This window comes from Corvus kubaryi, unplaced genomic scaffold (assembly GCF_017639235.1).
Source record: "Corvus kubaryi isolate FWS band 111438036 unplaced genomic scaffold, C.kubaryi_AGA036_p1.0 135, whole genome shotgun sequence".
Classification (NCBI taxonomy): domain Eukaryota; kingdom Metazoa; phylum Chordata; class Aves; order Passeriformes; family Corvidae; genus Corvus; species Corvus kubaryi.
The window spans coordinates 1,714,115-1,782,092 of NW_024580669.1; the positions used below are offsets into that span (position 1 = coordinate 1,714,115).

General features: G+C 47.1%; 1 long non-coding RNA gene across 1 annotated transcript; it reads left to right on the forward strand.

Annotated features, from left to right (window-relative positions):
- The first annotated feature begins 33,489 nt into the window (after window positions 1–33,489).
- LOC121676184 lies at window positions 33,490–53,194 on the forward strand. The gene is made up of 2 exons (XR_006020385.1): window positions 33,490–33,806; window positions 49,054–53,194. It is a non-coding gene; the product is annotated as an uncharacterized LOC121676184 (long non-coding RNA).
- Window positions 53,195–67,978: the final 14,784 nt, after the last annotated feature.

The window sequence follows — 67,978 nt, forward strand, 5'->3', positions numbered from 1 at the left end:
CTACTCTGTTTGTACATGTATGTGGGTGTGTGTAAACATCTATATATGGAATATGATTCAATTTTGAGTTGTGGAGAAAGCTTCAGAGGGAGACTGAGACAGAAGGAATTGCCTGTTCAGGAAGGGGTAGAACTTATTTCTTTGCAGCTACAAGGACACCCAAGGAGCAAGGAGAAGGCGTTTCAGACATCCTGTTGCCAGTGCCTGCCAGACTTTGGCTCCCTGGAGCGACGAGGCAGAGCATCTCAAATATCAAGTGTCTGGATGTGTCCCTCTGTCACTACCAAATCCTGCCTGTCCCAGCTGGCACAGGGGAGTAGTTCTTCCCTGACTCAACCAGCCACGCATTTCCCACTCCCTCTCTGCTGAAAATCAAACAATCCATTAGGGCTTTGCTGAGTGGATCTGACATTTCCCAGGTGCAGATTAACACCCCCTCAGGGCCTCGGCACTGTGGAAATCAGCTCGTCCTTTGCGCCTCGCTGCCCATCGCTGCTCCCAGTGAGGAGCAGCCCCAGCACCTGCCAGCCTGGGCCTTCCAGAGTGGTTTTCCAAGGTGTTTGACATGTCCTGGAAGGGATGAAGGGGAAATGATTGTATGTCATTAGGTGTTCAGGGATAAGAGTAATGTCACCAAAACTGCAGGAAAAACAAAATCTCTCCAACAACATTTTTAGCGTTAGAGAATTAAGGTATTACTTTATTCTGGCCAGGAAGTGTAACAGAACTCATTTCATCCACACGCTGCCTGGGTTGTGCAGAGAAAATCATTCCATCGCACTTGTTGATAGTGCTTTCTCTGTTCTGGTAAATCTCAGCGAAGGAGTGTTTAGTTTGGTTGGCTTTCACCTTCTTCCAGTCATTACTCCAGTGTGATCATCCCACTCAGGGGATGTCTCTAAATCTAGAGTGTCTGAGTGTCTGTGAGGGGTTAAATGAGCCACACAACCCTACACAGGCGGAGGCTGCTGGTGTCATAGACGTGATGACTTTCGTAGGGAGGTTGTGCAGTTAACAATGCTGCAATGTTAACGAGTAGTTTGGTTATGTTGGGAGCTGAGCTTGTTGTAAATTAGATTTAATGCAGTTATAGCATGCAATGTACGGGTGAAACGTTCTTACAGGGGCTGTTATACGAGGACTAATGAAGGAATCTTCTAGAAGCTTGCAGCAGGTGTGATGATATCATTCTGAGCCTGGATTGGTGGACAAACGCACCAATGAGGTGGACTTTTGAGGAAATGATTGGACAGGAATGCTCTGCTAAAATGAGCCAATCAAAAGGTCCCTGAACGAGCCAATCGCAGCGAGAATCAGGAAATGGACCAATCCTGTCCAAGGACAGCTTATAAGAACTCTCCTGGCGCTCTGCACCGCATTCTGCTGCGGTAGCTGGCTGACCAAAGGAGCAGCCAGTGTTGCACGCTGATCCTTTAGTCTGCTGTGCTGTTGGGAGTTTGGGCTTATCCTGGATTCCTGTTTCCAGTTGTTGTTTTTGTAAATAAACAACCTGAGGAAGGTGATTAGGCCGTTTGCTACACAGGGAGCCTTTTTTGCAGTTAGGAAAGCAAGGGGCAGATTTCTCTTTTTTTTTTTTAATCATTGTTGTGGTTTACGATGTAAGTTGTAACCAAAAAAATATGTGTTTTATCAACTTTTGTTAAACCAGGTGGGGTAATGTTCTTTATCTCTTCAATAACACATCCCTGGTAACACTCTCCGGGCAATATTTTCTGTTAATGGACTATCAAGCCTCGCTGTGTAACTCATAAAACTACAGCTCAGGGGGAGGAGCCAAGCATTCCAACCCGGATATAATCTGAGGGTTGGAACACCACACTCAGCCCTACCTGCTGGATTCCCAGAGGACAAGAGTTACCACTGGACCTTCAGGTGAAGACCAGAGCGTTGTACAGGATCACTGCTTCAACAGAACCATTTCATGTGGGCTGCTACCACTACCCTGACCGACAGGGTGTCAGGTTGTATCTTGACTCTGCCAGTGTTCTTGTACTATTGCATTTAATTTAATTTTCCTATTAAATTATAATTCTGACTCGCGATCTCCCACTGGTTTGTTTCCAAACTAGTACAATCATTAAGGTTGGAAAAGATCTCTAAAATCATCAAGTCCAACCATTAACCCAGTAGTGCCAAACCCACCACTAAAGCATTTCTCCAAGCACCAAAGCTACACTCATTCAGTGATACAGGTCAGTGACAGAGCCAGGAATTCAAACCAAGCTTGACCCTAACACTCTGTGCTAATAATTCAAGGTGCTTCAATTGTCCTGTATCCAGAGATAAAAGGATGTGGAAAGCCCTGGATCTTGCTCTCTCCTCTCCACGTGAAAACCAACAGTTGTGCCTTCTTATTGCACCTTTGAAGGGACAAATGTTTCCCTTCCTGCATGCCAGGCAGCAGCAGGGGTGAGAGCAAAGGCTCTGAAAGAGGATCCAGAGTGGGATGCACATGAGTGTTCAGCCAGAAATACAAGGAGATTGAAATGGAGTGGGCAAAACTGGATTCATTAGCTGGCAATTAGCTCTAAATTAACGATGATATGGTACAGTTGAACTTGGAAGAGAGAGGTGGATTTGTCAGCTGGAGAGAACAAAATCTTTGGAGACTGAGCCCTGCTGGGTAGGGCAGGATGTATGGGGCAGATCAGTCCAGCTTTGTGTGTTCTGGACACCTGAGAAAAATGTTGGCTCCAGGATTGGTAAGGGGGGATGGCTTTGGACAGGAGGAGGGAGAATAGTGGTCTCCTTTTTGTCTTGAATCCATCGAGAATTGCAAGACCAAGCTGGACTACCCAATTGCAATCCCCAGCATTTTAGTAATTCTGGTCACTTAATAACCCGGTTGATTTCCTGATCCCAGTTCTCCCAGAGGCCATTCCAACCAATCTGCTGCCTCATCCCGGCAGCTCTCCAAATCCAGGTGCCTCCCAGCTGTGGTGGCACTGCCATCTGTGGTGCTGGCCAATGCAGCCTGGGCATCAGGAGTGGTTTCCTTCCCTACCACACCTTCCTCCTCTCCAAGTCTCCTCATCCTGGTTTTTCCTGACCCCCCCGCAGCCCAGAGCAGGTCCAAGTGTTTGGCTGAGCCTGGAACATGCTGGAGCACCCCAAGTGCAGCTTTCTGCAGAGGGAGAGGCAGCATCTTGTTGCCAGGTGCTGCATCTCCCCCCTGCCTCTCTTCCCCATCTTTAAAGGTCCAGAGAAGGGCTTTTATTCAGAGCCAGCTCCCGATGTGAGTAGCTCAGAGCAATTTATGTACCCTCAAAAGCCATTGCCAAGCAACCTCATGCTTGAGGCCTCTTTCCCAGCCTTGGAGAGGAGGAATCTCTCCCTTCCTCCTGCTGCCAGACCTTCCCCTCTCAACCCACTACCCCTCCCTCCTCCTCCTCCAGCTGAAGAGAAGCACCCAAAAGTCTCCTGCTCTGTGCCAAAGTCCTGGACTCCCTCCCACCCAAAGCATCTGCTGCTCCAGACCCAGGTCCTGCTTGTTTTCGTGCTGGGGACAAACACACCTCAGTTCCAGCTCCAAACAAATCTCTGGCCAGCCAGGACATCTCTGGTGGCTGCCACAAGCCACCAGCCCAAGCAGTTTTGCAGCAGTTCATGGAGCTGGAGGCTTCCTTCATTCTCACAGCCCTGCTCAGAGAGGGTCTTCACCCACAGGGTGGGAAAGCAAGGCTGGAGAGAGGAGTCCTGGTCCCTCAACAGAGGTGTCCCCAGCATCCTGAGGAGCTAAAGAGGCACAGAGCCTGGTGACATGTGGGGCTGGGATGAACAGAGGGTGTAAAAGAAAGGGTGAACAGGAGAGCAGATGCTGAGGGAAGAAGAAAGGGAGAAGTTGAGGATGAATGTTTCCCTTGCAGGTTTTTCCTTGCACTTGGACTCCCCTGGGCTGAAAACCTGTTAAACATAAACTTGAGGAGACCATGAGTAGGTGTTGTAGTCATTAATTTGTGGTTCAATCTAGAGCCAGCCATCAATTAAACCTCAGCCACTGCAGGCTGAGCACCAGCCAGGTCCTGTTTCCTTGGGCAAAGAGCAGAGAAAATAGGTGGTCTGGAAACACCTACATGCCAGGGGCTACAGTGGCTCTGCCCAGCCCTGAGGGCAAAGCTCTGCTTGGCTCCCATGGCGCAGCTGTCCTTGGACACCCCTGTCTCTGCTGGGGCAAAATGGGCCATGGATGTGGGGTTCTGTGCGAGCCCCTTAGAAACCCCATCCATAAATGTCAGTCCTGCAAGCCGGGCTCGCTGACTCCTGCACACAGCTGAGATGAATGCTCCTGGTGGTCCATCCATCCCAACGTGCCTTTCCCATTGTTCCCATCCCTCCAGGCCCCTGGTGACAGACTCTTGCCATTAGATATGATGGAGAGGGCTGTTGCTCCTACATAGGCACACTCCCGTGCTAGGGACGTTCTGGGAATAATGGGAGCAATGAAATAAATGAAATAAATCACCCAAAGAGCAAGTGGCTGTGATGAATTAGGAGGTGTTAAATGCACAGGGCAGACAGGGTGCTGCCAGCCCTTTTCCCCAGCAAAGCCACAAAGACAACGGGCACTGGGGCCTGCAGTGCCTGTAGTTCCCCTTTCATATTTTGCCAGGAGTGCTTTCAGAGCCACTTTGTTGATTGAATTTGTCAGGCACCATTCTGGAGATCGCAAAGCTGCTTTCGCCGCCTTCATTGTGGCGCTTGCACGAGACAATTCCGAAGCATCTGTATTCATTCCAGGCAGCATTAGGTAGCTGATGATTCAGCCAGCTGCCAGCAGATAGCTGCTCTCTCCTTGAGATGACTGAGTAATACAGGAATAACCTGGGGATTTTGCTCCCCTTTGCTGTGCCTCAGGGTTTATTTATTTATTTCTGGTGGATCCCATTTATCCCCGGCGCGCAGGAGCCGAGTTCCGAGCGCTGGCATCCCCTTGGGTGTGGAGAGCAGGGCAAAGCTGCTTCTCATTTCCTTTGGACAGCTTTGTCTTGCCTGTTGAAGATGAAACCTCGCTGTAGCTGAGGAGCAGGGCTGGGGGATTGGAAGTTGTGTGTGGGGGAAGTAAAACAGGGTTTTCTGGCTGTGGATATGAGTGGATGTGTGAGAAGGGAAGAGACTGGAGAAGTCAGGTGGAAGGAGGAAAGAGGGGAGCTCTGTACCTCCACAGGGGAACTGGAAGTTGTGTGTGGGGAAAGAAAAATAGGAGTTTCTGGCTGTGGATACGAGTGGCTGTGTGAGAAGGGAAGAGGCTGGAAAAGTCAGGTGGAAAGAAGGAAGAAGGAGCTCTGTACTTCCACAGCAGGCTGGTGTGGTGGATGCTGAGGGTCCCTGGGTGCATGGAGTTTTCTGGAAGCAGGCCGAGTCTAAGAGTGGCAGCAAAGTGGGGATTGTCCCTGCTCTGGAAGGGCTGGGCTTGCCCCTGTGTATCTGCTGGGAGATCAGTGGGTCACAAAGCTCCTGAGCCTGCTCTGGAGCCTGCAGAGTCTGGAGCAGAGCTCCCGGCCTTGGATGCATTCCTGGTAACTCCTCCTGCCTGCAAGTTCAGCTTCTTTCCTAAGCCCTTGGCCTCGGCCCCATCTCCACACTGTGCAAGGAGATAGGGAAATTTCAGGCCTCCTGAGAGAGGTGTCTGAGATAAGTGGACTTAAATCACCCTAAAGCAGCTCTGATTTCTCTCTGCTGATTACAGAGGGAATTTGATGACAGCCTTAGACCAGACAAGAGCCACAGAGCAGTCCTGAATCCAGGCTGCAGTCACAGCTCCTCTGCCCCTGCTCCGAGCACTCAGGATTTTTCCTGCCTTTTCTTTGGGAGCCATAAACCAATTTCTGAAAGTCTGATTTCCAGTTCCCTGTGCTCCCCCAGTGACCCCAGGCACAAGACAAACCTGCCCTGAACTTGGGACATTTTTCCATGGGAGGACACTCAGTTTTTCTTTATTTCTCTCACTCCCTGAGTAGGATACTGGGATCTTTCCAAACACCACGAGGGTGCAGGAGGGAAAAACACCTTTCTGTTGGATCCACAGCAAGGCCAACCTAGCACTGACAATTTCCAGGAGTTAATCAACTTGCCAAGACTTGGACAGGGGCACAGAGCACCAGGAAAAGGAGCATCCTGTCATCATGGCCAGTGGATGTGGCCAGAGAAGGTGCAGATCCCACATGCCAGGGGCTGTTGAGAGGCTTGTTATTCCCATGCCTGTGCTAGAGGTGAAGTCTGTTTCTGCATCTCCACGTGGTCAGTGCTCATGGCTCTGAGAAACACAGGACAGAAAGGAAACCTCTGAGAGAGCAGGTCCTTATCTCCATCTCCACTTCAAGACAGAAAAACTTGATCCCGTCCCCTAAACCACCTTTTTCCCCGAGATACTCCTGCATGGAAGCCTGGGGACATTGCTACAGCTCTCAGGGGCAGAGAAAAAGGGGTTTGGAAACTTCCTCCTGAGTCAACCTGCAGGCTGAAGGATCTCCTCCCACATCCATGTCCTTGTGCTGACTCTTCTCCTGTCCTGTCTCATCCACACATGTTGAATTTCCTTTCCAGAGCGGAGAAGTGGAGCTGTCCCTCGGGGTCAGGCAGTGGTGCTGAGCTATCCTTGGGGATGGGTCACAGCCCAGCTCTTCTGTCCATCCCTGGATGCACTGGAAGGAAAACTCCTTCTCCCCGCGAGGCAGGAACAGAAGGGAGAAGATGAAAGGGGGAGAGGGAGGGAGCATTTCAGGCTTGTAATTCAGTTACAGCACGGAGAATCAATTCGCTGCAGCTCAGGGGCCTGTTTGTTTTTGCAGGAACAGAGGAATGAGTCCAACGGGGGTGGTGTGACAAGCCTGCTGCCCGATCCCAAAGGCAGGGGAGGCTGCCAGGCCGGCACTTCCCCAAGTGTTGCCCAAATCCAGCCTGTTGTGTCCTGCACACAGGTGAGGTGGGGTTAAGGAGGGGGAAGCACGGCAGCTGGTCTATATCAGACACAGTGGGAAAAAAATCTGATTTTGTCAAGGTTTCCTCTGGCTGAAAAGGGAGCAACAACCTCTTGGGGATCTTGGGACACTTGAAACAGCCTTTTTGATGGTCTGGATGAGGGAGAAACTGAATGGGATTGCTGGTGGCTGAGCTGAAGGGACGTGGCACCCTGTTTGTGTCAGGCACCTGAGAAAAATAAGTGAATCCAGGCTCAAAGTTTATCCAGAAATGTACAACAAGAGCAGAGGGAGAGAATAATGGTGGGAAAATGTGGGGCAGAGGGTGGGTTGCATCCCCCAGCAGTCCCTGTTCTTCCAAGAGTTTAAGTGGGGACTTGCCACCTCTCTCATATGTGACCAGAACTGGCCACCAACCTCCATCAGAGCAAATGCAGTGGTCAGGATTGAGGACCCAGAATTCCACCCAAATTCCATTAGCTCTCAAAATATGCCCAAAACATTCCCAAGGAATCTCCATGTGGAACTGGTGACATGCCTGGCTTTGGGAGACAACCGTAGGTCTGTCTGGGCTGGGCTGGCTCAGCTCTGTGCTGTGCCCACTGCTCTTGACAGTGACCTCAGGAGACATAGATCCTGAACAGGATGGACAAGGAGCAAAAGTAAAACCAACCTTGAGGCTCAAAGGACCAAAAAATGTCCCAGGTGGTTGGACCTGGCTGAGAATCCTAGAAAAGTGCTAGAAAAGAAGTGGATTGAACTTCCTTTGACCACGTACCCTTTTGTTTCCTTTCAGAGCCTTCATTATTCAAACATTGCAGCTAAGAATGGAAACTGCAGCTTTGCAGGGGCAGGTGGTTGACCATCCTATCCTGCTGTTGTCAGTTTAATCTTGCCTTGTGTTTGACATGGCCCTGAGGGTGCTGGAGTGACTCGCTGACACAGAGGGGGTTCAGGATGGAAAAACCCAGAGATGCCCACTGGAGTTCATAAACCCAAGGATCCAAGAGAGTGAGCTGTTGGCTGCTCCTCAGATTCAGTCTGTAGCTTGATGCCACCCAGTCCCAGGCCCAAAAAAAAAAAAGTTGTCTCCCAAAATACATTACAAACATTCTCTCTGGTGCAGGGTCCGTGGGTATAAAGCAGGCTGTCCCTTTTTGTCACAGAGAGCAGATCCTCTGAGAATTTAGGTGGAGACTGTGGGGAAAATTTCCTAGAATGGGGCACTTTGGAAAGCTGAAGGTGAAAAACAAAGCTCTACCAAGCTCTTTCAGAGCTGAGGGCACCTGGTGGCCTTTGCCAAGGGGACAGCCTCGATGAGAAACTTCTGAGACCTTTTTGTAGTGACCTGGTTGGCCACACTCTGTCCTGTGCCTCAGACTGAGGACGTGGGGCTGGGGAAACACAGAAGGAAGGAGGAAAAGGGGATGCCCACACCAGCGTCCTGGAAACTCTCTGCCGTGGTCGTGCTGGGTGTCACCTGTGTCACACTCCTGTCCCACTCCAGGGAGAATCCTTGCACCAAACCCCCTCAGCCGGAGGCTCACGGCTGAGGAAGGGGATTTGGCCGCCTGGTTTCTGCTGCTGATGGTTTTTAGGGAAGGTCCCTGTCCCTCTGTGTCCCACAGCTGGGCAGGAGGCTGGCAGTCGTCCTGCGGATGAGGCACAGGTTAAGCCCTGCCGATGTCCACAAAGGATTTTAAGGGATCTGTGGAGTTGCTGCCGTTTAAAAAGTGGAATTCCTTCCATCTGGCGCTTTCATCCTGGAGAGAGAGAGGATCACTCCCCTTTTCTGCGCCGTCCCGCAGCCAGGGAGCTGCAAACCCCCAGTGCCGCCAGCCCCGCTGCTCCCCATTCCCTGCAGCTGCGGGATTTGGGATAACTGCGGTGGAGGGTTCCCTCTACTGGCCTGCAAACCCCGCGGCTGCGAGCCCACGGAGGATTTCAGCGCAGGGAAATGTCTGTTGAGGAGAATCAAAGGGGAGCGCTGGCTCCAGAGGGTCCCTGACCTTCCCCCGGTGTCAGGACCCGACTCCTGCCCAAGGCAGCTGCCATCCCCCAGCACTGAAGCTCCTGACCCTTTTCCCGTGGCTCTCCAGAGCCGCCCATTCCAAATTATTCCTGCCCATTTCTCTCTGATTTAGCAATGCCACTCTCCTCCTCATGCAGCACAAATCCCACACATGCAAGGAGGACACAGGTGACCAAAACCATAACACTCTGTGTGTGTGTGGCCAAAATTCAGGTCTGGACATCCCTGGAAGCAGTTGGGGATAGCCAGGAGGGCCACAGGCAGTGGATATCCAGGACCGTCGATGAGGGACATTTCCCTGTTGTTGTTCATGCCACAATCCCTCTGGGGGTATTTTAGGAAAGGAAAAGGTGATGCAAAGGGAACCGATCTCCATCTCCAGGAAATGCTAGTAAAGAAAAGAAGGATTGAAAGGGAGATAAAAGTGAGTGGTTTGACTTCGCTGGAAGGTATTTACCCAGCCCAAGAGGAAGCACCCGGTCTTAGAGGTCAGTACATGGAACAACCAACACAAATAAAGGGGAAACTCCGCCCCTTGTGGTTCCTCCCCACTGTCTCTGCTCCATCCTTTGTCCCCCACATGAGCACCTACCTCTCTCCTCCCCTCTTCCAACCTCTGTCTTTATTATTATCAAAGTGAAGTTTATTAAGAGCTCGAGGCATTGGTGATTTCCTGGATTTCAGTATAACTCCTTGCAATCTTAAATGAACAGCTTGGTTGCTTCTGCCTGTCAGGGAATTTAAATTGCAAATTGAATAGTGAAATGCAGCAGCCAAGGGTCTGTGTCAGTGACTTTGGAGAGCAGAGATATCGCTTAGCAACTGGAGGCAGAGAGGCATGGAGGCCGCAGTAAACACGGCAGTGAAGGATCTGGATTTTGGGATACTCCTTGCCCCTGGGATGCCAGAGGAAATAACCCATTAGTGAGCTGGGGGTGTGACTTGTGAAGGAAACACCAGGGTCCTGGGTGTGCTCAGCCTGGGGAAGGCTGGCAGCTTGCAAGGGGAACTATTTTCTTTGTAAGCACCACCTCCAGCAGGTGACAGAAAAGGCAGGGCTGGACTGTCCCCAGAGGAGCAGTGAAATAACCAGAGCTGGCAGCCACAGGTTGAAATTTCCAGTTTCAGCTGGAAATAAGGACAAAATCTTCACAGTTTGGCCAAGCACCAGCACTGCAGCCCACACCGGTGATGAAAGTCCACATGAGAAATCTTCTGCCACTCATGTGGGCGAGGTGTGGCCCAGCTTTGAAGGTGGCCCTGCTTTGAGCTGGAGGTTGAACCAGACACCTCTAGAGGTCCCTTTCAACCTGTGCTATTCTACAATGCCATCCAATGTCTCCTTTTTTAAATTAAAGATGGTAAAAAGTGACTTCCATACTGCCACAAATTAGAACAGAGAAGAGTCCTGAGGAATCACTTCAGCCTCCCCCTGCTCCTGGCAGGTTGAGGGACATCCAAAGCTGTGCTGTCACCTCTTTACTGGGACTTCTCTTGTAGGGAGAGAGACTCCACATCCCCCATGGACATTCTGTTCCTATCTGTGCTGTTATAAAATGTTTTCCAAAGTTAATCTTGTCTAAATGAGCTTCAGCAAACTTTAAACCCACTGGCTTGAACTTTTACTGCTTAAAAACACAAACCTTCAATGCAGCCACCATTTAAAGGCAGTGGATTCCACCTGCCTGTTGTGCTCTGACTTAAAATTAATAATGGCTCTCAATGGAGAATCCAACAGCCCAAGAGGGAGGGAAGGGGTTCTCCTTGTCGGTTCTTCCTGATCACAGCTCCTGAAACTTAGATGGAGAAATCATCCTTCAAGTCCACCTCATCCTAAATACCTCTAATAAGCAGAAACAGGGCTCTGTGGCTCAGTGAACCTTGTCCAACACCCCGTGATCATGGACATATTTCCTGAATAAATTCCACGGCTGAGATTTGCCAGAGCTATTTCCCTGTGGGACCTGTCGAAGGAGAGAAATAGATGTCCAGGAGCTGTTCATCTCATCCTTTCCATGGATCTATTCCCAGGTGGGATGGATTGCTCCATGATAGTGTTTTTTCCTCCCTACAAAGGGATGAAGAAGGAGGAAGGTGCCTGCAGTGTTAATTTCCAAAAAAGCTTTGGGGAAATGAGCCCCAGCCCTTACATCCCACACAGGGAAGTGACCACAGCACTGTGGGTCTGGAAGCTGCAGGAACTCACAAGAAAAGGCCTGATAAAGTAGCTGGAGCCGGTGGAAAATGCTGTGTTTTGAGAAATACTACAATCAACAGGGAGGATTTGTTTCCACTGGGGCTGTGCTGAAGCAATTCCTTGGTGTGTTCTCTTCAGTGTAATTCTCTTCAGTGTAGTTCTCTTCACTCGTAGTGCCAGAACAATGTGTTCCTGAGGAGAACAGCTCAAGGAAACCTTTGTAAGGAAATTTTGTGTGGGGGTCTAAGGCCAGCAGCCACAAAATCACAGAATTATAGAATGGCTTGGGTCAGAAAGGACCTTACAGATCACCCAGCTCCACAGTGGGCAAGGGTGCCACCCACTAGGTGAACATCCGAGGCTCTTCAGGGAGTCTGTGAGTATTTCCTGTATTTCTCCAGTGTTCCAGAATAGTGCTCTAACCCCAAATTATTTTCCCCATCATTAAAAACCCCCACAGGCTGTGACTTAGAAGGAGCAGGGGTGTTTCTCTGTCCATCCCTCATCCCCATGGGCACAGCAGTGTTTGGTGCCTGGCCTCAAATGCCAGCATGGGTTCAGCTGTAGGAACCAGAAAGTCTCACCCCAGAACCGACTGCAATTTCCCAGTCAGCGCTAAATTCCCTTAAATCCCACACTTCCTCTGGAAAGGTGTTGACATTTACTCAGCTGCTTGTCAAATGTCTGGAGATGTGAACATCTCAAACAAGAGCTGTTGTCGTGAAAGGAACACAAAGACAGGTAGTTAGCGTGGTTTGGGGAGAGGTGTGTGGTGAGAAGGTGTTTTGTGTGTGCTTGCCTTTCCCTCCAGCTCCCGATGAAACAGGTGGTGCCAGGGTAGCACATCAGATGGCAGAGAAGCTTTGTAGGATAAGCAGAGAACATTCAGATGTGGAAGACTGGCAGGGACATGGAAAATTCCCTGTCTCTGTCATTCATTTTCTTTTATGAAAAAAGAACTTGACAGGAGGTTGTAGACAGGATCGGTCTCTGCTCCCAGGTTACGTGCAATAGGATGAGAGGAAACGGCTTCAAGTTGCACCAGTGAGGCTGAGATTGGATATTAGGGAAAATTTCTTCACTGAAAGGGTGGTCAGGCTTTGGGTATTAGGGAAAATTTCTTCACTGAAAGGGTGGTCAGGCATTAGAACAGGCTGCCCAGGGAACTGGTGAAACCACCAGCCCTGGAAGTGTTCAAAAAGACACATGGATGTGGCCCTTGGGGACATGGTTTAGTGGTGGCCTTGGCAGTGCTGGTTAATGGTTGGACTCAGTGATCTTAGAGGGCTTTTTCAACTTTAATCACTCTGTGATCCTGCAAAGCAGCAGTGACGCTCACATTTGGCTCACATGGTGTTCAGGTGCCAATCCCAGCTCCTGAAGTGGAGGAGAAACAGAAGTTTCCAGGAACCAGCATCTTTGCTATTTCAGGATGAGCTGAGTTCTTTCCTCGTGGTGTAACCCTTAGGAGCTCATTAGTCCTTGTGCCCTTCAGTTCCCATGGTGAGAACACCCTTCCTGTGATTTCTTTATTGAGCCTGCGCCTCGGGCTGTTTTTTATCCTCCATGAACATCTCCAGGTGAAAGAGCTCTTGACACCATCCTTCACAAACCACCTCGATGTGAATTATATCCCTGTCCCCAGGAATTCCAGTCCTTAACCCTGACCCTTCAAGCCCCACAGCAGCCTGAGGGAAGTGGAGCAACATCCTGGGGAGCTTCAGAGACCCTGGCATGGACACCACCGTGTCCACAGAGAGTGCAGAGCCCCATGTCCACGTGTGTGGCATCACTGGGGAGGTTTGTGGAGGCGTGGGGAGTGCTCTGTGCTCGGGCTGGAGTTTCAGAGCCTTGTGATTTTAAATCCCCTGCGTCTTATTTTCCAAGACCCAGCCTCTAACAGGGGGGCTCTTTCCCTGCAGGCTGAGGTTAATTGGCTTGTGCTTTTAAAAGGATAAATCTGTGGAGACTCGGAGTCAGGGCTGTTCTCCAGATTTCCATTATAATCTACACTGCAGGAAAATAGCTTTCCTGATCAAATCATCTGTCCTCTCGGAGCAGAGGATAAAGAGCTGGTGATGTGGGAAATCTGCAGCGGGGGAAATCTGCAGTGTCTCTGCATGACCTTGCTGGACAGAGGAGAAAGAAGAGGCAGAGACTTTTCTCCATGAGGAAATGTGAGGGAGGCTCACAGCAGCAGTGAGCAGAATTAGGGCCATTCCTGAGCTCGGTGGAACGCACCTCTTGAAAAAACAAATAGGAAAACAAGATGGTGCATGAGACTGGGAATTCTCTGGGAAATGTTGTGAGTCCTGGGTCCGAGCCCAAAGAATGGGTAAAACTTGTGTCACTCGTGGCCCTTGAAAACTGTCTGAACCTTGTCCCGGTGAAAGACAGGTCTCAAACACCTTGTGGGAGGGAGGGAGGAAGCCAGAGGTGGCGGTGGGGCCTCCCCAGAGCCAGAACTGCTGTCTCAAGCTTGCAGCTCATTCTCCAGAAAGCCTGGAATATCACCTTTCCTTTCAGGACTGGTGGATATTTCACAAAAGCAGCAGCAACCTGAAGGAACACAAACCAAGAGCAAGGACGAGGACTGGGAAGAAGCACAAATTTTTTCACCTCTTCATTCACCACCTGTGAAAAGGGAACAGCAAGATTCCTTTCCCAGATTTGTCTACTTCAAACTCTCAATTTTGATGTTTTTCTTAGATTTTTCATACTCTTGACTCTGGTCAGCACCCTGTTCTCCAGGCAGCCTTCATCCCAGCAGAAGCTGCAAGGAAAGCTTTTTTCCCAACCACACACAACCCTCCTGGTCCTTTCAGCTCCCATCTCTAGGAATTCTCCCCAATGCACTTGGCCTTGCACACTTGGCACCTGAACATCCCTGTGGGTTGCCATCCCACACCCAGCTCTCACAAGCACACAGCACCTTCTATACAGCATCTTTAATGGCACACAGGAAGAAAGTTCACTCAAAGGAGTTCACCTCATCATTTTAAGCTCTCCTAAAAATTCGTTTTTCTAAAGTTCTAAGAGTCATACAAAGAAAATTTCTTTAGAAACAGATGGGACCAAAACACCCGAAAACTCAAAACCTGTGGTGACATTGCTCAGCTGGTTGGGGTTTTCCAGGTCCAGTTGTGATGGCTGCAACACATTTTCCACAGAAAAATAGGAGTCTCCAAATCTCTGGGAAGAAAACTGCATGACTGCAACCCCTGTGTGGAGACGGCCTCAGAAAAGAGGATTCCTTGCATTCCCTGTGCTGAGGGCAGGAGCAGGGAGGAGCTGCAAAGCTCAGGGTCAAGTTTGCCTGGAGCACTTCCCCTTGAAGTTTCTTTTCTGAGGCCACCAGTTCAGACTCACTGGAAAAGTGAATTAAATATTAAGTGTTCAAGGCTGGGCTGGATGGGGGCTCTGAGCAGCTTGGTCGAGTGTCTCTGCCCATGGCATAGGGCTTGGAATGAGCTGATCTTTAAGACCCTTTCCACCCCAGAACATTCCACCATTCTATTCCATGGAAGGGGACTCAGTTTTCCTTGGAATGAGCTGATCTTTAAGATCCTTTCCACCCCAGAACATTCCACGATTCTATTCCATGGAAGGGGACTCAGTTTTCCTTTCTCCTCCAGCCCTTAACCTGGCACACTTCAAACAGCTACATAAATCAGCACCAAAACTGACAGAAGTTGTGCCAGGTACTACAAGTGGACAGAAAATCCTCTCCTCCTGAGCATCCCACTCACCTACTGACACCCAGAAGCATTAATTACCTCTGCTCTGCTGCTCAGCACTCGGGGAACTGCAATCCAAAGGCCAGCTCCACCCCGTCCTCCCCATCCATCCTATAAACCATGCTTAGGATTGGGAGGAAAAACAAATGTTGAGATTCCTCTTTCTCCCACAGCCATACATTCTCACTGCTGAGCTTCTACCCATAAAGTTTACAAGATGTTTGTCTCAGGGGTGATTTGTATCAGAGAGGATGTTTACCTATGGTAAATCACAGCCTGCTTCTTTGTGTTCTCCTGAAATTTCAATTACTGAAGCTATTCTTTTATTCCTCACTTTCCTGTATGTTTTTCTCATTTAGACAATGAGCAGCACCGTTCAAATTTGTTCCCGTGTGTCTTAAGGTTTTATATGACCCTCATTTTGCCTCGATGCTTTATGCTCTGCCTGTGTGTATTTCTCTCTCTGTATTCCCATTTTCTGCCTTGAGCTATTTTATAGCATCTTGCTCTTGATGAAGTTGCTGCTGCAGCTCCAGGTCGGGTTTTTTGGGTTCTCCTCCATGATGCATCACTTTCTGACCTGAACTGCCACGTTCCATCCCTGCTGGAAAAGGTGGTCTGGGCTAAAAAAAAGAATGTCGAGAGACAACACTGGCAGGGAAGTTTAGGGCTGGTGTGCATTGCACACCTGGAGGAATGGCTTGGTTACACTGTGGGGTCTTGGCTGCAGAGACTGACAGAGCAAAGGACCAAACCCCAGCAGGGAAAGCTGTGCCTGTTCACTAGGACTGATGCAGAATCCATGGCAAACAGAGTAACCCTTTTATCAGTTTCCTAACTATGTCCCTCTCCTGGCTGAGGAAGCTTAATAACCATCTCTGGGCCCTAAATCAGCTGTAGAATCGAGTCTAACCTGCCTGACATGGACCCTGAGATCAGCTCAGCTGCTTGGAGCATGGTGCTGATATGCCAGGATTGGGGTTTAGATCCCTGTGTGGACCTTTCACTCTAGAGCTGGACCTGATGATCCTTGTGGGTCCCTTCCAACTCAGAATATTCTGTAATTCCATGTCCAAGCCCAGCCTGATTGGTACTTCAGTGCTGTTTTCTCTTCCTTAGTCCTTTTAGCATTTTACAGGGTCTCTGCCATCAGGGCTCTCCCCTCTCACACCCATTTCTCGTGGTTTCCATGCAGATTTTGAAAATTAAAACCAAAACCAAACCACCATTATTTTGGCCAAGAAATCAATTAGTTCTAATTATTGTGGTGCTTAACAATCTCTGCTCTGTTTTGGAGTATAACTCTGACCATAGCACATCTTGGCCCCTTGCCTACAGTTATTGTTGTTTGAGATAATGTTTATGATTGAGTTCAGCGCGTTGTGCATTTCCTTATCTTTCCACATGTCTATGAGTGCCAGTATTTGGAGCCAATCCAGCAGAATCCCAGGATGATTTGTCAGAGACAAGCCAACAAGAGAATATGAAAAGGGAAAATGTGATGGCAATGGCAAAAATATGAAATTTCTTCTACAGGTGCACCGTGTTTGATAAATCCCAGGCTTTGCAAGCTCTGAATTGTGGGGTCCAGAAAGAACCTAAATGGGGCACAAAAATGTCCTGTGTGCACTGGGACATAATGGGAAATCTCTTTGTCCTGCTGCGTCCTCTCCATAAACAGAGAAGAGTAGAAATAAGCTCTGTAAAAGAAACTTAATATTAATGAAGGAAATTATTCCAACACAATTGGATTTCTCATCAATTATAGAAGACTGAAGTCATTTTGGAGGCAAGGACACCAGTGATTGTTGTGCAAACTTCAGGATATCCTTAAATGGTGTTCCCTACTCCATCAGCAAAGTGGGAATGTCAGTAGAGACTGAGCAGAAATATTTGCTGTCACCACGTGCAAAGTGCTTTGAGATCTGGTGTGAAACAAATGGAAGATGAGCAAAGCATCGCCCTCACTAAACTCCTTAGCCATGGTAATTCTACACGGTCATCATTCACAGGAAGAATGTTTTATTTGGGAAGGAATAATCACATCTTGCTGCCAAAACAAGAAATCCAATTATGCTGTGAACTAAAGGCTGTTTTAAAGGGTTTATAATTTCTCAGCTTTATCCTCATCAGGATAGAAAGTGGGTTTTCTTCCCTTCTTTCCTTCACTTTTAAAAGGCCTTAGTCCCTTCTTTTCCCATTTCCATCTTCCCTGAGTGCCAAATTTCCCTTCTCTATGGCAGAGTTAACAGTTGGAATTTGCTTGGGGTTCTGCCTCACACCTTCAGTGTTTCCCCCCAAAAATCAAGGCAGACCTATGAGCCCTGCTCTGGTTTTATTGTTTCCCACTGAATATGAAATGCAAAACCATGGGAGTGTTGAAGCTGGGGGTTTCTGCCAGTTTCATCCTCTTGAATAGACTTTGTGGCTAAACTTTGGATCCAGTCCCTGTAAAATATCCATCCATGGGGAAATACTTCCTTAAAGCAGTCATTTAAAGATGTGGTGCTTCCTTTCCTTTCCCTTACTTCCTTTTTCCTTCCCCCTTTCTATTTCCTTCTGTCTTGAACAATAAGTGATGTAGCTCCCTAAGAATGGAAGTTTTGTGTTTATGGTGTGTCAAACTCCTCTCTATCCACACCTTTAAAACAGAAGGATAAAAGGCTCATCAGGACTAAGAATTTAAAGGCAGGAGAATGGGGTTTCTTCCTGTTGCTGCTACAGATTTTTAGTAAAAACACAAGTATGGGAAACATACGGAGGAAAGGTGCTCCTTGAGGTGAGACAAGAAGGGAGGGGTGAGGGTGGGATTTGGTAAAATTCTGCTGCTCTAGGGAAGGATATCTCATCCTTGAAGTGAAAGAATCTCATCAGTGGATAAAGCAAGAAACTTGTTTTAAAGAATGGTTTGGGATAAGAAACTGTGTTGGTGGCATTGGTGTGTTCAGAGAGGCTGGCGAGGAGGTGATGGCAGTGGCAGGGCTGCCATCCTTGAAAGGCTGAAGAAATGCATTTGTCAGGAACTAATTAGGTGGAAATGACCCTGCTTTGCTGTCTTTCCACCTCTTTACAGCCTTAATTTCCAGTGACTGAGGAAGTCCCTTGCTGGGTTAAGTCTCCCTCTATTAAACCTTCTCTGTGCAGATTGTAAATCCTCTCAACCAGGCTGAGCCCCAGCTCAGGACTGCAGTGGAGAGTCACAGGAGCACCCAGACCTAGTTCCAGTTCCAGGCAGCTGCAGGAGACCCCGAGAAACAGCAGGGACAGATGTGCACTGGGCTGGACATTGGACAGCTGTGCCTTGTGGAGTCCACCTGCCTTTTCCCTTCGAGTGAAATGGAGAGCTCCTGACCCCCGAACTGGACTCAGAATCCAGTGTTCAAAGATCCCAGGACTGTTGAAGACTGTCCTCTGCCTTCAGCTGTAGAAACCTCTGGCTTCTCGTGCTCCTGCAGTTGCAGTAGCCCAGTCTGAATCCCATGACAGCTGGAAAGCTCAAGATGGATGAGTTACTTGCCTTTCCTCCCTGATTCCTTGATTCATTAGTTAATGTCTGAAAAGCACTTTGGAGCTCAAGAGTGTTAAGTGCTATTATTACTAGAGACCTTTCATATGAATGTTGATTGAAAAAGATAATTGTTACCTTTCTACCTTTCACTCCTTTTCTTAATTTTATTTTTTTAATATTTTTATTAAAGAGAACAGTAGCTGGCTTCCCCGAGAAGTAGAAAGGAAGAGCTGGATGTGCTACTGACACAGGAGATGCTGTGTGGTCCTGATGGAGAACACTAAGAATGGAAAAAAATGGAAAAACAGGATGGGGGCTTCCATCTGCCAGTGTCCCGAGGATGAATAAAATTTATGGAACAGGGCTTCTACTGTTTGCACATTCCAGGCCGTTTCAGTTCCTCTTCTATGAAAGAGAAGGAATGATTTGGTCATATTTTGGCAATTGGTTCAGCTGCCCTCTCACAGGCATTTTGTCACTGGGGTGTCCTGCCTGACACTTGGCAGGGAATGGATGTGTTGGATGTCTTGTTCCCTGCCAGCCAGCCCTGCACAGATGTCTCCAAACCCCAGCTCCACAGAACAAGATATCTCTATCAAACCAAGTCAAAAACGGCTGATGTTGCACCTACTTTAAAGACAAAGTCAGCATTAAAGTGTTTGTTCCTTTGGTCCTCAGGCCAGCAGATAAAAACCAGGGCAGGTGCCCAAAGACTCTGCAGGCTCCAAATACATGAATATTTCTGAGCTTGGCTGGGTGAGACCTTTAAGGAACCAAATCTATCTGGCACTGCATTTTGAGGGGTGAACAGTGGTGGACTACAGACCTCTTAAGGTCTTTTGCATCCTTAATTATTCTGGGATTCTTAGCTTGGGAAGACAAACTGGACCTCTGGGTATCCCGCTGACTGTACAGGGAGACAAGTGAGGGGCTAATTTAGACAGGGGGATCTGCATCAGAGATGTGTGAAGTGGGTTCATTATCATGCAAACAAATTTAAATGTCCTTGCTACCAGTGGTGGTTGAATCACCTTCAGGAGGTCTTTCTCCATCAAGAGTAGGTAGAGTTTGGATAGATAGAATAAAGTCCTGTTTAAAAGAAAAGGAAAGAAAATAATCCATCCACCATCTTCTGTCTCTAGGAAGTTCTGTCATGATGAGTTTGAAGGATTTGAAGGATCTAAGTTGAAGCTTTAGGCAGAAGATCCTGAGTTTGCTTGAGTAGTGTCTGCCCAGTGCTTCCCTGACCTTCCTGGATGCACAAATGGCTTGTTCTGACCCACCTGAACTCACGGAAAGGTGAACTCAGCCATGGAAGATAAGGAGAAACCCCCTGGAGATCTGCAGCTGGAAATCCCCAGCCCACAGAAGGAAAGATGAAAGTTCCTCCAGGGCACCACCCAGTTCCAGTTCAGCACACTGGGGAACAAGCCCAACTGCTCAGGTTCAGTTGCATCCATGTCTTGTCTGACTCCATGTCATGGTCTTCTTCATCTCATGAGAAGAAGCAGAAGAAAGTGACCCAAACAGGGGCTGTGATGCTCTTTGCACTGATTCTCATTCCATGGGGACCAAGACTCTGAACAATCCAGTCTCCTGAGAGGGGCAGGAAGCTTGTTCTGGGACCATGGGAACAGCCAGGCCCCACCTGGCTCTAGGACAGGCTGGACCAACCACAGGCACAGTGCAAAACTGATGTTTAAACAGAGACAAACAGCAGGGCTCTTCCCATGGAGCCCTATAATCACTTTTACCCTGGATCCCCCACAGCAGCATCGTTCTCCCTGTTTCCAGCTTCATTTCCTCTCTGATGGCTCCACCAGGTTGGAACTCATCTTTCAGTCTTCCACATGGAAGCAAGAAACAAAATAAAAAACCTGTTTTATTTCCCATTGATCATGCCTGCCCAGATCCTTTCACTTTGGGTTAATGAGACCCAAAGATGCTCGTTTTGCACAGACGTGGAGTAAAATCATTTACACAGACCAAAGATACTGCTCTCACAAAATAAATTTGTCAAACTGCTATTGCCCTATCTTCCCATTTTTATCGAGCTGGGGTTGCATTAACATTAATGAGATGTTAAAGGAGAAGGGAAAAATAAAAAAGGAAGAAAGAAAAAAATGTCTTCCCGAGCAAATAATAACTACTCAGTCATAATTCAGAGGAAAATTATGGCTCTGTTACATGTTTGAAACTTTCCACTGTATTTCACTCCTGGTTTTGCTAAATTATGTGCAAATGATGGAAGTCCATACATACACATGAATGTGCTTTGCAAAGTTGAAATGTTTTCTTTGCCTGGAAATTATTTCCTCTTCCAGCGACTCTGTATCATGGTTCTTTCTCCTCTTCTCTTTCTGTCTGTGCAGTGCAGCTGAGGGGAAATTCCTCTTCTTTCCAAGTTCCAGCCTTGTTTAACTGGGACAAAGAACTCATTTCATGACTCAGTGGAAGGGACGTCAACAAAGATTCCTGGACTACAGAAGAATAATCCCGAAAATCCAGGTCTCATGGCACTGTGATTTTTGTCGAGATTGGAAAATGGCAACACCACTCAGTTGAACTCTATCAATTTTTCTTCTCTGCATCATGGGGTTGTCATTCTGGCCTAGAAAAGCTTTGGTTTATTTTCAGTCTATATGGCTATTTTCCTGTTGTCCTCCAGGTTCTCAGTCACCTGCAAAATACACAGTGAAGCAGCAAAAACTACAGGTGTAAAGATAAAACTGTAAGTTGTTTTGGACTTTCTCGATACAGAATCTTAGGGGGAGTTATTCTGGTGTTACAGATGGGCTCACCTTGTGCACAGCACGCCGGGGACCTGACAAAGTGTTCTGAGAGTGGGCAGCCAAAGGCGATTCCCACCTTTCCTGCTTCAGAAAAACTGACTGGCAGCACCTGATGGGAAGGAGAACTGCTGAGACAGACACCTCAGTGATGTGCCTGTGCTTGTTTCTGGAAAAACATGAGTCTCTGTCGGGCTGCTCAAAAACACACGGCGTTTTGTAGAGAGAAAATAAAAGAGTCCAAGCTGGGATTTCCCCTTCTCCCAGGAAAAGCAAAGCAAAACAAAACCCAACCCAGAAAACCTCATGGCAAATTCTTTCTCAGGGAAATCAGTTTGCTTTATTCTCTTGGGACAAGGAAGCGTTTCCCTCAACACAACATCTCCCTTTTCATGTGGCTTGTTGTCTTTGGTTACCTCTTCCTGCCATGGTTTCCATGTGGTTTTTGGAGGCCAGGGAATGTGGAAATACCTCAGGAACACACATCCTTTGCTGACAGCGAGACAGAGCAGTCCCATAGCAGAGATGTGCCCTGTTTACCCCCAGGAGCTGAAGAAACACTTCCAGCCCATACAACCCACGGCTCACCAGGAGACAGATACGCAGCTTTGTTTGGGAAAATCACACAGTGATCACATCCCACAGTAATAATTCCCCTATTTAGTCTTCTGCAAGCTACAGAACTCATCTCTAAATGTGAATAACTGCTAACTCGGGGTGCTACATGGAGCACACGATGCTCTGGACCTGTTTGAAACCCCATTTAAGGCCTGAGAAAGCAATCTTGGTTTCCTTGTGAAAGTTGAACTTTAGCCCATGATGCCTTCCTGGACTTTGGCCACAGATTTGTCCTGGACTGAGCCTCAGGACTCCTCAGAAAGTCTGGAATTTGCTCCCATTGCTGCTGCAAATGAAGCTGATTGAAAACATGATCCTGTTCTACCTCATTTTATACCAACTATCTTTTCTTTCCAATTTATCTAAAGCCTCCATTTGAAATCCCTGGCCAGATCCACTCCAGACCAGAGGCCACGGGTTCATTCTCAACTTCTTCATTTTTTAATAAACTTCTCAGTAAGCCTCACCTCTGTTTCAAAGCTGGCTACAACATCCCTGTGCCCTGGGGCTTTGCAGAGCTTTGGGTTTCCAAATGAAAGCCTAATGCTGGCTTATTGTTCCACAACCCCTGTTCCAGCCTGACCTAAGCCCCAAAGCCTAGAATGCAAGGCAGTGTCAGGATTACTCCTGCATTTGGCAGGGAAAACACATCTGAAAAGAACAATTAACACTTTGTTAATGTGCCAGGGAACAGACTGATCTGCGTGCTGGCCAAAGGCAACAGAGCCACTGCTGTTTACCTTGATGTGTCTGTGCTTCTGTGGAGCAGTTCTGATAGCAGAGCTTATTCCCAGCCTTAAAGCACAATGACAGATGAGAGGTCCTCCTCTAATTTCCCATCCTCTCCATTAGCAGGGAGTGCAGATAAAGCCAGCAGCAGAGCCCTGCAGTCCCGACTCCTACCTGGCAGATAATAATGCAAATGACAGCAACAAAAGTGGCAAAAATCCGCGGCAGGAAAATAGATGAATAGGGCTGATCTCGGCTCCGTGGGACAGCACCAAATGCCACTCCCAAGGGAGGCTCAGGTTCTGCTCAGATCTCTGCTGCTTTCACCAGTCATTAACATTCATTCCCATCTGGGATTGCAGGCTGCCATTGGAGCCCTGGGATGCTGCTGTCACCAAATGTGACACAATACCTCATCAGAGAATAAAGGAGTTTTTGCAAGTCTCTCAAAACTATTTCTGCCTTCATGTTCTGCATCCTGTGCCTGGCTGGGAGAGTTGATGGGAGTCTGATACTTAGGGCAGATCCCAGATTAGGGTCAGCAGATGTCTCTGCACCAGCATCCTGCATCCCGCTTCACACCAGCATCCTGCTTCCAGTCCCTCCCACCGAACCCTTCTTCATCTGGACCATTTAATACTAAACATGGGATATTCAACTCAGACCAGCCCAATTTCCCTGCTGCCTCCCTTTTAGCCCAGGCTGCTGCTCTCCTGCCAGTCTGGGATTGTTCCCTCCAAGGGAAGTACCTGCAGTACCTCTGGATAGTTGAGTGATGCCTGGGGAGAGGGGGGACAGTCCTCTCCTGCTGACTCCATGGTGGGACTGCACTGCCCACAGCAGGAATTGCTGCCTTTGCTCATCTGTCTTTTCGTTTTGGCTCAGGCCCTCCCTGCCAAACCTCAGAGCTGAGGAGAGGCAGTGATTGATCAGGGGAAATTTCACCAGCAAAGATGCAGTTCTACAGCCTTCACTCAAGATGGAATGGAAGTCACCAGGATAATAAAGATGGATAGGTGGATAGGCAGACGGACAGATATGGAGATAGACAGATAGATAGATGATAGCTTGAATCCTGTATATTAAAATTGTGGACAGTCTGTCCACAATCTGTCACCCAGCCTCCCTTCCCTTTTTTATCCCTCCCCTTTCTTAAATTACGCCTATTGCTCTGGTGAAATTTATTACAATGTAAGAAAAAATGACTTTTTAAAGATATTTTTTACTTTTTATGCAGAGGTGTGAGGGCTCCCTGAAAACAAATGGATGAAGATGTGAAAGCTTATTGGATTGTCACGTCGGATACATTATCCCCAGGGCTCTGAATGAAGAATTAGACCATGGAGATCTTATTTGACATTAGATGTTTCAATTTCTCCAAGAACATTAGGCATGTTGGATTCAGCACTGAATTCAATAATAAACAACAAGCATTGACCCTCCCCCCGTCCCCTTTTACCCCTTAGCATTTTAAGTTTGAGACATGCTATTAAGATTTATTTTACATTTTTATTATTGTGCTCACAAGGAAAGGGAGATTGTATTTGCATAACTCATTTTTATACAAACCTCTCTGTATTACTTACAGCTGCCGATTCTCCCCCCCCTCTAATATATGTGTTTATGTGGCAGTAAAACAATGACATTGGAACAACACACTGGAAATTATTTACTCCAACTCTGCAGGTCCTGCTGTCTATTTATTAACCCCTGGGAATTATATTGATGGAAATCCCTTTGGATGATGCTCATCAAGAGGCTGAGGTTATGCAGTCTCTTCCCAGAGAGAAGGCAGGAGTTCAACATCAGCCCCTCTCGGGGTGGTCAGTGAGTGGCCACTTGGCCATGGAGGCAATTTGGGCATTTTTAGGGCTGTATCTAGCTGGGATCACGGTGCTGGGTGCAGGATGAGTGCTGGGACACATTCCCTGGGGTGATGAACGTGGGGATGGGCACTGGATCTCCCAGCATGGTGGAGAATTTAGAGTTTTGCCCACAGATTTCTCCATATCCATCTGGACCATCACAGCCCCATGCACAGCCCTGCTGAGCCCATGGACACCCACCCTGCAGCTCACCAGGCACAAATCCACCTTCTCCACCTCACCTCAACTCCCAAGAACAGCTCAGACCTTCCCTTTTCAGACTGCTTTGTTCTCTGGGAGCTCTCCTGGTCCTTTCCCATGGGAGATGCCCACTCCCCCAAACACACCCAGGGAGCTGCACCCCAAACTACCCCTTTTCTCTGTATTTTCACACTCTGCGCTCACTGGTGGTGCTGGTTGAAGGTGGTTGTCATGGAAACTCCCTTTTCTCTTTCTGCTAGTTCTGCAGGATTTCTTTCTACAGAATCGATCTGTGAACGTGCCTCCTTTTCTTGCTCACCCTTTAAAGTAACAGCTATTGGGAATATTTGAGGAAGGTAAAATCTCCCAGGCCAGGGGGCTTCTTGGAGTGGTTGATATTGAAATTATATCTACATCCAATAGCTACACCCTCCAGCTGCTTTCAAAGGCAGCCCAGGAAGTCTCAAGGAGGACAAATTTCCCAACCAAAAGGTTTTTCCCTTAACCCGGTTGGAGCAGTGATGGGTTCTGGCCCTTATGCCTGTCCAACCTACAGAAATTCCCACTCTTTTTCTCCTTCACAGTCTAATCCTCCTTTGAGACCAAAATGCATGGTATTTTTGACACCTTGGGACAGCATCTCCCACATTTTAGTTATGGATAAACCGAACTCAGCATTTAGTTTTTCACTTCACCATTGCTCCACTCATTCGGGAAGAAGCTTCAACTTCTCTGTAATACTCAGAATAAACCCTGTGATTCACTTTATTGTCTGCTGTTTTAGATAGCTTCTTTTACTCTCTGAAACACCTTTCCTGATGGTTTCCAGGGTCTTTGTCTGGTTATGAGCATGAGGACAGGGTGTGTTGGGTGAGGGGATGGCTCTTTTTGACAAACAACACAGTTATTCTACAGAAATTTCCACGAAAAAGAAAATGAAAACAAGGGTTTAGACCTTTCTCACTTAAAAGACCCACAGATGTGGGATTCCCCAGAAAGTGGGAAAATCGTGTTAGTAAACTATTCCACCAGGGGGGTGGCAGATGGATCTGGATTTCTTCACTGGAGGAAATTTAATCTTAAAATTTCTCTCTGACTTGTTTCTCTTTCCTAAAGCATGGGTGGCCATTTTTGGGCTCCCATCAGAGTCCCCTTAAGTGAACACAGATATTTTCTGTGGTGTTGGAGGTCAGGGGAACAATGAGGAGCAGGAACTATCTGCACTCCCAGCATGCTGGATTTAATGACACTTCCATCAGGGAAGGCTCCCCAGAGCATTCCTCACATCTCTGCTGAAGTCAAATTGAAAATGTATTCACCCAGCCAGGGATTTATCTCACCTACCCTCTCCTGTTTCAGTGCAAGCATCGCCCTCTGAGCCAGCTGTCTGGATGCTCTTTATAATCAGGGGAGAGAGATGGGCACTTCCAGGATGAGATTTGTCTGCCCTGGTTTCGACAGCTCTGTCTCAAGATGAGATGCTCTGAACACCAACAGGGCACGTCTCTCTCCGAGAGTGATAAAAGGGCTTAGCAGTGCTGTCAAAATCTGTTATGGGACAAAGGGAAAACTATCTATCTGAGCTAAAAATTTATTCTTAAATCAACAAGTGTTTTAACAGTTTAACAGTTCAAGTTATCCAATTAGTACAATAAAGATTTGTTAATGATGTAATTAAAACTGCTGTACAGAGACATTCCGGCCTTCCCAGTATCCACCCCCCACCTCTGGTGTCCTGCTCACCCTGCCAGTGTTCCTCTTCATCCCAAGGTGGACAGATCCAGTGTTTCTCTGTGGAGAAAGAGGAGGGGGGATTAAAAGTCATCACCACCCTGAGCTCTTCCCTGTCAGGGGTGTGATGACCATGGTGGGGTTTATTCTCCTCACTCTCGGTATGTCCATCCCCCTGTCTCCACCCAGGGCTGGGGTTTACTGGTCAGTGGCCATGGGGGTGTCCCCAGTGCTGAGCTCAGGCACAAAACTCTTTTTCACAGGACATTTGTGGTCACAGGGACACCACATTCTGGACACAGCAAGTCCAGAGACATCCTGAGCTCCCCCAGAGTCAGGTCATCTCAAAGCCTGTGGCCTTTCACTGTCAAAGGCTAAAATCACTTTAGTTGGGCCGCAAAGGACAGCACAGAGAGATGTCCCAGGGTGTTATTCCCGGTGGCATCAACCACAGGGCACTGACCTCTTCTTGTTCATGGCCACTGTTCCATTCTCTCCATGGCCTGCTCTGATCTCCAGCCTAAAATGTGCCCCAGCCGTTTCTTCTCCATTTTTTTTTCCCACTAAGTCATGGAATAAATCAGGTTTAAATCAGGTTTCCAGTGACCCGTGGCAGCCTTTGCTCCATCCCCATCAGGGTCAATAGAGAAAGTCCTCATGTCAGAGTTAGATGAAGTTGCTTTGCAAGAGAAGCATTTTCGTGGGAAATCTCCCCAGCTTGATTCTACTGGTGAAATAAGAAATATCTGTGCTATTTCTAAAGTTGATTCTCAACCCTTTACACTCAGCAGCTGTTACCAGGAGAGGTTTCAGATGCCCTGAGTATTTATCTCCTGGCACAAAAGAGAGGTCAGAGTCCAGTGTTAGCTCCACTTATCTGTCACCAGCGTTGATGGGAAGCCTCCTATTCCCCCAGCACATGGAATTGCATTTCATGGACACGGGATTTTAGAAAGTATTACGCTGGAGTTTGATCCTACCTTGTTTCAGAGCATGTAGAGATGTGCCTTCAGCTTTGAAGGGAAAAGGAGAAGGCACTTAATCAATAGCCATGTGAGTGATAAGCGCATAAAAAAGATGAGCTTGGCCAGCCTGTATAATCATCAGCAGGACCAGATGGGTAATGTATTATTCAGGAAGAAAGATGACCATGGTGGGGATGGTTTTTATGAGGGTCAAGACTGCTTAAGGAGTACTCAGTTATCTCATGAAGCCTCTTACCTGGAGCATTCACAGCACTTTATTAGGATGAAGAGGGAAATAGCAGTGAATATTTTTGGCTGTGTCCTGGAGAGGACAGAAACAGAATATTTTGACTTCCAAAATCTCCTGTCCAGAACATAGAAGGGATCAGAAACAGGTTATTTTTTTTACTTCCCAAATCTCCTGTCCAGAACACAGGAAAGATCAGAAACAGGTTGTCTTGACTTCCTAAATCTCCTGTCCAGAGCATACACACATGCAAAGGCCTTAAAAATAATGCAATAAGAATTTTTTTTCTTTTTATTTTTTTTTTCTCCCATGACAAACACCCTTACACTGCTGCAGTGTTGTTGTTGTACAACAGGAATCAAACATGCTGAAATTTATAACCTACTCCCAAAGAACCTTTCCTTCATCCACCAACGCCAGCAGCCCCTCGTCAGGTTTAAACCTGCGTGACTTTAGCCTTGCTACAGCTGTGCAGTGCTGCCTGTGGAGGAATGCTCAGGATACACTTCCAGCTCCAGCTGTGCTTCTGGAAGTGGTTACAACTCCCGAAGGCACCTGCAGCTCTTTATCGCCTTCCTCCTGCTTCCTCCAGCTGATCAGCCCAAGTGCTGCTGCTGCTCCTTCTGAACTCACCGCATTTGATAGGAACTGGCTTAGCAGAAATGCACTTTTGAAAGTGTTTCTAAAGCAGCCTGGCTCACTTTGGCTGTGGCAGGCTGGGGAGTAGGATCACAGACAGCTGGGTGCAGCCGGTGCCGCTTGGATACGGACGAGGCGATGACAACCTCCAGCTGAGAGCATGGCAGACGCAGGGCTCTGTTCAGACCACTCAGAGGGATGCTCATTCCAGACAGAGAGAATTAAATAGTGCAGGGCTGTTTAACCAGCTCCCTTCTGTACCAAATCCATGTCGTTGTTTGAAAAAATTCAAAGTACATAATCATTCCAGTAGTCATAATAGGAATCCTGGAATCATAGAACTACGGAATCATGGGTTGGATTGGAAGGGGCCTTAAAGATCATCTCATTCCAACCCCCTTCCATAAGCAGGGACACCTTCCACTATCCCAGCTTGCTCCAAGCCCCATCCGACCGGGCCTTGGACACTTCCAGAGATGGAGCATAAGAGCCAGGGACACTGATTTTCCTTCAGCATTTATTGGCTGTGGTGACTCTGCTCTTGTGAGGCAACAGTTCTCCCCTAGCATGTGTCACAGTTGGTACATCACAAAAAAGATGATGTTCCAGAACTTAATCTGGACCAGGCTGAGCAAACCAGCCCATTCAGACCAATGGCTTTACGCCCTGGAAGGGACAAGGGCTGTGTGATAAAGCCACCCGAGTGTCCTGTCAAATCCAGGTGTTATTCAAGGCCCAGAAAGGCCAGACAGAGCCCCTTGAATTGCCACTCTCATGGTTGGTCTCTCCCCACGCTGGAGTTTGTGGTGACAGAATTAATGTGGTTCTAAAGGTAATTTGAAAGTGTCAAGAGAGGGAAATTATCACATGAAAATGCAAATTGTGCCTTATCTGGGCTGTTCCATGGCTGCTACGATTCATCATCATTTCTTCATCTGTTTTTTTTTTTTTTTCTTTTCCAGGTGAGTTCTCAATTAAAAAAAAAAAAACGGAAAGGGAAAGGGAGGAGTGCTAGAGCTGAGCTTCAACTGCCAGGAAAGATTTATGGCTCCTTTTATCTGAATGTAAAACAGCCTTCAACAGGGCAGGAATATTAAACATTTCAAATCACCATCTGTCATTCAGCCCTGTCGCTGATGGTGACCACACATTCCTCACACACTGCACAGGTAGCTCTGCCTCGTCCCCCACGTCATCCCCTGGTTCAGGGCACCAGCATCCTCCAGCCAGATTTCCATACTGGACACTCCAAGGGTGTAAATCAGTATTTACACCTCAAACTCCCCTGGAGCTGCAAATTCATCCCAGCAGAAGATCCACAGTGCTGTTCTCCACGTTTCTCTCATATGACCTCCTTCATTAGTATAATCCATGTTGTTTGGGTTCACACCATCCCAGCAAACATCATTTCCTGAGTGGTGTGGGGGGGATTTACAGACCTGTTCCCTTTTACATTGGTTGCTGAGTAATGTGAGGTACAAGGAAAGGGAAGCAGGGTCTGATGGCTCCCAAAAAAAAGAAAGAATCATCAGAAGTTAAATTCAGCATAACTGGATGGAGATAATTCACACACAGAAGTTCACCTGTGAAATTCCTTTTCTTAGGAAAAGAAAAGCAGCTGCGGCTGCTGAACATACAAATGGTTCAAAACTTGAGGAAACTGATGAAATAGAAACATAGAAGGTGCATTAAATATGAAAATACAATTTCAGGCCTCTTACTCCCAGAAGGCAACAAGATGTAAATGCCGCCACATACCAGCCTCATTTTTTTCTATCTTCTATTTTTCTTCAGTCATTTCTGGAGACAGAACACAACTCCATGGATTGAGATCATCCTATCTTCTCTCTACAGTCTTGGATATTCTGGGGTGACCTCCCAGTCCAACATGTCTGTGAGTGGGAAACAAGGCAGCCAAAAGCCTCACTCCAGCTCTCCTTCACCTCAGCAGTCCAGAGCAGGAACTGCCCAGGCAGAAAACCAACCCTGTGGGTGCTGTGACATTTTCTGACACATTTTTCCACGCATTTTCTAAGGGACAAAGGCAGCACATCAGACAAACATCAGTGCTCCCAGCACTGCCCCTCTGTTCAGACACAGCAGTGACCCAGGAGCAAGTAAACTTTGGGGAAGAGGCTCTGAGGGATCTCAGGGAATTATGAAAATCTGAATGGTCATCAGACTGAGCAGAAGGTTTCACCTCAAGCTGATAAAGCATTGGGGTCATGCCCTGCCTGCACCAGAACTGTGGATCTTTACAGGATGCAATCTGCCCCTGGTGGTGTTGAATTTTGCTTTTCCTGCCTTTTTGGCCAAATTTTGGAAACTGGGATAAAAGATAATCTCACAGTTGAGCTGTCAGTTAAGGAGTTGGACTCGATGGTCCCTGTGGGTTCCTTCTAACTCAGGATATTCTGTGATTCTGTGACTTGTGTGACACCCTGCAGCATAAATACTTACAGTTTTCATTTGGAATTGACAAAGAATCACAGAATGGTTTGGGTTGGAAGAGTCCTTAAAGGTCACCCAGTTCCAAACCCTCTGCCACCTGCAGGGACAACTTCCACTGGACCAGGCTGCTCCAAATTCCATCCAGCCTGGCCTTGGACACTTCCATGGTGTAACAGAGGTTAGCTGGAGTATCCACACCTGCTGAGGAGAGTGCACATGGAGGCAGAGCCTCCAAATGCAAGGTTTTGAGAAACAACAGTTCCATGCAGATTATGCAAAGAAAACCACCCCATAATTATATGGAAGGACACCACAGCACTATGGAATCATCCTGTGCATTTCTGTGGGCACGTGTTTGTTACTTTATTGGCTGTCAGGTACCCACACAGAATAAAGATAAACAGCATTAAACCCTCCAGGTGCACGGTGTCAGTAAATACATCACTTACAGGCAGTTAATCTGCATTTGCCATTGGGTGGTTGACATTGCAGATCGTGTGTGATATGCACAGATAAATGGCAATTAAGCATCAATACCTTCAGATCCCGGAGCTGGCCGGCTCCCTTCCCCAGCAGGGCCCGAAAGGAAAGCTTTGCCATTATCTCTGTCCTGCACTGTGTGCATATCCATATCCAGCACCACTTAGGAACCACTCCAACAAGTGATCATCTTAACAGGGTCAGCACCTTTCCTCCCCAGGACCCCGTAACAAACTTAGCATCAGCTCCTAACTAATTGAATTGGAGCATGATCAACAGTCTAATTGAAGACTGTCTCGCTTTCATTTCAAGCTCATAGGATTGCCCAATTTGCTTTCTGAGCTTCTGCTCAGAGTTAAGAAGAAGGCAAAGAATAAAAAAAAAAAAGAAAAGAAAAGAAGAAGGAAGAAAAAAAAAAAAAAAACCAGAAGGGAAAAGGCAGCTTTACTTAACAGTTGCTATTTTGGTATCAAAAGGAGTCTGCATTGTTGATTAGAGTGAGAGATCATTATCCCTCTTAGGAGCCCGATGAAGGTCGTTGTGTTAACCTTCAAATCACTCGGTAACTGGAGGATGCTTTTTTCTCCTGCTGAGCCACACTGGGAGGGAAGAAAAAAAAAGCAACTCAAAGGACAAGTCCAGCTCTGCTTCTGCGGACTGGAAAAGCAGAGTGACAGGGTGGGATTAGCTTGGGATCTTGTGTATTGTTCATGTGTCATTAGAGGAGAGAGGCAGGATGGAGGGAGAGGGAAATAAACAGATTTAAATGTTTCAGCTGTCATGGTGCTGTCCTGACTGGACAGCAGCAGGAAGGCACCCTGAGTAACTCTACAGACAGCTAAAACCCAGCTCATTAAACACTAATGTATGGGGAAGAGTTTCTATATTTACTCCAGTAGTAATTATTGTTATTTTATGCCCAACAAACTGCCCATGACAAGATAAATCAGGTCAATGCACAGGGAGATTCCTGTCTGCTGCACCCTGAATGGTGCTGTTGCTCCTTATTTTCAGTTTTTATCCTGTTTCCTTCTTTTGTTCCTGTCCTGGCACAGCAGCTCCCGGGTTTACAGTGCAGGGTTATTGGTGTTCCAGGCAGCTGGTTAAGAGCTGGACAGAGCTGCCTCTCCAGACACAGAGGGCATGATGATCTTCCCACTGATGTGTTTCTTTGACATGGAAGCCATGACCCTGATGATCCTCAGGTCCCCAGGAAAGGCATTACAAACCAGAAGGGTCCCTTGGTCATGGATCCTGTGGTCAGCAGAGGTGATTCCCGCTATGGAAGAGAGGCTCTGGCTTTCACACTGCACATTCTGGTCTGGAAAAGTTGTTAAAGCAGCCAGTCTTGGCAGAAAGGATCAAAATCCAGGAAAAACAGAGAAGAAACCCCATGCCCAGTGCTTTACAAATGGCCTCTCCATCTGTAGCTTCTCTCCACCCCAGACTTTCCGTGGCTTCTTTGGCTTCCCGACCCCACCTGCAGTGCTGTGCCCAGCTCTGGAGAACCCAAAATAAAAGGGATGTGGATGTCTTAGAACAGGTCCAGAGGAAGACATGGAAGTGCTCCCAGGGCTGGAGCCCCTCTGCTCTGGAGCCAGGCTGGGAGAGCTGGGGGTACTCACCTGGAGAGGAGAAGGCTCCAGGGAGAGCTGAGAGCCCCTTGCAGGGCCTAAAGGGGCTCCAGGAGAGCTGCAAAGGGACTGGGGACAAGGCCTGGAGGGACAGGAGCCAGGGAATGGCTTCCCAGTGCCAGAGGGCAGGGATGGATGGGATATTGGGAATTGGGAATTGCTGGCTGGGAGGGTGGGCAGGGGCTGGAATGGAATTCCCAGAGCAGCTGTGGCTGCCCCTGGATCCCTGGCAGTGTCCAAGGGCAGGCTGGACATTGGGGCTTGGAGCAGCCTGGGATAGTGGAAGGTGTCCCTGCCCATGGCAGAGGGGTTGGAACTGGATGATCTTCAGACCTTGCACCCTTTTTGTGTCTCACACTCAGGCCGTGCTTCTCTCTCCCTCCTGACCCATTGTCACTTATTTCCCATGCAGATTCCCCCATGGAAGCCCCTGTGATCCATCCTGTCCCCTGTGATGATGGTGCCTCTCCCCATTTGCTGTTAGGAATGACCTATTTCTGTGCAAGGCTTTGCAAGACATTGGATCCACTTGTTGCCACCCGCTTCCCTTCCCTGTGGTGCTGGTGCCCTTGCATGGCTAATCCTCCTCAGATAACTTCTATTCTAAATCAGCCATGTGTCAATTTAGCATTCACCTTTTGTTGAATCTTAAATCCTTTTAATCCCTGTCCTTGCTTCTCCATGTTAAACAAATAAAGCTCATATTTCCTCCTGTCTCCCTGCCTGCTCCTTGTGCCTGGTGGGGAGCAGGCTCCGAGGTGACATCTCCCAGGCAAGGCACACAGATGCAAATCACCGGGACAGGGAATGTGTGCAGCAGAGTCACCTTAGCCTGGCGCCAAGGTGAAAAAAATCCCTGCAAAGAAGGAGAAGAGGCTGCTCCTGTCCCTGCCCTCACCTCCTGTGACCACCTGAGGCATTTCAGTGTGAGAGAGTCTTTTCAGGGACAACTCTACTGCCGCTCCAGCAGACGTCTGAAATGAGGGGAAAAATTCAAGTACGTCCTGCAAGGTTTGAACAAAAGCAGCTCCATTTCCATTTGTAGGTGAGTTCCTGTTGTAGTGCTAGATTTAGCTTAGCAGGCTGTAGCGAGCGCAGTGGGGCTGCTTAGGGCAGTGTGACCCGGTTGCATCCCGGAGTCCATTTTGGGCAGCCCCGCGGTTTTTGCTCCGGCAGTCAGCAGCGTTACAACGCAGTGGTGATGAAGGAGGTGAGGAGGGTCTCCCATGAGGGTGTGAGAGGACTTTAATCACATCTTGTCCCCGCAATCCCCAGAAGCAGAGAGACCTCGTGGTCCGGGTGCAGGGTGGTTTTGTAGGGGCTCGGGGGCGGTACCTGGGCGGGGTTGGGGTACAGGAACCAATAGGGAGGGCCTGAGGGAGTGGCCAGGGCTAGTGGCGAGGAAAAGTGGGGGAACAAGAATGTGAAGTAGGAAAGGCAATGGGTGAACAGATTGCCACAAGTTCCCCTTTCCTCTGTGCACAATTTCTCTCCCTGTGGTACTCCTGATCTGCAGGCTGTGGGATGCTACCACACCAAAGAGGAGTTTATCCAAGTTTGGCCTTGGTTTTTATTTTAATACAAGACATCTTCCCCAGACAGCAGTGCAGACAGGGATAAATGCAGGGAATTACATTTGCTCGCCTCTGGGATGGACAGGAAAAGCTCATCCACAGGTGGATGAGAAAGGCTCTGGTTCACCTGCTCCATCACTGCTGTTTTCTTGGCCACAGCACCTAAACATGGCAAACATGTCATTGTTACATATATGATGCATAAACATGATTAAAACGACGTTTCTGACGTGCTCAGTAATTCGCACTTTGCCATCATAACCCCACATGAGCAAAAATTCTCCTTTCTGATGTTGCTGGGCACTCTGTCCCTGCGCAAATCCACTGCTGGTCTATTTGTCAGCCAAGGGTTTCAATCTAAATTCTCCTTCATGCTCATGCTCAATAAAACTCAAAGATTTTTGGAAGAGCCCTGAGATGAGAAGGATTAAATGAGGAAAATTGTATTAAGTGATCCAAAGGAAATGAATGGGCACAATTCCTTCACCATGGGTGCCTGAGATCCATGTGGGGAATACAACATACATGTTCACTGGCTCCTGATTCTTGGAATTACAAGGGTAGGGCTGTCTCCAGTCAGGGGTTGGTGCTGGTGCTTGGACATTCTGGTTATCCATCAAAGGATTCCAGCAGAGGAGCACTGAAATAGAAAAAAATAAAAATTAAAAAAAAATTAAAAGAATAAAATCAGGTCAAATATAAAAAGTGAAACGAAATGAAATTAAATTAAATAAACAGAATCTTTTTATAGGTGACTGAACACAGCTCCACAGAAAGAATCAGCCTTTCCCATCAGATGTTGCATGTGGAGAGGGATTATCTTATTTAGACTGACAGAATATTGAACATCATGGGGTCCTGCTTTCTGACTCCAGATCTTCAGTGTTCCTGGGGCACAAATTAGAATTTGGGTGACGGGGTTTGCATAGCTGAAGAACGTTGATAGATTCACCTCTTGAAACACCTCAGTCTGTGACTGATAACCACGATCTCCACACCCCTCTTGTGGATATCTCCCACATGCCTCCAGCTCCTCCCCCAAAAGTAAGAAATCCCTGGAGAGACTGCTGCTCTGCATCCCAGTATTCCCATTGAACTCCATGGATGCGGGCCCTGGTGCCATTTCAGCCAACACCAAAGTGATTTAAAACTTGAACCAACAGCTAAACAGCAGGGGAGGAGGATTTACCTCCGCTGTGGGACACAAGTCTTCTCAAGACTGTGGAGAGGGACTAGGAGAACTTCATCCTCCCTCTGGAAAGGAGAATTGTAGGGCTAAAACCTAAAACTCTGATTTGGGGCTGGGCTGCCACTCTCCTCCCATCACTGCCCAACATCCGTCCCTCACCCCAGGGGCTTCCAGCAGCTTCTCACACTCACTCAGAGGAACAGGGGCTTTTCCAATTAGCCTGTCAGGAAGAGCAATGTATTATTTTCCAGCACCTGAGTAATTTAAAAGCCATCAGATTTCAGAGATCTGCCTGGCATGTTAAACTCTCAGTCGGTGCTGAGGAGCTGTGTGAGCCTGGTTTCATCCAAGATGCAGAAGCAGAGGGACCCAAGGTCAGAGGAAGATGTTGCATCTGTGGAAGAGGAGGACAAAAAAATGCACAACCAAGGTGCTAAAGCCTCTTTTAGGAATGTTGCTGTGTTATTATAAATCCATATCCATTCCGTCACTGGCAGAGCCCTAGTTTGGAGTGCCATGCCCTGATTCACAGTCAAGAGAATTCCCAAGTGCTGAATGGTGCCAGCTCTGGTGAGGGCTACACCCCTTTGATAACGCAGAGAAATCCGTCTCTTTTTTAAAAGTGATGAACCAAAGGGATGCTCTCCCATTTTTGACCACATCCCAGCACACTGAGAACCTGGCCTGGAAGTTTTGGGTGCATCCAAGGTGCTCATCACCACTCTTTTGCCCTGGTCATGTTGATGGAGATAAGCCCCTCATTCCAACAAATTGGTATTTCTTTTCTGGCATCTTTCCCTCCACATCCCAGGCCCTGGTATCAACCATTCCCTGGCTGATCACGTCCCAGCTAAGCACTTCAAGATGCAAACTCACACCTGAGCTCTGGTTTTAAAGCACATGTGGATGCCTGGGGACCTGAGGAGGGGTAAATGGGTTTCTTTGTAGGCTCCTCCTGTGCTCCTGGGGAGATGATGTGGTTTTCTTGCTTGTCTTCAATCACAGAACAAGAGCTAAGTGTTATTGATCTGGGACCTAGGGGGAATATTTCTGAGCAGCTCACCCTGGCATTAGTCCATCACTTAGCTGGTATTTATTATTCAGGGCTGGCAAGGGATTCCTGGCAGCGTGCCCTGGCCAGACAGCAAACTGGTGATGGAGGAGCTGAGTGAGTCAAGGGCAAATGAAGAGGGGAAAGAAGGGAAGAAAGAAATTGCAAACCAGGTTTTCCCTGCTCAAATTAACTTAGGTGGGTCCCAGAGCCTCTGTCTGCAAAGTTGCTCCTGTGTGCAGGAAAAACCCAAAGCAGGGTGTGCACACAGAGCTTGGCAGATGGTCAGTGCGAGATGATTTCTGGCTGAGAGAAGAGGTAAAAGTGCAGATAAACAGGACAAGAACAGGACAAGGTTTCACGCACCAAAAAATCATGAAGGGTGCATGTGAGGAGGCAAAGTGGCAGCTTTGCAGAGGAAAAAGGTGCTCCTCACAGCTGGAAGGTCCAAGAGGAAAAGTCATGGCAGTGTCTGTCAGTGAATGATGTCATTTGGGTTATTCCCAGCACTCCAGAGAGCTTTGTCTTGCCTAATGACGAATGGAAGGATGTAAAGCCATGTTGGTAGATCTGCCCAGTCCCCTCTGAAGGCTCCTGCCAAAACCATCCTTTATTCCATGATTTTACATGACCTGGTAGAGGAACTCCTCTTGAAAGCTCCCTGGAGCAGCAGCCCAGCAGATGCAGAGCAGATCTGGGAAATAGAACTGAGTCTGAAGCAGGACAGGAAGCTTTCATGACATCCCTGGTGTCCATGCCAATGGAAAAAATAGGGAAAACACAGCCTCAACAACCAATTCTGTGACAATTCCCTGTTTCTTTCTAATGCCAACCCAGTGTTGATGCAGGGGCTCATTCCCTGGTGATCTGGGAATAGAAGTTGCAAACTCCTAAGGACAGATTGGATGAAACAAAAACCATCTCTGATCTCAGCTCCAGGTCTGCTGTCCCCATGCCAGATTTGCAGGGCACTTTGCGCATCTCCTGGCTTTGAAGAGTGAATGTAAACCGGCAGCACATCCTCCAACTCAGAGCAGACTGAGTGAGGTTATCCTAACGGATTGTAAGAAGGGTCAGAGGATCTCCTGGGAGGAAGGGAATTAAGTCTCTGCTTAGCCTAACCCCAAACATTGCAGCAGGGCTATGGCAAACCAGTAACAGCTCAAGCTCTCTGTGAGGTTGCAGGAAAATCTATAAAAATCAGCTTCTGGACAGACAGCAGGCTGGGCACAGCCACTGAGGAGTTAAGCACATGGCACCTCCTTTTCATAGGCAGTAAACTCTTGTGTCTTCCCAGGCAATAACTCTGCCAGTTTAAGAGTTCTTGTAACCTTTGCACTAAGATAACATTGGCAGAAAAAGGGGGGAAAAATCCCTCAGGCTTGGTCAGATTAAAGAGCCCTGTCTGCTGAGGTGCAGTGAATTCTCCTGTTATTGATCCCTGGGGTCATCCTTGAGACAGTGAACTAATGGACCAGCACATTTCCTTGGACTTCCTTTAACTAAAAATTGCATTAAGTTCAAGTGGGACATTAATAATGATGATGATGGTAATAATAACAATAATGATAATAATAATAAATAATAATAATAATAATAATAATAATAGCAGCAGCACACCATTCCATCTCAGACAAGTATCTGCAAGGTTAATCCAGCTCTCACTGATTTTACAAGAACCACCAGGCACTGAGTTTTTTTCACATCTTCAGTCTTTGTGCTCCCTCCTTCTGAATGTTCCAGTCCTCCCCCAAAATGTCCATAGCAAGATCTGGGCAAAAAATTTCCCTGTTTGGCTTCCACCTTGGAAATAGTGTTTGATTTCTTCAGATCAGTGGTCTGATAGCCGAAGCCTGAACCCAGGCTCGTTACAAATGTTGATCTGAAAATGGCCTGTAAGAATCTCCAACTGCTGCTAAACCAAAACAAAACCAGGTGAACAGATGAAAAACAACACCAGCAAGGTCCCCTAAGCTCATACTCTGCCAGGGGAAGGTTCCAGCAGCAGCAGATGTGGCTGCTTTTCTCTTCATGGCATCAGCTCTCCCTGATCCTTCACATCAGTTATTTGTATACAGGTGTAGAGCAGAGGCTGGAAAAGTGGGGGAGAAGTGGTGGATGCCTGTTCCCATGAGCTGCAAAGGTGTCTTTTCCCAGGAATTGTGCAGTGCTGCCATGTTTCACACCCTCAGTGCTGCCTCTCACAAAGCAAGGACCATGGAAATGAAGCGATCAGCGCGGCTTGATAATTACGGTGGCAGCTCGTGTGTGCTCAGTAGGTTTGGGCTGAAAGGAGGTATATTTTAATTATTAGCATCCAATTAAATAATGAATAAGTTCCATTATTGAAGGGGGATTTTGTGTCTCTCAGGGACCCTCCAAAGAGTTAATTAGAGAGCCTGCACACCTGTAGACATGATGTGTGTGTGCCTTCACCCCCTCCAGTGCTGCTACAGATCCCAAGCATGCAGATATTTTCCACTCTGTGAGCCTGAAACTGGATTTTTCCATGTTCTTTAAACTGTAAAGTGTCCATCCATCTTCAACAGCAGGAATCTTGGCACAAACTGCCAAACAAAAAAGCTGACCCGTGCTGCTTTGGCTGAGGAACTGATTCATTTCAGTCAAGTATGTGCATGTCTGTCTCTGCTAGCCTGGAGCCAAAGCAGTCTCCAGAGTATGGGCACATCCTGGTGGTGATAAGAGCATGTCCAGAGTGAGCTATTCCCTGGCTGGACATGGCTCCTGCTGCTGAGCCTAATCTCAGAAGCCTTCCTGTGAGTTAGATTCCCACCAGGCCATTCCTGAGCTTTTCAACAGCAACGAGAATGGGTCTGGCTTTATTTAGGAATTGAGCACAGCCCTGCCCTTTCATTGTTGGCATTTTCCTGGTTTTTGACTGATACCGAATAGCCCAGGCCTGGACATTGAATAGGGAGGTATTCCAGGGGTAGCACAGGTGGGGAACATGTTATCAGGGATAAGAGAGATCAATCCTGGCAGAGCAAACCAGGCCATACCAGCAGCAAGAAGGGCAGAGCCTGGACATTGCATCTGCTGGAATAGGTGTGGCTATTAATTATAAATTAATATTATAAGATTAAGATTATAAATAAGGTTGCAGAGGTGCAGAATGAGCCAAACAGAGGCACTGGGCTGTGACCCATCAACATTTAACGGTGGTTCAATACCCAGTATCAGAGGGAAGAAAAGCAATTTGAGGTGTCACTGGACAACAGCACAATCCTCTCATGCAGTGGGGGGCGCCCCCCCCCGCCGGAGGAGGAGGAGGAGGAGGAGGAGGAGGATGTGACTCCAGCTGGAATCAATCCACACGTGGCATCCATCAGGCTGCTGGGAAAGCAGGCTCCAAATGGAGTGCTTGTCATTAGGACAAGATGCATGGAAGAGACAGAGATGGGGAAATAGTCCATGGGGGGCTGTTTGTGAGGCAGCCCCATCAGGCAAATAGGATTATTGGGAATGATGAGATAATTCACCAGGAAGTCGTGTCACGTTTAACTGACCCTCCCAGACAAGGGAATGCTGGGGAAGAGGGGAGTGAGAGCTCCCAGCTGGGCCCTGGCCTTCATTCAGAGCCCAGCACAGCTTGTGCACTGGGAAACTGGGTGAACTGGGAGTGGTGATTGCAATCCTTCAGAGCGAAATTATCTCTTTTCTCTTGAGAGGACCCCTAACTTTTGCAAGCAACATTTCACACTGAAACTGAATTTACCTCCAACAGAGAATTGTCTGTGTTTTTAAGCCTTCTGTCATGCCACAGCCCATCTGTAATGCATTCATCCTCAGAGAAAAATCCATCCCAAGGGAACCAACACAAAACACAGCCAAGTTCCACAGGCAGCACTGGGAGGAAAAGGATCTAAATCCAAATCTCTGCCTGCCACGGTCACTACGTGACCAGGCAGCCTCTCCAATACTCGGGAACCCTCCCATGGAGACAAGGCAGCAAAATCTGCCCTCTTCAAACCACCTGCAGAAAAGTCATGCTTGTAGCTAGGCTGGCCTAAAATAAGAGTCACTCCAGCTTTTTCACTAGTGTGTAAAGGACTTATATTCCAAATCCTTTAAAACTCTGACAACACTTGGATAAATCTCCTGCTCTCCTCTCCATGAATGTATTGGCAAATAGAAAGGGCCCTTTGACCGTGGTTCTTTGAAAAGGAATATACTTTTTTTTAGAGAAAACAAAGCTAAAAACGTTTGGAACAATGGAGTTACCTCTTTAATTCCCAACATTTTTAGGGCAGTTCTCATTAGACGGATGCACAAGTAGAAATGACAAAGCAGCCATCTCTCCATTCACTCCAGCAGAACCCAGGACATGGTGGGTTTTTTTTAATGAAAGCCCTTTCAAATGCTTGGGGATGTCTGCAGAGAGATGATAATAATTAGATTCATAACACATTAATGATGGCTGTGGCAGTGTGGCTTGTCTGGAGCAGGGAAATGAAGTGACACCCAAGCCTGTGGAACTGCAGCCATTCTGTTCCCAGCCTTGCCCCTCCTTAGGGAAACCTGCCACAGATAAAAAGCTGATGGACAGAGGCAGCTGACATGAACCAAACCACCCTCACCTCGAAAAGAACTGCCAGAATTTGTCAGAATTCGAGCAATCTGGTCTAGTGGAAGGTGTCCATGGCAAGGGGTTGGAACTGGGTGATCTTTAAGGTCACTTCCAACTCAAACCATCCTTTGATTCTATGAAAATTAAGCAAACTCACAGTTTTCTCTGTATTTTGCAGCTTTCTTGGCCCTTCATTGTATCAGGTCCTGTACAGGAACCACGGTTTGTGCCCCATAATAAAAAAAAAATATGTAAAAACTTGCACAACCCAAACTTCCAAGCCCATCTCTTCCCCAGAATCTCATTCAAAGGGAGAAATCTCATGCTGAGTTTATTTTTCTTCTCCACCAGACAAGTTGTTCTAGGAGGAGACACTGTCTTTCAGAAGAAGAAAACAAATTGATCCCATTTAAAATTCTTCTTCATCCATGACCAGCCCAATTTAAAATGCTATCAATCTGTGTGGTGGCTTCCCCAGTGGAAAAGGTGCAAACCAAAGGCTTGGTGCTTTTATTTTGGCTTGTGTTGGATTTCTTCACTTGTGTTGTGTTTTGATGTGTTTTTAATAACACACAGACACAACTGCATCTTCTGGGTGAAGGCAGCTCACCAGCTGCCACTGTTTATTGATTTGTTTATCTTCATTTACCTTTTCAGGACAAAAATAGGGAGCACAGTTTGTGTCCTTGCTGTGGCTGGAGTCACAGCAGCAGGGATTCCAGGCATGTGTGTCTTGATGGAGAGGAAGACCTTGAAGAACAGGAGAGCGACAGCTTTTGGACACCTGGCAGCCAAATTATTTCAACTGCAAAAGTGCAGCTGGAATAGGAATTGCTGCTGAGAAGTGGGAAGTCACCTCATTGCAAAGTGGGGTGGGTCTGACCTTCTCCCTGGTCCTTCAGAGGGGTGACAGCTCTGCCTCTGATCTACAGGTGCAGAGTGGGGAAGGTCCAGTGCAGATGAGAACACTCAGTGTGCATCGTTTTTAGGATGCTGTGGACAAAAAGGCTGTTGGCTTTTAATGCAAACCTGAGAAAAATTGCCCTAAGGAGGAGAAGTGAGGTTTTTTAGACTTCAGGAGCTGTAATGGGATAGTGACTCATAAATCACTTCAGAGGAGGGACTAAACTTGGGGAATGGTGACTCTGATGTGGCCTGTACTTGTATTTACCTCTTCTGGCCATGACTGGTGACATGATAGACATGATCCTGGGGGGAAAAGTTCATCAGTCGGAGCACTTGGCCATTCCTGTGTTGTTCTGGAGGGTTCAAATTACCTGATAAGAGCCACCTCTGACTCACCTCACTGATCCAGGCACCTAAATTCGGCATCTACTTACAAGTATCTCCCTGTGAGTCAAATGTCTTTGTCATCTGAGATGCCCAGAAATGTCCCATTTACCTTCAGCCTTTGTTTCTGAGGGGCTCAGGTCACCAGTGGATCCAGTGTCATGTCTGCTGGTTCCGTGGGGATGAGCTGAGTACCACAGGGAGTCTCAAATGGCAGAGTGATTATCCCTAAGGAAACCCAGCACAGCCAGTGGAGTCTGGGCTCTCCTTGATAAATTAGGGAGCACTCCAGCACCAACTGGAGTCAGGGAACCTGAGTTATTCTAGTGAGGATCTTACCAAGACTTTCTTTGCCCTGTCCCTGGACAAAAATCCAGCATCAGGTGGACTTCTCAGAGGCCTTGCAATATCTGGGGAGCAGGATTGAGACAGAGAATATGCTGCTCAAAACTGATCAGAACTTCACATGGCCGGGGTCAGACTTTGGTGTGAATTGTTGAAGGGAAATTAGATTGTAAAGGGAAAACAAGAATCTGTGTGTTTATGACAAGTCTGAGGAAACCACTCTGTAAATTTTGTTGACTTGTACACCCTCCCCTGTGTTGGGGAAGATGGAACAGGAAAACCTTGGAAATATGATTGCCTGACAAAAGATTTTGGGAATATGAAAACTACAGGCAACATCGAAATGAAAGCCACTTTTGAAATACCAGGTCTTAGTTACTGAACAACTAGGAAACAATGGTATGGCCACTGAAGTAATCCCCTCTTGATGAAACAATACCCTCTGCTTGCAAACAGGTCCAAGGGTCAGAGCAGACCCTACTAGCTCAGCAGAAGGGGTCCAAAGAGTAGTTTTTAGAAGTTAAGATGTAACACTCTATGGTAATATAAGGACTCTTATAGGCTGTATGTAAATGCTATAGGATTTGTATCTTGTATTAGATTGGTTAGTGACAATTAGAATATTCAGTACAGAAGATGATTTATTGTATTGTAACCAGGACTTCAGACATTCTCACTTCTGATTCTGATTCTCACTTCTCTATTCCTCTCTTCCACTTCTACTCTTACTTCCACTCTTGCTCTTACACCCTCTCTCTCTCTCTCACCTGCTTACTCTCTTGGGCCTGCTCAGAGCTGAGTCTAGCAGCTCTGAGCAGTGCCCCAATACCCACGCCCTTTACAATAAACCGACTGTGTCCCAAGACCTGCTTATAGAGATCTCTCCATCTGTCTACGTCCGCCCGGTCCCGACCGAACCCGCCCGTAACCTACACCCTGACTCTTAACAATTTCTTCTTTGATTCTGAGCAGTTCCTGCTGCTGGCAAAGGGAAGGTGGTGTTCTGGACAGTTTAGAAGTGACTGGCAGTAAAGGACACAAGTCCACTTTTGCTCTGAGAGAACTTTTGCAGTATGAGTTCTACCCCTTACAAGCCACTTGTGATTCCTCATTGGGATTGGTGCATCCCAGGTGTCCCAAACCCAAGAGTCTCCATGGGTTTCTCATGTCACTTTACCCTCCAGACTGAGTGCCAGGAGAGCCCCAGTGCAACCCTTGAAGCTGGAAAACCTGAGGGCTGAAGTGCCTAACTCCCAGCTGACCTTTCTGCTGGCTCCAGCCATGAGCTTCTCTTGGAACTGCACCAAGAGGTCTCTGCTGGAGGGAGAAACCCCTTGGAAAGCAAGAGGAAATCTGTCAATAATGGGAAACCTCAGCCATTTAGCATCAATCATAATGATCGATTCTTCCAGGGAGGAGGGGAAGGGGAGGGAGCAGTAGGCTCGGGGACCTGGGACACACCACATGTCCCTGGGACCGTGGCTGTTCCCGCACTTTAACACGGCTGGAGCAGAGCGAGGAGCCATTAATTGACTTTTAGCTCTAACTGTAATCCTGATGTCCCTTGGATGTCAATTAACCGCCAGTAATAGGTGGCTAATTGCATAAGATGGCCTTTCAAATGAGATGTAAGACACAGACCCAACCACCGTGGTCATTAAGGGTCCTTCTGCACATTGCACGGGGGCAGGGGATGCAGAGGGCACTTTTCTCTGGCTCTTTTCCGGTGGCTTTCTTTACATCCTGTGTCTGCACTGGATCATCTTTTACCAAGGCTATACCTTCGTTATAGCTCTTATCTTGTGCTTTTATCCATCCAGGGGGGTACAGAGTTGTTTTATGGCAGTTATATTTAAAGGTCAAGGCAGAAGTACCTCGCAGGTGCACGTTATGGGGTCTCACACAAACACTGTCTTTCAATACAGGACAGACTGAGAAGCCCATCTCACAGCTCCTCCCCTGAGCTGGAAAGTCAATGAAATCAACTTTTGTGGAGACAAATTTCTCATGCTTGGGTGTCCCAAGGTCTAAACAAGTCCAGGTGTCCATCTCCTCACACAGGGAGAGCAAGGACAGGTTAGAACACCAGCAGAGAGAGAGAGAAGGTAAATCCTGACCCGGTAAATCTGGGGGATTGTTGGTAGGAACTGTGGTTGGAGAAGGATATCAGGGTTTGAGTTTCTGTCCTCCCACACCCCTGGCAAGTGCAAACCACAGACTGGACATTCAGCAGCACCGTTCACCCCTGAAATGATGCTTTTGTACGAGTTGCCAGAAATATTTTCCTTCAAAAATGTCAATATTTTCCCTTTTTATTTTAATCTGTATGTTCCACCAAATCCTCTGAAAGTCAACCAATCCAGTTTTTGTCACTAGAGCTTCTATGCCCAAGCAGAGCATAAAATTTTCCCTTTTGCTGCTGCTGTAACTGGAAAGGGATGGAACTTTCCTTCCCAGAAGCAGGCAAATTCCAGAGGTAGGGACTAAACTGTGCTAAGCCCTGCAGAAAGCGAGAGGTGCCGTCATTGCACAGCTGGATTCCTGTGGCTCTGACATGCAAGTCTGATGCAGTCACTGGAAGTTGCAGCTCACAGAATCATCCAGCTGCATCAAGACCAGAGACAAACTCAAAAAACCCTCCAGACATTACATCTGCCACAGCAGACAGACTGAAACCCCATCATTGCAACGTTTAGTGTGATTTCCCAGTGCCAGAAAATCACCACAGAGCCAGGCTACAGCCACAACCGAGGTTTATGATTGCTTGGCATCCGACTCAGCTCACCTGACAATTGCATCAATCCAGAGTCTTGCACCTTCTGCTTCAGTGCCTCCTTGTGTTCTGACAGCAGGTTGGAGACAGCAGCACAGATCAGGACAGGTGACACCAACACTCAAGTGTGAGACTGATAAGAAAATCACTCAGGATGTCACTACAGGAAAAATGAGTCCTGTGTTTAAGGAGCACTTCCCCAGTGTGGAGGGTGCATTGCTCTGCAGAAAGGGAAAAGAGAAAATCAAACCTGTTTGCTGAGTGGAGATTATTGTCCAAGGAATTGCCATTCTCCACATTTAACCAAAATTTTGCACCTGCAGGCGACAGAGATCAGATGCAAAGTTGACACGGGGGGTGCAGGGTGGTCCCTGGTGCTCCAGCACAACACCCCAGGAGGAAATACCTTGTTGAAATTGGTATAACATGTCTCTCTCTCTAGAGACTGCACCCTCCAATAGTCGGGATTTGCATTTTCCTGGTGTTCCAAGAGTTCAAGGAGCAGGGATGGGTCTTTGCATCCAGGTTGTGTCCCTGTGGATTTACTATGAGCTGTGTTAGCACTGCTCTGTGCAGCAGGGAGAGACACTGCAGGAGGTGTATCAGGAGCTCCCAGTGATGCCTTAGGTTTTAACTTTTATATTTTTCAAATCCTGTACTTCTTGGAGTGTAACTCTGAAGTTCCTTGTAGCCTGTTAACTTCTCCTCTCTCATGCTAGGCAGACATAACAAAGCCTCCCTGGGCCTGCTCTCCAAGGACACCCAGACCGTCCTAGGCCCAAAAAGTATAAACCAAAGAGCCTCAAAGGGGGGGTAAGATGAGGGGAATTACATCATTGAACTGAAGCTTTAACTGGAGAATTAACCCTGATATGGAAATGAACCAAACCTATAAAAGAGTGAGGAACTCATGACCTGTTGCCCATCCTGGGTCCATTTTGGCAGTAGCCTCTGGCTCCCCAGGGTGTACCTTTGAAGGCCTTTCAAATAAATACCTACCTTTATTCCCTTATTCCTGTCTAGTCTCTGTGTCTAGGAGGCCTCTTAAGGCATCAACAGACAGCATTCACATCCCCCTGGCAGGCAGAAGCCTCATAATTTGGAGGTGTCCAGAGGAAAAAGAATTAGAAAAAATATCATTGTCAGGACAGTAAATAGGAGGCTGAATCGCATGGCTGGGTCACCCAGATATGCTTGCTAGACTGGCTTTAATGTGGGATAGAGAGACATCAAAGAATCATAGAATGGTTTGGGTTGGAGGGGATCTTGAAGACCCTCGGGTTCCCCCCTGCCAAGGCAGTGACACCCTCCATGAGACCAGGTTCCTGAAATATGGATCTGTATCGAAACTCACAGTGCCTATGGAGCTGGATCTCGCTTGCAGGATCTGTTTTCCCTCTGTTCAAATGCCTGAACACTCTGTTGGAATATATCCATGCCTGAGGAAACTCAGAGCCTGGACAGGTGAGCAGATAAAGGGGGGAAAGCTGGGAGCACAGAGGTTCATTGAGGGGAAACTGAGGTACCAGCAGAAACCAAGCAAATCTGCAAAGCTTTATGGGACATGATGTCACCTGAGATTCTCTTATGGGACTAATCTGTGACACGAGACCAGCTGGAAATCTCTGACTCTCTGCAGGGGCATTGGGGATGCTCTAGGAAAATTCAAACAGGAATCTGTGTTTGACAGCTGAACTGCACCCTCTGCACCTGCTGGTTTACAGGAGGCTGTGCAGAAGCAGCCAGATGGGCAGGAGCACTCAGCCCAAGATGAGGGTGATGTGCCCTCAGGGGATGTCACAGCTTTTCCCCACAGTTTGGTTTTCCATCGGCAAACACCAGTTCACAGGAGCCAAAAGTGCCCGTGACTCCAGAGGGCTTCCAATGAATGTGACATTAAAATGGTTTCTCAGGTCCTTGCTGGGCCAAGACAGCCTAGGTCACATCCCAGGTGAGTTCTGGGATGTCCAGGGTAGAAAATATCTCATTTCCCCTCTCTGGGGAGCACATCAAGGGCTCAGTGTTTTCACAATGCAGAAAAAAAAAATTGTTTTATGTTTGAATTATTTTATTGCATGGATGAATTCTTGATTTCTCTCTGCCTGATGTTTAAGTTCTTCCCTAGTACTGTGTTTGAAGCAACAGGTTTAATCTTTCATGGACCAGGGGAACAAGCTCCGTCAGAGCATTGGGAAGCTGAGGAGAAAAGTGGAAAACACCCCACATTTAGAAAGGGTTTGTGGAATCCCAGGCTGGGGGGGTACAATACAAGGTGAGGGTCTTTCCGAGGCTCCCTGAGCTGGACACAGTCCCTGGTTTAATCAGAGGATTGAATCCAGCAGCAGGGTGATGTTGATGTCCCTGTGTCCTGGCCTGCAATGAGCACAGGGACAACAAACCAGGCACTTGACCTGCTCCTTCCCTCTCCTGGCTGACCCCAGCACAGCCAGCCACACCAAACCACAGCTGTGAGACCAGGAAAGAAGCTCTGCCAGCTGTTTCCCCATCCCAGACCTCACCTGAGCTGCTTTCAAAGCGTCCTTGCCATGAAGGGCTGGCTTTGCTTTCAGGCACTCGGAGATGGAGCCACTTTCAGCATTCAAAGTGACATCCCCAGCATGACCCAGACAGAGAGGCAGACGGGGAGGGCAGCAGAGGTCAGGGAGGGCACGGTGCCTTGTGCCTCTGAGACCTCTGAAGCCTCTCTACCCAAAGAGCAGGGCCAGCCACAGCTGCAGATGAAACCAGAGTGGGAGTTTGCACAGAGACTTGAGTCCTGCTTTAAACACTTCTGAAGTTTCTCCCTAAACAAGGATTAAAACAATAAAAATAACAACGCAGAAAGAAAGTGTCTGTGTGTAGGAACTGCGACAAGAAGCACGAAAAATAAAGGAGGAGAGAGCAAAAGTTCCCCTGTTCAGCTGCCTGAGCTGGCATTAGTGCTTTGGGGGGCTTGGAATATCTGCTTTGCACACATAGAAACACACAGCCCTATAAGCAGTGATAGCATTTTGTAATTAAAGGTGCCCCACAGCAAGGCTGTGCTCAACAGAATAATACCATAATCTTTACAAATGCCTCTGCTTCCTTGAAAAGATGCAGCTAAGTCAAAGACGGAGACATAGGGAAGAAAAAAAAATAATAGCACCAAAGGCACTCAGGATGCAATAAAACAGAGGATTAGATCTACATTACTTTCATTACATTATATTGTATTTTTATTATTAGGTCCACAGTTATCATTTAATCTTATAGCTGCTGTGTCTGATAGAGTGGAACAAAAACAAATGGAATTCATCCCCCACACACACACCAAGGAATTGGAGATTAAGGAAAGATTAACATCACGTGTAAATGAATGAAAAATGTAAATGGGAGAAGAAAAAGGGAAGAAAAGGAGGGCTGCTGGGGCTGGGGAGTGCGGGGAAGCCACCCTGGTGTGAGGCTGACTCTCCTTTATCTCTGCCCACTTTATATGGCAGGAGGAAGAACTGGGGACCTCGGCCACTCCTGGGCATTTAGGACCTGAACTAAAGGAATGAATTCCGCTTGCACTGAGGAGCCATCCCCTTGTGGTGGAACCAGGCCCTACAGAGCAGGACTCAAGCACCAGGCAGATCTCAGCACCCTGATGCTGATACTGGTGATATGACAAAACCAGAGTTCACCTCTCTTCACCCTTACCTGGCTTACAGTGGGATTAATTTAAGTCTCCCTTTTACCTTGGGAGACTTAAATCTCCTTTTTCCCCACCTTTTCCCTCCTCAGGGCAGGAGCCAGTGGGGTCCTTCCAAGAGCAATGACCAGGCAGCAGTTCTGCTGCTCCATCCTCCTGCTCCCAGCATATGGGGCTCAGCAGAGACTAACCAACACTCACTCTCCTGCAGGATTAATTTCTGGAGGAGAGAAATGGCTGACACAATCCAGGTATTTCTTGGCGGCAATCCTATTTACCGAGAGCATTCACAAAGGATTTACAAACCTAAAGGGGGATTTAAAGGGAATTTGGGCACCTAACTCTGAAACAGCAAACCTGAAAATCCCCACTCATCCATCACCTGATCCCAGAGGTTCCTGAGCTACACAGGTACCATTTTTTTCCCTGTACTGGCATGTACAGAAGATCTTTGGTCATGGCAAAGCTGAGCAGCTCCTAACCAGAAATCCCCCTGCTCTTTAGTTTACCTACCCTGAACATCCCTTTATCTCTCAGCAGCTCCGAGACAGCCCGAGGCTCTCTGCAGCCACAGAGGCAAAGCTGCTGCTGGTTTATTTTAAAATGCAGCAGCTCCTTCTTGCCTCCATCTATAAAATAGCTTGGGAGAGTCTCTTGGGCTGTGGACGCCCAAATCTTGGTTTCTCCTCCACCTGAGTCTAACTCTTCTCTCCTGTTACAGCCACAGAGTATAAATGACGATGACTTTTTGAAGTGGAAGTTTATTCTCTATTTCCACAGCAATGAGGGGCAGCCTCCTGCCTCATCCTGAGTCCCCTAAAGCTGATGTTTGTGAGAGTTTAAGGTGTCATTTTGGGGCATGACAGAGGTGGACATAAATGTTGTCAGGCAAAAGTAGAACACAAGCCATGCCTTCGAGCATCACAGGAAAATTACCTGGGGACCAGGGAGGTGGGAGAAAGTGGTGGGAGGAGGGGGATGAATTTATCTTGGGGAGACCCATGAGGGAGGAGGAAGAAACCTCAGCTTAAGGTGTGAGGAGTAAACTACCCCATTTCTCTGTTTTGACTGCAGAAGGAGTTGAGAAAAATAAATATTTAATCCCTAGGTAATTGAACTGAGGAGCAAATGTCTTGTTCTCAGGTCGCACAGCCCAGTTGCTGGGTGGGCCATGGCTTTGGGCAGGGGATTCTGTTCCTTCCAGTTCCTGCACTATAGAACGTTTTAATTGCTGTTTTCACCTGACTTGAAATCAGGGTGATGATCATTCCTTATCTGTGCCTGCAAATGTCCCTCTCCCAGACCTGCTTGGTGCTGGCCACCGACCCTTTTCAGATTCATGGTGCAGCCAACTCCAGCTGTTCCTGCTGGAAGCACAACTTGATTGAGCTTTTTAATTTAATTGAGGTTTCTCTGCACAGTCTTTCTCTGTGGCCAAGGGGTTCCCCTCCACGCTTCCCACCTGAGGTTGTCTCCCAGCACGTTGAAATCCACACTTCCCAGAGCAATCTGAACTTCATCTGGAGCCACCTCAACAGCAAGATTGTATTTTCCCCTTCCATTAGTTGTGCAATGCTTTACATTACCCACACGTGTGTGGTGATTGTCGTGGGCATGGAGTTACAATCACCAAGGACAGAGCAAGGAAAATTAATTGTCAGATAAGTTAATGACACTGATATTCTTGCAGCTGAATTATTCTGGTGGGTTGTAAGATTATCACAGAAGATCCTAGATGTTCATACCAGGCACAAGTTTGTCCTTTCCTTGTGACTGATCATTTTTCCATTCAATAGAAAAAACCCAACCCTCAAGACTTGAGGCATCCAGTGAGGAAGCCAAAACCAATTCCAGGCAGTTTGTATGGCACATTTCATGAATAGCAGAAAGCTCTGAGTGACCAGACAGAGAGAGAAGCTTACAACTGGAAAATTGGTCACGTTTCCTACTTTGTGCTGTGATTATTTTCTGTCTTTCTGCCGTGCCCAAGGTTGCACACAGGATCAGAATCCCATCAGATCACACTCAGACACTTAGATGTGTTCACTATCGTGGCAAATATTTTCATCTAACATATAAAATACCTAGCAGGGAGCTAAAAGGGAAGGACAACACTCAGGCAAGGTGACACAGTTTCTTCAATTCCTCAGCAAGCTGAGAACCAGGAAACTTTAGAGCAGTCGGCCACTGCATGGGGTAAAGAAGGATGTGTGAAGTTTTAGCTCACTTGAAGTCCTCTAAAAGTTCAGTGAGGAGCTGGTCAAAACCCTTCAGAAATCAGCAAGAGCCTTTCGACAGGTTTCCATCCCCTGAAGGATTGTGCAGCAAAGACAAGACTGCAAGTTCCAACTACAGAGACTTGCAAATCACAGGGCATCAAAGTTTGGGAAGCCTCTGAACGTCCCTCCCTGCAGCAATTACTTCTCTGCCAGCTTTTGTGCTGGGGGGAGGTATCAGCCACCTGAAGTTCTGTTTGCAAACAGGTTTTTTCCAGGAGACAGGCAGGAATGTGAAAGCAGCAGCCCAGGAGTGGGCATTGCTTGCTGGTGAATGCAAATTCCTGCGGAGCAGGAGGATTCCTGCAGTGTTTCCCAGAGGTTGGAAGGAGCTGTGAGTCCTTACAGGTGTGGTGGGATGGGAAAGGGAGGGGTGAAAATACCCTTGAGGGCATGCAGGAGTGAGGAGTGAAAAACACCACCATGAGCATCACAAAGCTCCCAGGAAAGTTCTCAGGGTGGTGACCACTCTTCAGAACCCTCTCTCTGTGCTGAAGGGAATGGAATCTGTCAATCCTTGGATGCAGAGGGATGTTGGCAGGACCAGAGAAAAAGGGTAGATGCTGGAAAGCTTCCTTATAGAACAGTTTTATGTTATTATAACTACAGAGTCTCATCAGTGTGGATTATGAGTGTAACTTAATTAACTTTCACATTACAGTTAGATGGGCTAATAATAGGTGGTTTTTTTGGCGTTGGGTCCTCTCCCTTTCACACACAACAAAACTCTGTAACACCAGTACCATTTCAGACCATTTTTGAAGGAATATGGTGGCAAGTGACCCAAAAAAAAAACCCCAAAATTGAATTTTACAGTGCAGTTTTGGCACAGGGGAAAGAGAGAGCTGCAGCTGAAGGAGAGAAGAAGACCATGGAAGTCCCAGGGGATGTGAATATTTATTGGAGAAGAAATGCAGCAGCATGTGACCTAGGGAGAGCTGAAATTTTCAGTATTTTTTTTTTCAGAAAGGGGGAAAAAAAAGTGGAGGGGAAAAAAAATGCTAAAAAATCTAAAGGTGAAAGGTAACTTCTTCCAGGAGATATCAGTGGCAGTAACTGTCACTTTATTAAGGGAGTGAAGGAGTAGGAACAGCCAAATAGAAACAGGCTTGACAAAGTGGGCAACAAATGTGAGAAATAATGCTGCTTCCTTGGTAAACAGACTCAGTAGCAACGAAACAAATATTGGCTCTTGCTGAAAGAGTCCATCAAATCCATATCAGTAAACCTCAGTGTCACAGGGAAAAAAACAAGGCAGGAGGCCAAGATGGTTCTACCAGGAATGCTTTAAAAGCCTGAATATTTGGGCAAGGAAAAAAATATTACAGATAAAGTGGGAAGAAGGCTGCAAATGAAATGGAAAAATAAAGGTAAAGTGCAACTATGGAGGAATAAAACCAGGGAGTTAATATAGAGGGTTAATAAAAACGAGTTACATAGAAACTTTGCCCCACACATCTGTCTGATTTATACTGTGATATAAACTGATTTATACTGTGATATAAACTGATTTATACTCTGATATGCATCATATTTAACATGTAACCCACAGGTACCACAAGGAATGCTTGATAGCACAGGTTTCCCCTGGATCAGGGAAAGCAGGAGGTGTGGTGGACAACACCTGGAATCCCATCCTGAGGGACGTTCTGGCACCTTCATTGGAGTGAGGTCTGTGTGAAATCATGGTCCAGCAGGTAACTGGACACTGATAATGTTAAATGCCAGGCTCAATGAGAAAAGAGTTGGTTGGGTTTTGTGTATCAGAAGGTGATCTCACTTCTCGTGGGATCAGGCCTTATGTGGGATTCATCACTTCGATATTTCCTGATGACTTCCACAAGGATGTTGACACCTCAGAAAACACTCACGGGTTTAGGTTGGGGAGTAGGGAAAATTTCTTCACTGAAAGGGTGGTCAGGCATTGGAATGGGCTGTCCAGGGAAGTGGTGGAGTCACCATCCTTGGAAGTGTTGAAAAGATATGTGGATGTGGCATTTGGAAATGATGTGGTTTAGTGGTGCTGGGCTAATGGTTAGACTTGATGATTTTAAAGATGTTTTCCAACCTTAACAATCCTACGATTCTATCTACAAAAATAAATCTTTTCCCCTCAAAACGTTTTCCCATCTCACCAATCTGCCTCAGCACCCACACATTGAGATATTTTGACCTGCCACACTCCAAGAAGCAAGCCCAACTCTGTATGAGAGGGAGTAACAAGTACCAGGGGTCACATGAACATTCTGCCTGAGATTCTGTAACTGATGTCACCCATGATGTTATCAGGTGTAGGCTTCTATTTTTACAGCAGTTTAAGTTGCCACAGACATCAGTTTTCCCTGCTCTCATGTCCCAGAAGAGATCTCAAAGGGAAAAAGGGAGTGCGGAGAAGAGAGAGGTTTGGTATTACAATGTAAAAAGACGTGGTCCTGGTTTTTAGGTCATTTTGCCAAGAGGATGGATTTTTCTTGTCTCTAAGACCTGTTGGCAGGATTACAGAAGGCACAGAATTCCTGTCCTCTGGTTCCACCTGTCCTTTTTCCCCTCTTACAGCAGGAACTAATTCCAGCAGATCAATGCAATGCATCCTTTAACAAGTCAGCTTCTGGAAGCTGTGTTTGTTTGATTAATTTAATAAATTCCCGTTACAACTTTGAAATAAAAAACGACACCATGACTGCCCCATCACACCAAAGAAAGCAGCTCCCATCTCTGTGTTGACTTTCAAGAGGCTCAGTAGGAGTTTGGGACTGTGGTGTGGTGCCCCAGGGTGTCTCTCCTGGTTCTTCTTTGTCCTCTCCACACTTGTCATGAGTCCAGACAGGAGGATCATGGATGTGCCATCTAATACGTACATGGACATAGAGCAGCTTTGATGCTGAGGCTAAAGGAAACAAAACTAACGCAGGGTCCTTGCTTGGCTCCAATAGCTGGGTTTTTCTCTCTTAAATATCCCAAGGACTTTTGCTATTTTTACAGATAAAAAAGCAACTGAGCAACCTTCTTGACTTAGTCTGGGCCCACCACTGATTTACATGGTGAACACAGGCAATTTTGGAGGTGAAGATCTACCTGTCTCACTGAGGCAAGTCCAACCTGCCCACAAATGCCATCGATCCGTGAAGCAGGGACAGCAGACCTTCTTGCAATCCCACCACGAGACCTGGGATGGATGGCACCTGCTGGGACTGCTGTGGCTAACATTAGATGCTGGAAGGACATTGGGTTCCCAAGCAGGTCACTCTGGGATCATTCCAGCCTGTAAATCATCTCAAAAAGGAAAAAATCACATTTATATCCAACCTTGAGCTACTCCTGTACAACCATAGTCCATGAGGAACAGGAGTCACAGAGTTATGGAATCATGGACTGGTTTGGATCGAAGGAACCTTAAAGATCATCCAGTTCCACCCCCTGCCATGGGCAGGGACACCTTCCACTATCCCAGGCTGCTCAAAACCACATCCAACATGGCCTTGAACTTCCAGGGATGAGGAGTCCACAACATCTCTGGGCAACCTGTTCCAGTGCCTAACCACCTTTATAGTAAATATATTCTCCCTAATTTCTAATCTAAACCTACCCTCCTTCAGCTGAAATTACCTCAGAGTCATTTCTCCTCCTTGAGATGCTCCCAGCAAAGCAAACCCCCTTCACCCACAGTCCTGTCACCCTAAAGCAGACCCCGGCCCAAGAGAACCAGGATTTATGGTTGGCTCCACTGTCTCTGAAAGGATCCGCGGGCAACCAGCTCAGCTTTTGCTGGTTACACTTAATCATCCAAATCCCATCTGGAGTGACAGTGTGGTTCTGCTTCCCTCACAGTTTAAAAGGTCCCTGTAATCTCCAGGAATAGTTGTTGGCTTTTGCTGATAACCCAGTCATGTATTATTTTCTCCCAACACCAGTACAGTTTGTTTGGTTTCCCTCGTACAGGACTCTTTAATCTTTGTTTTGACCTTAAAAGACCTGCCAGTGTTAGTCCATGAAATCAGATTAACAACTTTCCCATCCTTTCACTCCGGCTTTATGAAAATAATTTCCCCATTGGTTCCGCTTTCCTCCTTCATCTCCGCAATTTCGCGTTTGTTGTTGTTGTTATTGGTTATTTCTCTTTCTCACCCCGGTCCCTGCAATTCCAGTTCCCTGCAGAGAAACTACAGATTGCAGTAATAATTAGTTGGTAGCATTATCTGCTTCTGTCCCTCTAATAGGTCTTGGAATAAAGCTGTCACCCAGCACTGACCGTCTCATGTAATCAGAATAATATAAAAATAACCTTGCCCAGCGCTGCCAGTGGTTTTCTTGCTTTGTTTCCTTAATTGTGTTTGTTAATCAGAAAACACAATTAATTTCCCTGTTTCTGCATCTGCGGGCTCTTTTTTTTTTTTTTTTTTCCCCTTCCAGGATGAGTTTAAGATTGTGATCCTATTTATTTGGCTATTTCCTACCACCTTCCTGCTAAAAAAACCATGATCGGTCCCGGAGGTGGGGAACTCCATGATTTTGTTTGAGTGGATTTGTTTGCTTGTTTTTACCAGTTTTTGCTAAGTTTTGCCAGCCATCCTGGTTTCATTCTGACTGTGATTTAAACCTATTTTGAAACCTGTGTGGGATTGCACCATTTTTAAAATTATCCCTTGGAATCTGTTCTCGGTCCATCACTCACATCTCCATGTGTCACCTGGAGCCTTGGTGTCCTCAGCTGCACCCCTGACCCTGACTGGTGCATGGTGACATCCCATGAGTTCTTCAAACCACACTCCTGCTGTGACCACTTGGGAGCCTTGGTCAGGATTTTCAAGCACGTGCTAATTCCAGTGGGAAGCAATTTGAGGAAATTTCGGGTCTTTTGAGTGCAAAATATATTCCTGTGAGGGCAAAATGGACTTCCTGTGGATGCTGGGTAATACAAGGTCTTGTGAGCATCAGCTCTTCCAGGAGAGGTTTCCTGAAAGCCAAACCAATGCTCAGAGTTGTGTCTGCTTGGCAGAAATTTGGATCAAGTGTTGGAAACACAGGAGCAAATCCTACTGTGAGCAAAGGAAGCGTCCCAGCCTCACTCCAGAAGAGCCATGGAGATGGTCCATGGCTCATTCCAGCAAAAAAAAGGAGCCAAAAATCCTCTGCTGAAAAACCATCATTGAGGGAACAGCTCAGAGGAACTGAGCAGCAGTTCCTCATCACATCCAGAGCGGTGGGACCGCATTCCACAGCTACCCACAAAGTCCTTGCTTAAAATTCACTCCAGCAGAGGTTGATGCTTGGAAAACAGCTGAATCCAGGGACATTCTGGGAGCAGGACTCTGGGAGTTTCTTACCTCAAAATAGCTGGGCTGCACAGCTCAGCTGCCAAATGTGAGGCGTATTCCAGGAAACCACTTCTGAACAATCCACTGAGTGAAACATCAGGAGGGATTGCTTCAAATTCAAAGTAGCTGCAGTCAACTGAGAGGGAAACTATTATTCCATGCCACAATTATCCACTTGGTTTCTGTTACAGCCCCCACCTGCTTTAAAAGTCAACATCCTCTGTCGTGGTGCTAAACCTGGTAGGAAAGAAAAAGGCCAGGGAGCAGAGAAAATGGATGGAAAAAGAAAATAGGAACAATTTGAACAGGGACAGGACATCTCTTGGGACAGTGTGTTGTGTGTAGGGCAGGGCAGCAGTGCTCCAGAATTATGCTTGAAAGCTGTCATAGACCACAGGATAAATTTCTGGAAGATATGAGTTGTTACTCTTGAGACAGCACATGAGGAAGTTTTCAGCAAAAGCTGTGCTCTTCCCAAAAAATGTGGGGTGATTGGATAGTCTGGGAAAGGCCACAAACGGGCCCAGAAAAATAAATCCTGCTGGGAAAGTCAGTGCTGCTCAGCAGAGAGGAGATAGGACTGAGGGGTGGTTTGGGAATGGTCAAAAAAGCCTTCATCATCAAAGGCAGCACTGCTCCCTGTGCCTGCTGGTGATGGGGATCTCCATGTAGGACACAATAATGAACTTAAATGACAAAGAGAGATGTGCAGGGCAGAAACTGGGATAATATTTAATGCTCAAGAAAATGCCTTTGACAGGTGTTGGGATCTCCTTGTTGAAGGTCAATGAAAGCATCCTGGTACAAAAACCAGGATAGGATGAGCTCTGTGCTCAGACAGAGGAATAGACAAAATGGAAAAGCTCTGCTTTTTTCAGTTGTCTTCAGGCTTTTACTGGCCCATAATATGGATCAGATGATGTGGCCTTCAACTTGTGGGAGTCACCAGTGAACAAGCACAAAGATTTCAGGAGTCACAACACAGTCCAAGAGTCCAAAAGGTTGGAGCCATTGAGCTGATGGGGCAGTAAAATCCAAATAGTGGATTTGTAAAGCTCCTGTCTCTTCCTGAGAATTCTTCAAGGCATTTCCTCAGAAATTTCTTTCTTTCCTCAGAAAGGCAACAGCCTTTCCCAGAATCCCTGCTTAACCCATGAGAGGGAAACCAAATCTGTAGTTCAGGATGATGCTTGCCTGTATCCAAATGTTGTCACCCTGTGTTAATTCTCCCAATTTCTCCTGGAAGCCATCCTAACTCACCTTCTCTGCTCATTATTTTCCAGCCTCGCAGTCTCAGGGCAAAGATAACATCCCGGAAATCAGCTTCAGGTTGTAATTACAATATATATTGGTTTATAAATTCGATTGTTTAGCAGGGTAGGCTGCAGCCAACATTCATGGGAAGAGGAGGAAAGGGATCAGATTAGAAATCAGGTGGAACAAAGGAGGCTTGGAATGAGAACACGAGGGGAAAAGAGGAGGTCAACACAGAAACAGAGATACCATGCATTGGTCATTTAATACTAAGGTCAAGTTCAGCCTGAACTACACTTCTCTGATTGTGAAAACTGAGCAGGTGTTTAAAAGCTGGTTCAAAAAAATTTAAAAATTAAAAAGAAAGGTCAAACAAAAGATCACAGAATTTAGATACATAATTTTCCCATAAAACTAAGGGACAGGGCTTTTATCCCCATCAGCTTTAATCTGGAGACCACAGCAGCACAGGGACTGAAAAGGAAAATAGGAACAAGCATAGGGTACCAGTGAGAGGAGATGGCCTTGGAGAAAAGCAGCCTAGATTTTGTTGTATTTTTTCTCTTTTTTTCAGGGTTTGGGGGTTTTTTGAGAGCTGGGCTGGGATCCTCTAAGCTGAACGGACATCTACCTTCTCTTCTGGGCTGTCAGTAATTCAGCAGATGAGTCAATCTGAGGTGGATGCCCTGGCTGGTTGACCAGCCTCAGTCCCCTGATGAGGAAGCACAAATTGCTATCAAAGGTAACAGGAACATGCTCGCAGGCTGGGTGCATCTGTAACAGCTGGGTTTTGGCGGCTGGCTCGTTAAGTCTCTCCAAATGCAGAGGGAGAAGTGCCAGTGAGCAGCTGCATCCACTGGAAGACGCTGTGCAAATCCACAGGAAGCGCTGGTAAACAGCTGGAACACGCCAGATTTCCCATTTTTGTGTCTGGTTGATGAGGTAGTTTGTACCAGTCCTGTCCTCCTGCTCATCAGTCAGTTTGACAGACAGAAAAACACATCTTCATCTTATCAGCTCCATCACCTCCCTGTGCTGGAGCTTTCGCCATTCCTTGTGTCTGTGCCTCAGAGCAGTCTTGAGAACAGGGTGTTAATGCTCATCTTAGGCCAACACACCTGGATATGGTGAGTCAGAGATTAAAGTCTTCTCTTCTTAAGGACCTGTGGAAGAAAGTTTGATCAAAGTAGTTAAAATTTGCCATTTGCAAACTGCTGGAGGATGGAGGAACCTCTGGACATCATCTGGATTAATCCCACTGTTCAAGTAGGATCAGCTCTACTTCAGGTCTGTGTCCAATTGGGTTTTGGGTATCTCCATGGATGGAGAGTCCACAACTTCTCCAGGCAACCTGTAGCAGTGTTGAATCACCCTCTCAGTAAAAAGGTTTGGTTTTCTTTTTATGTTTGAACATAAAAATTTCCTGTGTCTCATGGGAGCTTGACCACTACCCAAAATCCTTGTTAAGAAACCCTCAGAGAAAAAAACCCTCAGAGCCTGTAAAACATCTCAGACTGAGTTGAAGAGACATCTTACTTCATCTCAGAAGGACCAGATTCACAGCCGAAGAGCAGGTGAAGATTACAGCCTCCTTCCCCACATGAATCTTTTCTCTCCTGCCTACATAGCTGCAAGAGTCAACTTTTTATTTTTCTTTGTCCAAGGACATTGTAAAATAAACTGGCAGATAGGACTTGGAAATTTCTGATTGCTCCAAGCATTTTAGGAGGCATTATTGCTGCAGCTGCAGCTATCCTGCCTTAAATATTGCATTTAAGTCTATTCCATAAATTACCTTTTCACGGCAGAGGCTAAAAGAGATGGCATGGAGCTGATTCTAAATTTTCTCTTCAATGCTTCTGACCAAAACACAGCCACAGTAGGAGGCACATAAAAATTTTTGAATTTGAATTCATGTGTGAATTTTCACCTGCCACACTCAGGAAAAGCCTCACCCTGATGCTAAAAGCACTAATCCTGCAGTAATTTGCATGCAAGGCCTCTCACAGATTTTGTGTGAGTTTTGTGCGTGTTCAGTCTCACGTTGATGCCCCAGCCAGAAGGAGAGGGTCCCTCTGCCCTTTGGCAGATGGCACTGAAACCTCCCAGTCCCATGGCAGGAGCCAGGATCTTAGAGTCAACAGCAGGTCTTTCCTTTGGGACTACAGAGCCGGACTTCTCTGCTTTCACAAATTTCACGGAGCTAAAACCAAAGCAAATTAATTCCCAGTTCTAATCTGCTCCCTCACACATCGGCACAGGGTTGGGTTTTACCCAGACACCCTTGGAGCTGGAAACCTTCAAGTGACCCAGTTACAAGGTGCTTTACAACCCCGTGCAGGGGCTGAGAGAATGAACTCTCCCAGTTCATCTGCAGCACAAAGGGAGGGAGGAATCATCTGCTACCTCAACTCATGCATGCCCCTGGAAGGAATGGATGAGCTTCAGGGCACACAAACCCTCCGTCTGATTTTTTCCAAGCAATTAAAACCACCAGACAGGGAGCAGAGCTCCCATGGTAGGAGCATTACTCCTTCCCTCTTTACCAGCTGAGCGAGGCTGATGAAGTGAAAGACCAGGCATGGGAAAAAGGAACTCTCTTGTCTTGGATAACAACATGTCCTCAGAGGCAGAAGAGGGGGTGGGATTGGTGGTTGGCAGCTGATGGCTGCTGAGCATCCTGTGAAATGATGAGGCCCTGCCACACGTTGCCCAGAAAAGCTGTGGATTCCCCATCCCTGGAAGTGTCCAAGGCCAGGCTGGACAGGGCTTGGAGCAACCTGGGATAGTGGAAGGTGTCCCTGCCCATGGCAGGGGTTGGAACTGCATGAGCTTTAAGGTCCCTTCCAACCCAAACCAGTCTGGGATCCTACCATTTTAAGAACCTATTAAATGATTATTTTTCCTCCAACCTGGTCTCATCACACTGCTGACCATCTTAGAACACCACAGTGGCAGCTGGCACTGATGGACACTCTTCTGGAGTGTCTTAGGAAAGTTCAGGAGCTGAAAAGTCTTTGGATGATAAACTGGAGAGAGAAGGTGGCAGTTCTGGGCAGCCCAATCAGGGCACTGCTGCTATGGGGCACAAGCCTGAGCCTCTTTCTGCACAAACACTGACCTGGCACCTTTCACCGGCCCTAAATGATTTACAGAACAGTCCTGCCTGGCAAACCTACAAACCTGACCAAGACACATGCATTATTTATAGCAATTTCCTTGAATTCCAGATGCTCATCACAATTCATTTGCATCTCATTCAGCACAGCTCGAGATAGCCAAAGGCTGTACAAGGGCTCGAATTCCAACCGTATGCCAGGGCATCATGACCAACATGACTCTGCAAACACCTGGAAAGGTCACTGATGGTTTGCTCTCCCTGCATGTTGCTGCACCTCTTGCAAGCCCCGTCTGACCTCTCCTGTACAAATACATGCCAAGAAAATGCTGAATTCTTTGGGAGATCTCTGCCTCGTTTATCCCAGCAGGGAGAAGAGAAGAAGCAAAGCCACAGCACCTCAGCCATGCTACAGCTTCCCTGCTGCTCTCAGGTGCTGCATCAATGACTTTCAGAGGTGTCTGTCAGGGAGGTGGATGATTTTATTCCAGACCTGTTGCAGCTGTTACATGGGTTTTAGCCTAGTTCAAGTCACTTCAAATCCTGCAGCAGATGAAGACAGCTCAGCTCCCCATCAGCTCAGGTTTGAGCCTTAGCTGGAGCCTGTTAACAATCACAACATGGAGAAAAAGAGTTTGTTTCATAACCCTGTAAAATCACGTTACTCTGAGTGGCCAAAGCAGAGTTCATACAATCCCAGAGTCAGAATGGTTTGGGTTGAAAGAGACTTTAGAGATCATCCAGTTCCAACCTCCCCTGGCACCTGCCACGGGCAGAGTTGCTGTGTCTCGGTTTCCCCATCTCTTAAATGAAGCTGATGCCATTTATTTTCCCAAAACCAGTGCCTGCAGGGTTTAACTGTGATCTGAGCTGCTCAGCCCTCGGTCAGCTGTGGAAATGAAGAGCAGAGCAGGGCTCTCAGTGTTGCCTGAAGCAGGGTAAAGTGGAGTCATTTCCTCTCATAATTTCATCATGTTCTCTGGATTTTCCCTAATTTGCATGGCTGCACCTCCCAAATGACTTGCAATGTGGTCCAGACCTCCCCAAGGCTGGTAGGCAGCACCTGCCCATGGCACAGTGCTTTGGACAGTACATTCCTCTCCTGGCACTTCCCAGCCTCCCAGATCATATTTTTTCATGCTTTGGATTTGATCTCTCGCAGATTTGCACAGCCAGACCAGGGCAATGGGTTCTGTGAATCCCTTGTGCCCGAATTTGCTGTTTTTCTAACAACTCCGAGGTGCCACCTGACGCACACACCTTTTCCCCAACAGCCATCCACGTGCCTCCCCCCAAAAAACAAACACTGAATCACTGCTAATTGAAAATAAATTGAGTTTGAAAAAGACAGGAGACATCTGCATATGATGTTGTTTTATTATTACAATTAGGCAAATGAGGTTTTCAAGCAAACTTGAAATAAATTTGGGAGAATTTATGCCAGCATTAAGTCAAACATAATAAAAAGCCATTAGCAGAGTTGGGTGGGGTTTTTTTTGCATCAAAGCAAATCCATTTACATTTTATTGGGACAGGAATGGTTGAGTGAGGTGATGTCTTCAGGCACTCAAAGAATTCAAAGCCCCTTCACAAAGCTGGGGATGGTTGGGGAAAATGATGAGCATTTTGCTGCACTTGTGGCTCTTTGGGAAAGAAAGCCAAGATGCAGGAAGCTTAAACTTCCTACCTAAATTCCCTGTTTGTTGGAGACTCAGCCACTGAGACAGCTTAAGGAAAGCGCTACAGAGGGAGCTATGGAGAGCCAGTCCGTAAGGAATACCAGGCATAAGAACTCATTGGGAATTGAGCTGGGCTGAATGAAGGCTTCAAATGTTTACAGGCAACTGGAGTTGTTCTGTGAAATTGTCCCTGAAGGGCTGGAAACCTGCAAATGCTGGTAGGAATTTAAAGCAACAGCATCTCCCAGCCAAAACTTGTGCCTGCACACACAAGCACACAGAGAGAAACTCCAAATAAAATCAGAGACAAACTCCAGATATTTGGCAGATCTCTGTGTAAATGACTGCAAAACACTCTACATTTTATTATAAATGATCTCTCTGCAGTAGCATTTGTACTTTCCCATGCTGCATTACAGCCAGGGCCACACACAGCCCCAGGATTGCACTGAAGACCCTGGAGAGCTGCTGAGATTCCCAGGACAGATCAGGTCTGTTTTCCATACACAAACCACCAGGACCACTCAAAAAGCAGGTGTCAAGGGTTAACAGGAGCCAGGCACTCTGCCCTGTGTCTGCTGCATGTCAGTAAAGATGCCTTTGCTTTGTCAGAGCCTGGATCTTTATTGGTGCTGATATCTGGAGTGACCTTGTGCATGGAGAGGCCTGGGGAAGGAGGGGGAATACTGGGAGCATCCATATCCCAATATGACAGCTCTGCATGGCCAGAGTGCCAAATGAAATCAGAGAATCACAGGGAATTGGGTTGGGAGGGACCTTAAAGACCATCCAGTTCCACTCCCTGCCATGGCAGGGACACCTTCCACTATCCCATGTTGCTCCAAACTCCATCCAGCCTGGCCTTGGACACTTCCAGGGATCCAGGGGCAGCCACAGCTTCTCTGAGCAACCTGTGCCAGGGCCTCACCACCCTCACAGGGAAGAATTTCTTCATAATATCTAATTTAAACCTGCTTTTTTTCAGTGTGAAGCCATTCCCCCTTGTTGTATCAGTGCAGGCCCTTGTTCCAAGTCCCTCTCTAGCTGTCCTGGAGCCCCTTTAGGCCCTGGAAGGGACTCCTAAGATTTCCCTGGAGTTTTCTCCAGGTGAACACCCCCAGCTCTCCCAGCCTGGCTCCAGGGCAGAGTTGCTCCAGCCCTTGGAGCATCCACAGTCTGACTTTTGCTGCTCTTTTTACCCTTCATGCTACAAAAGTTTTCTAAATGGAGACAAGATTCTGGTTAGGTTTAGACAATGAACACTGGCCTGAAATTATTCACCCTGTGTTTTCACCTCAGGTAACATCAAACATTGTGTGAGACTGAGGACTTTCCTTCCTCCGGTACCACAACACTAAATGTGTAATTCCTTACACTACTCTCCTCTTCTATACCATTGCACACAGCATGTCCTCAGCCTCCACCACGAATGGCACTGGCACAGGCTCCCTTTGGCTCTGGAGGAAGCTGACAGAAAGCTCTTGTGGAGTGGGAAGATGGGGCACCCAGGAGTTGTGACAGGAACCAGACCTATATTTGTGGCTAAGCTCAGATGTACTTTGACATTAGCAAAGCCTCCAGTGCAGTTCCAGACCAGCATTCCTCATTTCAGAGATGTGTTGGGTCCAGGAAGTGGGATCCATGTGAGGGAGACAGTTATCTGCAGAGGGAAAACCTCATAAAAATGTTTAAAAATTAAAGAATGGTGGAAACTTTAAAATAACAAACAAGCCACAGCAGAACATGCCAGGCTGCCTTTTTCCAGCTCACTCCCACCTGTACCTTCAGCTACAATTTCCAGGGCAAACAGACTAAAGATGCAGAGCAGGGGATAGTTCAGGTTGCTCTGCCAGTGCTGTCTCTCCCGACATCTGTCTTTTGAGGAGGTCACAGATACCCTGCCAGGCAGGATTTCATGCCATCTAGCACAGTTTCCTTGATCTGGTTCAGATGTGGACTTGAACTAATCGTTCCCTGTGATGCCTTTCCTGGTCTTAAAATCAAGAGTCAAACAGGTTAGAAGGGGGAAAGGGATTTTACCTTGGTATTTATTTTAAGGATCCTTAGGTGCACCATGTCCAGGTTGAATGCACTGAAATACACACCACAATGCACACCCCTGATAGATTGGGTATAACATTAGAGGTGTTACTAATTAGCATATCTATCAAAAATTCCCCAATTAGAGGCTTGAATGAGCCCCCCCCTCCACAAAGAACCTTCCCCTGGATGGCTCTACCTTAGTTTACAGAATGTGTTCCAGAGACCACCTTGGGGTCTGGGGCACACTATCCTCTACCTATGAAGCTTCTAAGATGTTCAGTCTCCTAGCTGAACAAACAAGTCCAAGAATGAAGGCAAAAAGCACAAAGAATACAGAAGTTGTAAAAAGGTATAGCAGGGGTATAAAAGAAAAGGCAAAAAATCATCATAGCATCACCCTGAATGTGCCTCCTTCCCTCCAGTGATGGTAAAAGGATCAAGGCTTCGTTGGACGCAGGTAAATGTCTCCTCAAGCCAGATGAATCTTCAGCAGAAGTACCCCAGGACTGTCTAGAAAAAAAAAAATAAAGGACGGAGCTCAAAGAGGGACAGGAAAGGTTTGGGAAGGAGAAGGGAGAGGGCACATTTTATTATGGTAGAAGGAAGGCAGAAAGTCAGAATGACACTGCATCAAAAAAAGCATCACAGGAGGAGAGGTTTAAGCTTAGCTCTGCTGCTGTCAGGAAACCTTGAGACCTGCTGGAAGGAGCTGTTGGAGCACTCCACAGCTCGTGAACAGTGAGTCCTGACATTCTCTGTCCATTATTTCACTTAAGCTTTGTCCTGGAGCACACAGGTGCCTCTGCATGAGTAAATATTGTAACCAAGGCATGATGCACCTCATCAACAACTTCCCTGCTGTCCACACTGTAAAAGTAGCCAGGAAAAGTTTCACATCTGAGACGAGCATCACAATTAAGTTATTGCTGGCCTAACTAAGCTCTGGCTATACCTAACCAAGCACTGACCCTCCATCATCCACCTGCTAAACCCTTGGCAATGGCTCTGTGTCCAGACAGGACTGTCCTGAACCCCAGTCCAGCACAGCTCAGGGGCTACCCCATGCCAGGGCCATTCCCAACAAAAAAACACTGTGATGTGGAGACGAGGAGAACTCAGCAATGAGGATGCAAGGCAAGAAGTGCCAGCTGGCCTCAGGATCAGAGAACTGCCCCTGGATTGGGTTTTTTTCCAGCTCTGTGTGCTCGGCAGACCCAGAGATACTCATTACCCACCTTCACTCCCTGCACCACGTCCCCCTCCTCAGCCAAGTGCCCAGAGGAGGCAGAGGCTGCTCTGTTTGCTCTGCAGCCTGGTATTTGCAGAGGTTTTCCAGGAGGCAGATGTAATTTCTCTCCTGGCCTCCCAGGAGAGCTTCCAGCCAGCAGATCTGTGGCGAGGCCACAACACAAACCTTTTGCTACCTTTATCTACCCAAACAGAATTTATGAGCAGAGAAAAAGTCAGAGACCACCTTATTCTTTAGCCAGAGGTCACAGGAGTCCCGGTTTCCTGCAGCTTGGTCAGATGAGAGTGAAACTGTGGCAGCCTTGCAGCTAACAGGGTTTTACTGCAACCTTAAAATAGAAAAAGAAGTTTAAAAAAATCTGGATAATTATTGTTTGGGGGGAAAAAAAGAAAGCAACTTTCTGTCACTTTGACAAGGTCACATGACGGAGGCCCCTGAAAAATATTTGCAAAGCTGCAGCAAGCAAAGCTTCCAAGTGACGAAGCCACAGCAATCTGTGCCAGAAACCAAAGGGGATGATCAATGTTTGCAATTAAAATCTCCTTTGTTTCGTGCTATTCACACACAGCAACCCTTCCATTTTGGCCATCGGAGCGTACTCCATGAGATGTTGAGCCCGGGCTTTGTTCTGTGTCCTGCTCATTCTCTTCAGGCAGGAAACAAGAGCCATCCCAGCCAGCCAATTGTCTGAACCCTGCTCGCTTTTGTTTGCAGCAACGGCAGAGAACACAAGGTCCCCCCTCGCCTTTATTTTTTAATTCCCCACAATACACTCTTCAAAACTAAATTAGCAACGTATACTCTAATTGTGTTTTCAGAGGCACAACAATGAGGGTGCGGGGAGACAACAATGCAGTGGCTTGTTATTAAAGGAAAAAAATAATTAAAGTCTCAACAGAGGTGATACTTAGGTTGGACAACAAAAAAAAAATAAACAAAGAAAAAGAATAAAGGGAGTTTGAGCACATTTTTATTTCCCTGCCTGCCTTTTAGCTTTGCCTGATAATGAGTTGGTTTGATTTAAACACAAGCAAGCAAGGACTGGGATTCCCAGAGCTTCTCCTGGGAAACTGTACCAGGCAGAGCCCCTCAGCTTGGGGCAGAGCTGCCCCACTTAGCTCTAGGATGGGGCAACTAAAATCACCGAATCTTTGATGACCTGCCCACATGCCACGGGAAGGACCTTCAGCACTGCAGAACAACCCTCTGTCAATTTGAACCTCAAGATCTGGTAGAAATGTAAAGCTATCATCACCTAGCAAATACATCATCCTCCTGAAAGGGAGTAAAAGGAAAGGAGAGTCTGGGGAATTAGGGACAAATCAGCCCGACTTCAGTGCTCAGAGAAATCTTGGAGTGAAGAGTCAAGCAGTCTGTCTCTTAGCACCTAGAAAATGGCAAGGGGATAAGTAGCATCCGGCCTCAATTTCCGAGGAACAAATCACATCCAACCAACCTAATTTCCTCCTATGACAGTGTAATGATCCTCGTGGGTCAGGGGAGCAGCAGCAGATGTAAGACAGCTTAACCTCAGCAAAGCTCTTGACATGCTCATGCAACATCCTCTCCATCAATAAATGCCTCGGCTGCTTGATCACCCCAAACTGGCAATTGGTGTGATCAAAAATTAGCCAAATAATTGGGGGCAGTGGGCAGAGGTCAGTTTGGGGGTCCCTCTCTACCACATTTCATCTTGCTGTGTCAAATACTTCAGGGAGATGCCAAGGAGGAGCAGGAAGAGAAAGAAGAGAAAGAGAAAGAGAAAGAGAAAGAGAAAGAGAAAGAGAAAGAGAAAGA